At 34.6% G+C, this 72,089-nt stretch overlaps 1 pseudogene; it reads right to left on the bottom strand.

Moving 5' to 3' along the window:
- Positions 1–23,364: 23,364 nt before the first annotated feature.
- On the bottom strand, positions 23,365–69,011 carry LOC113075563 (cadherin-22-like; annotated as a pseudogene).
- Positions 69,012–72,089: the final 3,078 nt, after the last annotated feature.

The raw sequence follows: 72,089 nt of genomic DNA, 5'->3' as shown, positions 1-72,089 counted from the left end.
AATAATAAAAGAATACATTGATTAAAATGACTAACATTACATTAATTAAATTATTATTATTATTATTAATATTTATTATTAATGTTGTTGTTATCATTTGTTATATATATTTTTTGTATTAAAATATGTATGTACAATACTTTTCTTAATGGTCTTAATAGTTTGTTTACATTTTTTCTCCTTTATTTCAATATTAAAATGCTTTCTTTTGATTATATTTACACAGAATGAAAATCACATTGGTTTATTTTGAAAAGTGTCTGCATATTAAAATGTTCAAATGCATATGTCTGTTTATTTGACAAATATTACTTTCCATTTGAGCTTGCCGTTTGAGTTGCCCACCCTTACCTGCATGCATCTGAATTCAGACCCAAATGTTTTGGAGATGGTACAATTTGTATTCTGTCCTTTGTTTTGATGTTGCAACTCTTTATCCATATTTCTCTCTGTGCGCTTTATCCATATTCTTTGCATGCGACGGGCTGTGTCAGTCATAACTTGAAATATGAGAGTTTATCCTCCACACAGATTAAATATCATAAGCAAATTCTAGATCCAGAGAGAAAGAGTGGAGGAAAGGACTCCTCCTTTCTGATTAAAGTGCATGTCCAAGTGTGTTTATATTCCTACACTGGATTCTCATTACAATGCATTCACTTGCTGGTCAAAATAACCTCTTCTAGCCTCTTAATCCTGCGTGCAGCTAATGAGAGCCATGCCGGCCTCTTATCACAGCGACAACAAGTCACCGAGATACCTATTTCCACTAATACACCAGCTCTCCAAATGATTGAAAAATTATAATCGCCAGTGCCGGTGTTTGCTTCCGCAAGGTTCATTTCAGATGCTTGGTCAAGTGTAAAATGAAAGATAAGGGGAGAGAGAGAGAGGGATGCATAAGTGTTGGCAGTTCATAAACAAGAAAGAAAATGACTATCCAAGAACAAGCTTGCTGTCCACCCCTTCATCAGCACAAACTAAATTGTCATTGCAGGCTGAGTATAAGGTGAGGAGGGAGGATATTTGAATATGATTTATATAATGAGTGCATGAATAAAACTGAGAATGCATTCAAGTAAAATTATAGTTATACCATAGTAGTGGTCTACCAATAAAATGCATTTAAGGTGTTCATGAAGTAATCTGGTTTTTAATTCCATACTGTTCAACACACACACAGAGCAAAAAAAATAAAAATAAAAAATTATATATATATATATATATATATATATATATATATATATATATATATATATATATATATATATATATATATATATATATATATATATATATAGTGGCATACTTCAGGATCTGCTTAGAGCTTCACCAAAGGCCTATACACTATAAATTGCAGTAAAAAAAAAAAAAAAAAAAAAAAATCCATTAAAACAGTGTGTTCTGTGTAATATTTGTCATTTTCGAGAAAGTGCCTGCTGCTATATATCGTGAATTAACAGTGTTCAAAGACGACACTCAGGGGCTGTGTTTCAAATCACACCCTACACTCTCATTCACTATTCCCGAGATGAGTTTACTAATAGTCCACCTGATAGAGATAATGAAAACTAAGGAGTGAATTCAGACACTGATGAACAGCTGTTGTTAACGAGCTTGATCACTGAAGGAAAGAGAAACAAGACACACACACAAGAATTACAACTGAGTTCAGCCACAGCATTAGATGAAATCAAATGAAGATTTAAACAACTCAACAAATAGCTTTACTAACATTACTAACACATTACTAACCAGACTGACTTTATTTCTGTCAGACGTCTACAGAAGATCTTATTGAGAAATCCAGAGGTTTAGATGATGTTGCTTTATTTGGAGTCACCATTATGGAGATCAGTGTTTGTTTTAGTTGCACTCCTGACCTTTGACTTTTGAACATTAACTTTTATTGGATTGCTATAACTGTCTTTAAGATGCATCTGTTGCAAATAATCTAATTTTCATGGCTGGTCATTTCATGTTGGCTGTATCTAACAGTTGTACTAGACAGACTAAGAGTCTCACTGGACTCATTCAGAGTTTAATAATATGATTGTTTTATATTTATTGTACTTTCCTGGTGATTTACATAATTTTTTTATGATGTCATTAACACTCAAAGAGACACATTAAGAATTAGCATATGAATCTCACCAATGGTAAGCATCAAAAGCTTGGGTGCCAGCACAGCACAAAACTCACCCTTTACTCCCAGCATGCATTGTGTCATGAATAAATTATGCGGCTGAATCGGCCACTCATTTTCTTGATTTCTCACGATGTGCTTTTGTTTTTGCTTTTGTTTTTGTGTTGAGCATGTATTGTGATGTTCAGAACTGATTTGTTTATTTATTTTGCAGATGTCACTGTTGTTGTGATTTTTACACTGATTCTTGATGTGCGTGTCTAAATTACAACAAACCTTTTTTTTAAATGGGTGATATGTTTTAATCGTCTCATAACTGAGGGCTCAACAATGCTTGTTATGTTCAACTATCAATATTCAGTGAGAGAATGTGATTGTTTTATCAATCTATAAACAACAATACGAGATTATTTTATTATTTGATTATTTTTTGCTATAACAAGCAAGTTTCAAAAACACATTATTACAGAAGTAAAAAAAAAATAAAATAAATAATAATAATCATGTTTAAAAGGCAAGGTTCAAGAGTCCAACTAAAATAAACACTGATCTCCATCATGGTGGTGAAGAAAAATTAAAGTCAGTCTGGTAATAAATGAGGCTGGACATGCTGTTTTAGGAGTTGTTTAATCAGATCTTGAGGGATTAAATGTCTTCTTTTATTTCAGTTGATTTCATCTAAGGCTGTGGCCAAAGTCAGTTGTAGTTCCTGTGTTTCTCTTTCATTCAGTGATTCTGTTTGATAACAGCAGGTGTTCATCACTAATGATCAATCATCACTTAATCACAGATTATTTAATTAACTTCACTGATTCCGTGTTACTCTAACACTCCGTAATGTGCACACATTATAAGTGTTAATTTAAAACTGATGATTTTGCTGTGGGGTTTAAAGAGTTAAATATGTAAGATGAAGAACAAACAGCATGATACGTCATTTAACAGCAATAAACTGTAATTATTTTAGAGCAACGAAATGTAGAAAAAACAGTAACATGCTGGCAACCACAGTTGTAGTAAAAAACAAAACAGCAATATACTGTAAAACGTAACAGTAAGATTAACCAAAAACAAACCAAGTACATTTTACTGAATCATTAGTGAATGTTTATAGAAAAAAAAGTTATGCAAAGACATGAACTGATAAGGAGAGTAAATATGAATTTGAACTGTAAAAAAATTGCAAAAATTGTGAAATTGTGTTTTTGCACAAGAGAGATCTGTTTGTTTAATGTAGTTTTGTGGTTTACCGTTGTGCTGGAGAGTAGAGACTGTGCTTCAGTCAATGATGAGCCACAAACACTGATGTTGCATTATATATATATATATATATATATATATATATATATATATATATATATATATATATATATATATAAATATGTATGTGTATTTGTCAGGGATCGGGCAGACCTGATTCCAACCAATCACCAGCGCTCACTCTCTCCCGAATACTAATCACCAGCACCTGGTCTCCATTACCCCTGCACTATAAAACACCTCTGGAAACCCCAATGCATTGTCAAGCCTCCAACAGGGATTGACCTCATGAACTTGTCTCTGACTCACCTCGTCTTCATGAAGACTCCAGCCGTAAAGTATACTCACATTTGAGAAAGTAACCTGTGTGTATTTGTTCTCCTTTCTCCAGAACACCCCAGGCATATTCCATGATTTGAACTCCCCTACGTGCCTTGATATCTCCTAAGTGATCCTTCGACTATTGAACTCCCACTGCAAGAGAAGAGACAAGGATCGGCATCTCGTATTGTGTGGCGTTGACGCCTCGATATATAAGCATACTCACCTGGCTTTCACGGAAGCATACTTATCTGGCTTTCACGGACACGAGCTCCAGAAAACCCAGCACCGAGTTTGCACTTCCTTCCCTCGCACTATTCCCTTTAAATAAAGACTGTGTTGAATCCACTTACCTCTGCCTCCGCATACTAACCTGACTGTGTGTGTGTGTGTATGTATGTATAGGATTAGTTCACTGCACAAAGTTCATATTCTGTGTCCCAGTGTGATCATACTAATTGCATAGTTTATGAACTTCCAAATTCCATCAGTCCTGAAGCAATTCTCAGCAGTATGGAAGTCGGAATCTGCTAAGGAGTGTGTAACAACTCACCTGCCGAATCAACTAGCCCTGAAAATGGATGGCGCATGGAGCGTCGGGCCCATACCCGGCCATCGACGGCAAGCAAATCTATCAAGGGATATGCCTTGATGAGTAGGAGTGCAGATCTTGGTGGCAGTAGCAAATATTCAAACGAGGCCGAAGTGGAGAAGGGTTTCATGTGAACAGCAGTTGAACATGGTTCAGTCGGTCCTAAGGGATGGGCGAACGCCGTTCGGAAGGGAGGGGCGAAGGCTCTCTGTCGCACCCGGCCGATCGAAAGGGAGTCCTGTTTAGATCCCAGAACCCGGAGTGGCGGAGACGGGCGCTGCGAGGCGCCCAGTGCGGTAACGCAAACAAACCCGGAGAAGCTGGCGGGGGCCCCGGGAAGAGTTCTATTTTCTTTATGAAGGGCCGGGCACCCTGGAATGGGTTCGTACCGAGAGAGGCGCCCACGCCCTGGAAAGCGCCGCGGTTCCGGCGACGTCCGTTGAGCTCTCGTCGGCCCTTGAAAAAAAAAGTAGAAGGTGTAAGTCTCGCGCCGGGCCATACCTATATCCGCAGCAGGTCTCCAAGGTGAACAGCCTCTGGCGTGTTAGAACAAGGCAGCGTAATGGAAGTCGGCAAGTCAGATCCGTAACTTCGGCGCAGCTCCGGGGTGGCATCTGGGGCGGTGCAGTGTGGGGTGTCTGCGGCGCCCGCGGTGGGACGGGGTAACTGGTTACCAATATTCTTCAAAATATCATCTTTTATTTTTGGCGGAGGAAAAAAACTAGTACAGTAATATGTAGGAAAAATATGAAAAAACAAAAAAAACATTTCTGTCATGACTCGCCGAAAGCATGTAGTACATCACAATTTTCACCTGCAGCAATTTCCTTTCTTTGTGTAAATCAGGTGTGGTTATGCTATGACCAAAAAAAAGAAAAAAGAAAAAAAGAAATGTGTAAAATTTATACAAATAATGCATCTGGTGTTCTTACATTAAGATATTGCAATATTTTACAAAATATTTACAGGAGACTTGAGTTGCACTGGTCTAAAAGATGTTTGGGAGTCAATGTAACCTATACAGTAGAATCTGAATAGAATTTCAAGGCAATGATATACAATATATGAAAAACTCTTCAGTTTATTGACCTTAAATTGTCCAGAAACAAACCTAGTTCAGTGACATATGTAGATATTTTTAATGTCTGTTGTGAGACCTTAACATAAAGCTTTGGGTTCTATCAATCAAATTTATCATCACATCTATTTTTAACTCTAATGTAAATGTGGTTTTCTGAAAAGATCCAGCGCATCCGAGCACAACTAATAGACAGGATACAAGAAAGTTGCCTTCCCAGACGCATTGGGGCACACCCTCTAATGACCATTATTTATTTCAGCTGTCTTCCCCTTCCAAGATACTAATCTTACTCTCATCCATTCAACATGGGGATGCCATTAGGCAAGAGAGAGGGGGTAATTACTATGTCTTCTTAATTGTGAATATAATGGCAATTAATAACGTGCCTGCATACAAGTAAGGACAAAAGCAGCTTTATTTAAAGGGGATGGTTGCAACAAAGCTGTATAATTGGGCAGGTTGGTTTTAATTACTCTCTTTTATAAGCTTAAAAACTGTAATGAAATGTTTTGCTAAACACAGATGTGATATGTTAAATTATTATCTCCATTGTGCGAGATGTAGGTAAATATAGCTGTAAGGAATACCTCAAAATTAGTAAAAAATAATGTCAACTGCAGAGAGCAAAATGCTGTTTTTTACACACTTGATATCACAATGCCAATAAAAATGACAAGAAATGCACATGATTTTGTGAATATGAGAGTCAGAAAAGGCTAATGGGACATGGACTGGGTTTTCATAATCACCTGCCATCTTATGGGCAGGTTATTGATTTGACATAGTGAATCCACTCTGCTGTGGTCAAATGTCAATGTTGACCATTCACTCAAGTGATGCTTAATCTATAGTAGCTGTTCATGGCTTTCTTGTGGTCCCAAGTGCGCAGACAAACTTTGATGTTACCCTGAGAGAACCTAGTCTAAATGTTTAAACAATAGTTAAACAAACTGTACCATTTAAAAATTCAAGACTTAAGTGGTCTAAAAATATGGAAGTTTGAGGGTTTTAAAGCCATTCAGTCTTAAGATAGCATGCAGTTAAGCACTGACAGCATGTTTAGCATGTTTCTAGAAGTTGCTAACATCCTGTTAGCATTCCTAGCACATTGCTAGCATGTTTGAACATGTTGGTAATATTAGGTTGAAGATATTGCATGGATTTTCCATGTTGTTAACATAGTTTAGAACGTTGCTTCCATATTTTTCTCATTAGCTAACACATTTTGTGATGTTGCTAGCACATTGGTTACATTTTCTAGCATGTTCTTGCACACTGCTAGCATGTTTTAACATGTTGGTAAAATTAGGATGTTAAATGATTTACAATGTTTAACATGTTGTTAGCATGTTTGTAGCATGTTTAAACACATGTATTAACTTGTTTTAAGGTATTGCTTGTAAGTTTTATCATGTTGTTAGCATGTTTTAGCATGTAACTAGAAGTTGTTAACATCATGTTTTATCACATTCCTAGCAAGTTTTGTTGCATGATTTACCATGTTGTTAGCATGTTTTAACACATTTGCTTACATATTTTAGGATGCTGTTCTATTTAGGATGTTTACTAGCATGTTTTAGCATGACTACTAACATGGGAAGTTGTGAATGTTTTATCATGTTGCTAGCATGCAATAACACATTGTTAGCATGTTTCTAACCTAGTGTAATTTAACACATTGCTAGCATGTTTGTAGCATGTTTTCAAGATGAATCCACTCTGCTGTGGTCAAATGTCAACTAGCGGTTTCAGTCCGATGATAAAGTACTTAATCATGGGTTTTCTAACTTACAGTGGAAATAATTTTAATCTCAGAAAGCAGAAGTGTAATGATCTGTTTACCCACATCTAGGGGACAGCAAGGAAATCACTGCCTTTCTTATTTGCATATGACATTAATAAAACAAATGATGTAAAGACGCTGATAATTAATTGTCACATATCCTTCCATTTCAAGCTCACTTAAACAGCAAAAAGGAGGAGAAACAAACCTACTATTTAAATCTGGAAATAGTTAAATTGTTTAAACATTTAAAAACAAAGAAAAGTTTATGGCATAAAATGAAAAAGATATATTTCAGAATTCACTGAACTTTAACACTAATAATATACTCTGCAAAATGTTAAATAAGAAAATAATGTAAAATAGAACATTCACACTAATGGTCTTTATATACTGTTTATACATATAGTCTAGATGTACAGTGAATGTAATAAGCAGTGTTCGTAAACTGTGTATTATTCATAGTGTTCATAGACTGTGAGTCCATATAAATTACGTCAGGGAGAGGCTGATGTGTTTATGGACTGAAATCTGGCCGATGCAGCTGCTGAGATTTATCCCATAACTCCACGCGCAGAATGTTATTGTGATCATTTTCATAAGTATGCTAAACTGCTTGACAGGAGAGAGAAAATAAACCTGCAGAACACCTGCTGTAAAACAGCAAAAGCACTTTAAATGGGCATCCATGTAATAACCATCGTTTTTCACAGATTGGCGAAGAGAGCACTGACTCGCAGGCATTAGCTGAAAATGGAGCTGATGTATTAGCCTGATGCACTTCTCACAAGAGTCAAGCGCCAGAGGACAAACCTGCACTCTTTAGGTTGATAAATGAATGGATTTTCTTCCGTGCAATGTTGTTTTGATGGAAACTGGTTTGAGAATCGTGGAATATTTAATTTTGGTGAGGCTGCAAGGTTGACTAGCCATCTGAAAGCGAAAAATGTTTAAATAAATAAGTACTTATAGTAATTCTCTGACTTGAATCAATGAATGAATCAATAATTTATATATATATATATATATATATATATATATATATATATATATATATATATATATATCATTTAAAATCAAAGAAACGGATGATATTGTATAACAAAATAATTTGTTACAATTAAATTAAATTAAATAATCAGCAATCTGTCACGACTTTAAAGAGCCACAATATTTATTGTTTGGACGTCTTAAAAAAAACACAAAATTTTAAAGCTGAGACTTTGTTTCATACCAAAGGTAACCTGCTCTGTCTTGTCTGTTGGCAAGTTGTTAGCGTCCTCTTTGCTCCGTGATGTATTTTTCATTGCGTGAGAATGTGATGTGTGGCCTGAGATGCCATGGGTCAACAGACGTAGAAACAGTAACTAAGGGGGCGGGTATTTGTGAAAGGTCAAGTGATTTACTAACATTAATTTGGTTCCCAAAATTACATATGAAAGAGTGGACATTTAAGGAGAGTGTTTGATCTCCAAAGCTGCATACACAGTAGAGCATGACAGAAGACAATGATGCAGCACTTTTCCACCCTGCTGCTACTGTCGCATTATTGCTGATTTTTTTTATTTTATTATTATTATTATTATTTTTATTTTTTTTTAAAAGCTCTTTGAGAGGAAATGGCCAAAAAGTCCTTTTTTTCACCATTAGTTGGCAAACCCGATCTGATGCATCTATTTGATTTGTAGCAAAGCTACGTTCTGGTGGTTTTGAAGTTTTCTCTGTAGATCTACATATTACTATTTGGATCTTATTGCAATACATTAACATTCAGCCTCTGCTATCTTAAATCGATGCCAATTTCTGAGGGACCGAAACAAGGTCATGTGCAATTATTTTAGGTTTGTGAAGAGGAACTGTACAGTATCAGATGTCCCCGGTGAAACTTTGCAAGCCTTCTGAGGTACCAACAGAAAGATAAATGATGCTGTCGTGTCATCCTGACGTATGACCGAGTCTCCTCTCTACCTCCTTAGCACTATTTGGTTGTTTATAAAAATGCAATAGGCTCAAGAAAAGGACAGGTTACAGCAGCGCTGACAGTATGAAGAACAACTCTTAAACCTTGAATGTGAATGCAGCTCGCATGCACTCATGCATTTAAAAAAAACCTCACTGTTCTTATAATACAACAATGTTCATATGTGGCAACATATATATAGTTCTTATAGGCCTATATATATATATATATATATATATATATATATATATATATATATATATATATATATATATATATATATATATATATATATATATAACAATCCTTAAATTTAAATTCAGCTGGCTTGCATTCATGAATGCATTTTAATTCATTGCAGCTGGAAGCTTTTGAAACTCAAAACTTACAAAATCCAGCAGTCTGTAACTAAAGCAAATCAGAATAAATTATATATATATATATATATATATATATATATATATATATATATATATATATATATATATATATATATATATATATATATATATATATATGTATATATATGTATATTTGTTTGCATGATAAAACACTTGGTTGTGTAGCATGCTACAGTGCAAAGTGACATCCTCCTTATTTTAAATCAATGACAGGAGGGAGGGGAGGATGCTAACCTTGCCAATGGTGACTGTGTGTGACTGTTTGCGTGCGTGCATGTGTGTGTGTGTGTGTGTGTGTGTGTGTGTGTGTGTGTGTGCCGTTGGCATCAGCAGGCATGCTGAGACAGCTTGGCGTGAGTCAGCAGCGCATGTGGAGAGAGGTCGTGACCCCACTCGGTGGGAGCCTTGCTTTGATCAATCCGTAAGTTTCACGATAATATTGGCTTCCTCTGCCCACCAACAATTCAATTAAGTTGATTGGGATAAGCAGCGAGCGTGACATCAGATGCAACGGAAATAAATTCATCTGTCAGTGAAAGACGTGAAGGAGAACGTCATGCAGATTTCTGAATTCCTTAGACTTGATTGTGACGTGGATTGAGACTTACAGAAGACTGATTGCGTGTGTGTGGTCCCTTAGGAGCAGCTCCAGGATAATGTGACCCGGTCAAGGGCAAACCAGTGATGTTCGAGAATTATTCCTACAGTAATGCTCCCATTTATCTCATCCGTTGCTCACTGTTTTTCATTTATTATTAATTCTGGACAATGCCCAGGGGTTGACAAATGAACATGAAAGAATAAAATAATCAATTTATGACCAATTCATAAAATCCAAACTTCATTACCATACATATTAAAATAAATAATACATAAGTAATTGATAAATGTACACCTTCAAAAAGCACGATTATAATTTAGAGTAATATCAACCATCCATATATTAATGTATATAATATAAACGTCATGTATGTGGATTAATAAATACAACAAATAACTAATAATTTTAACATATTACACACTATATGTTAGTTACTATATGTAAATCTTCAATCTTCAATATGTGACGGTCAGTGCATGAACAGTCATAAATGAACCTCTTCCATCATGAAAACAAGGATCCTGAGCCATTATTTACATCTCTTCTAAAAAAGTCAGTTTCTGAGGAGAATCACGAGAAACAATTGAGATTTTAAAAAGGGTTTTTTTTTTTTTTTTTTTTTTTTTTTTTTTTTTTTTTTATGGCTGTTAAATCAACCCATAACCCTTTGGCTTGCATTTCAGCTCCTTTTCTGACTGAATATGTTATTTTCAGAGTGTCATGTTGTAATTATAACTCTCAGACTCTCAGACCCTTTGACAGATGACAGATTTGAACAACCTCAGGAAAAACGTTTGTCTAAACTCTTGAAAAATGCATGTGGAATATACTGTAAAACTGACATGCATCCAAAAATGCATCCAGGACCCCAGTCCTGCTTCCAATTTTCACCCCTCTGCATCCTTTTCATCCATCTTTGTTCACCAACTCCCTGCTTTTCACCCAAAATGAAATTGATTTGTATAATGATCAAATTTAGTGTATGGGGGTACAACAGTGCCATAACAAAGGATGTTCTCAGGATGGCGAGGTGCGTGACAAACTATGTCTGGAGAACAGAGGTGAACGTGGGAAATAATATAATGTAATAACTCCCCTCGCCCCGTAATTCTGCTCGTACAAATACCCAGCTTGCGCTGCACGTTATTTCATTTCGTAAAGCCACAAAGGCTCCTCCGAGGCGCCGATGAGTTTTACGACATGACAATTCTTTCAACCAGAACAGTTGGAAAAGTGATATAACAATATAGCTGACTTTGTGAAGCCGGTCAATTCTCTCTCTCTTGGAGGCATGACTAATTACTTTCTCATTATCATGCTAATATGGGGTCCTCAAGACGGAATCACGTCTAATTATTGGCTTATTTGTTATATCTCTGTTCGAGGGATGTTGAGATGTGTGTCATTGAGATGGAAATGACTTTCAGACACAGCGTTGAAACAAAGCTCAAGCGGCGGGATGGTTGAGACTTTTCAAAGGCTGAATATCATCTTGTGTGGTTCGTCCCTTAGGACAGCGCTGGTGATGGCTGGTTCTTCACAGCAAAGGGAATATTAGAGGAGAAAAAAATACAAATAAAAAATCAATGGTGGATGGAAGCACAATATCTAAACCTGGTTTGGTGTTAAAGGTGAAGTGCTTCAATGTTAAATAATACATGTAGCTATAAGTAAGACATCCAGAGGGTGATATCCTCAGAAAGTGCTGACTGGAGACTGAAAAAGTGACACACTTTTAATACTCTAAATAACACCAGCCAGCAAGTTTCCCAGAGGTTCATGTATATATTGTTTTATTACGTTTTATTTTGAGTTTAGTTATTTTTGTACACTCTAAAGTGAATGTAAAATACAGTTGTAGCTAAATAGCTCAAATAAAATATTAAATAAATGAAAATTAATAAAAAAAAAACTTTAAATAAATTAAACATCAAAATTAATCACTTACTAAATAGGATTAAATATTTTATGCATTCTATCTTCATTGAACCCATGAACTCAAGATGCTATTATAATATTTATTAAGACTGATTTAATTTTTATTTTGATCCATTTTTTTTTTTTATAAAAATGTATAATTTTACTAATTAATTATTTTATTTAAAATTTTATTTTTGTTTATTTGTCATTTTTTGTTATTTTGGTACATCAAGTTAAAGTACAAAATAAAAATATTTGGTTAATTTCAGTTAAATCTTTTATTTCAAAGTAATGGATTTTTGTTATGGTTTTAGTTTTAGTTAAGTATAACTTAAATTATTTAGCTATTATCTTAAAATCACAAAAGAACTTCAAGAACATTTTTTTGTTCAGCTGACTTTAGTTCAGCTGATGTGACTCTCTCCTGTCTGGCAGTGATTTCTGCTGCATCAGCTGATGAGCTCCTATAGGATAATCCATAAAACTCAGTTTACAACACACTAACAGAACCCAGCACAGCGCTGTCCAGTGTTTGGAGAGGACATTTGCTTTAACTGCTCTCAGATAATGAAAGAGAGGCTGTGTGTGACGGCCCCGCTCTTCAATAATGCATGATGGTCTTGTCTTCATGCTGTCACTCCTCTTGACAAATGCCAAGGGTGAGAGGGAAGTAAGTGTGAACAGAACACTTTGTCACAAATACAGGCTTCCTGAGCCCTTCTGTTTTACATGGACTGATATATATCTGCACATTCCTAACACCACATCTCTATAAATTACTATACAGCATTTAGAAAGAGTAGACGCATGCTTGAATTGACAACTAAAAACGAGGCTTTGTGGGATATAATCAAAGCAAATAAATGTTTGATAGGACAGTTTATCATATATATGCCTGATATACAGTCATTTCCATAAACAATTAGACTAAACAAACAACTAATTAATAAGGTAACCGCATTTTTTTAATTGCCATAGATCTGAAATAAAATATAATATATATATATACTAAATGTAATTAGATGGAACTAAAAAAATCTAAATTAAAAATTTTAAATGCTGCACTGGAAAAAATTTTAATTACAAAATTACAAAAACTTAAAAAAACTCAAAATCACATAACAAAATTACTAAAACAAATTACAATTAAAATGAAAACTTATATATTTTACAATAAGAGCTCATTCAAAATTTGTATAAATACTATAATAATACATAAGTTATACTAAAAGAAAATTTAACAAGTTTTTAATTCCAATTCCACAGTGTAGTATCTCTACTGCATCCACCAAAGCAGAAAAACCCATTATATACTGCTAATTTTAATTAAAAAAGACAAGTGGAGGCCATGTTTCCAGGTATTGGTCTTGTCGCCGGTTTCAGCCGTTGAGTGCAGATGAGCTGGATTACAGGGGATCGACTTTAATTTAAGAACACATGAGTTTTGCAGCATTATCCTGCTCACCTCACTCACACGTGGCTATTGTTCAAGAGTGACTGGAGTTCCTGATGAAGATACTTGCAGCAGTCCACATCAAATAAACTCTTCATCTAGAGAGCTAAAGTCTGGGTTCATTTGAACTGCCAATTCATTTGGTTGAATAGATTACATTCACAACAAGATGTGAGCGTCCTTTTGTGAAAAAAACAAATAATAAATAATAAAAAAATTAATATAACAGGTTCATATTCTAAACATGCCATGTGTTTACAGCAAACTTTACCATTCGGGTCCTTTCAAACTATACATGAGCATGTTCTTTGTGCATTCCCATAATATCAGGGATAAACAGAGGTGTAAGGTGGTCAGAGAAAGTGGTTGAATGAATTTAAAATAAAATAAGAAAAAAAGTAAATAATATTAATTGAAATAAAATAATATAATAGTATTAAAAACTAAAATAAGATAACTTAATTTACCACACACACACACACACACACACATATATATATATATATATATATATATATATATATATATATATATTACAGATATCTCACGACTACGAGTGTTATATTGCGTTTATCCAATAGCTCAATGGCACAAGTGTGTAAATGGATAAGAAACAACAACGGAGTGTCTTTAAAATCCCTCTGTTTAAAAACCCAGAAAATCCACTGAGGAAAGCGATATCTTTGTCATACTGTCCTTTCATCTGTTAAGGGAGATTTCCGATGACAGCGCTCTGTTAACTGCGTCTTACAAGCTATTATTAAAAGAAAGAAAAAAAATAACATCTGTTTCAGTCTCTTTCAATATAAAAGTCTTTAATGCTCTCTTGTCGCCATCTAATGGCAGAATAATGTAACTAAAATCATCATCACGAACAAACACAATGTTTTTCAGTACGATGTAAAATATAATGTATTAAATAATAATATTTAATGAACATCTACAACAGTCATCATAAAAATTGCTAGGCAATTCAGTCCAAAGTACAAAGGCAGTGCTCTGATATACAACAGTGATGTTACATTAAATATAACACTAAGATTTTGCCCTCAGCCAAAACTATTCGCTTTGGAACAAATAATAGATTAATAAGACCAAAGACTGCCCGTGAGATTTACCCAAAACAAATTATATCTCATGTTTCACCATTAAAGAGACATCTAAGCCAGTTGCAAATTCCAGAAGATTTGGCTGAGGTGAGGCTGATATTGGCGGGTTCATGAGTGCTGAATGTAATGTGAAGTCTAAACAAGCACATTAACGGCAAACAAACTCTTAAAACTACATTCTGTGACCCAAAAACAGTATTATTATAAAATGATGTTTTATTATTAGGGTTTCCCTGACGTTTAATATTAACTATCTTTTAATCAAAACATAAAACATTATTTTCCCCATCTGCAAGGTGCCCGTTACACGTCCCCTGTGTGTTGAAGTAATTATGTCTGACTTGACCCTTGGTAATGTATTTTGCCCTGTCCCCAAAACATATGACTCGACTATCAGTCGAATATCAACAAGATTCCAAAATTCCAATTCGAATATGAAAATCCTTAGTCAGGGAAAAATATATTAATATTTTTTAAGTTGGAGCACTAAAATAAGTAAAACAAAAAAAGTCAAACTAAAATCTAAAGCTTTATAAAATCTATACAGACTTTTAAAATCTAATAAAAAAAATACTTTTTTTTTTTACACAGTAGCTATAATATTAAAGCTATTATACAAACTATAATCAATCACAGTCTTTTGCTAACTGAATGGTAAAAACACTGGGCTAATGCAGCAGATGTAAAGCTACTTATAGCGCAGCTCTCTTAGTCCATATATCGATCCAGATTTCTCGCTCTGACTTTTCACTAATGCACAACTGTAAACAAATGTGCATGTGTCTGTCAGCAATTAAACATTTGGTTTGATGTTTTTTGCAGCGTTGACACTTCCAGCCACAGATGTGCTCAGATCCATCCACCCACCGGAGTTCAGTGTGCAGGGAACTCCATTAATATGACAATAAATCTTGAGGGCGTTCATTGTGGATGGGAACCTGAATTCCAGAGTGCTTGCTGGACACTTTGTGCTTCTGCTTTCATCAAACTACATCCATTGTCAAGTGACTTATTCTGCTTTCAAAATCATATTTTCAATGCTGACCTGAGTCTGTGCACAAAAATAGATGTCTGCTGGGGATGAACTGGTCATTGAGGAGGTGATATTAACATGTAAACCAGTTTTTGTAATTTTTATAAATAATAATAATAATAATAATAATAATAATTAATAATAGAAAATATATGCATATATATATATATATATAAATTACAGAATGTAATTAGTTTTGTATATGAAACTAACTAAATATAAATGTAAGTATATATATATATATATATATATATATATATATATATATATATATATATATATATATATATATATATATATATATATATATATATATATATATATATATATACATACATACATACATTGAATTAAATAGAAAAACAAATAGGGAATTAAAATGAAATATATATATAATAAATATGAGAACACACACGCACACTATATATATTCACACACATATAATTTTGATTAATAATTTATATATTTTTAAAAAATATTTTAAATAAATACTAAACAGGTAATACTAATACATATTAATAAATAGCAGATTAATTCATACATTATATATTTAATACATTATTAATGCATTAATTAATTATAAATACCACTTCAGATCTAAAAGGTTGCTGACGTCACTTACCCATCAGTAACACACGACTAGGTTGATGGGCAATGGGTAGATGAAGCATGATGCTCCCAACAGGCTTTGTGTGTATTCTTTGTATCAATGAGGAAGGCCTTGATGCAAAACAAAGCTGCAGTACTGCAATCTGTCAGAAAACATTTAGAAAGCAGATTATACTGAGAATTGGTCAAACTGGTAGAACAACAGGTGTGTATGTGTGTGTACACAGCTAACAGTGTGTGTGTGTGTGTGTGTTAACCCTAACCCTATTTACATCACAGTTAACAGTAGAATTCACACCTGCACAAAAAAAAAAAAAAAAAAAAAAAAAAAAAAAAAAAAAAAAAATATATATATATATATATATATATATATATATATATATATACATACAGAACACATCATTCGATGCAAATATGAATTCATTTCAGCTCAGCTTTTATAAATTATACATAAGCGCACATTTGCAAGTAATGATGCTAAAAACTCAGCTTTGATCACAGGAATAAATTATAGCTCACAGTTTATTAAACCAAAAAGCAGTTATTTTAAATTGAAAAAATATTTCACAATTTCACAGTTTTTCTTGTATTTTTAAACAAATAAATGCAGCTTTATCATGCACATGAGTAACGTAAGCATTCACAAATCCTGAAGCTTTTTAGCTTCTCTTCTCTACTCATGTCACATTTTCTGAATAGATATAGATCAAATCAAATCTACATTATTAAAAAGCATCTTTCACTCAGAAATGTGTGACATTACTGACGTCCAATGGGTCGGGAACAGCATTTCACGTCGACTGCTGATGTGTTTTTCAGATGTGGCCCATTCACAGGTTTTTTATCCCCTCCAGGAACAGGGAAGCGTGTGCGTGGCTCTTTTTGTTAAGTCTTCATAAAAGCCGAGCTCCTCTCTTCTGATGCTGCAGCAAACAGATGCGTTTAGATGTAGAATCCCTCATGGTGAACCCGTTCCTTGCTGAATTAAAGGAACAAAGCATGCATTGACAGTTGGATTTTTATGTCTCTTGCATTGCCAAACATGATGAGCTATGAAATAAGCTCAGCATGAAGTAAATAACACACTTTACACACACGCAGCAGGGATGCAAATATACATCATATGCATTTCCATTGCAGATTATACTTACAGCAGAGATTACCACACTTCCTCCTCCGTTTCATTCAGAATCACATCATTATCCAGCCATCTGACAGACTTTCATTTTGACTAAAGAGTTTGTAATAGCTAGAGAAAGACATCCATTAGAATTCCCATTCATCTCAGTGCTAGATTCTCGACTGGCACGTGGACTACACAATCAAATATCTTTGCACTAAGCTTATAACCGGTTATTTTAGTATCATACTAATTTTTTTATTCTATGCATTAAACCCCAAAAAAGGCTACTCCATTACTGACAGCGTAACATGGCCAGCTAATTGAGGCACGCAAACTTCAGCCCTGACTCTGTGCCCTTATTAGTGTGCATGATGCTTGCACAGCCGCTGTAAAGGGTGTAAATTGGCTGCTATGTTCTTTCATCTAACTGCAAAGTGGATGTCGCCACTGTTAATTAGTGCTGGAAATGTCCAGAGCACTGTCATGACAATCGCTGAATGCTGACGAATGCTCACAGTGCTTGAGGTGAGAAAACTACTTCACCACAGTCACTAGAAGCTGATTAGAGAATCATACTGAATCAATAAGTCACTGGAAACTGTGATTTTAGCACAGGTGAAGGGTTTGTTGCTTTTATAAAAAAGCAACAACAACATGTGATCACAGCCAATATTGCTCAATAAATGGGATATAAAAAAAAAAAAAAAAAAAAAAAAAAAGATAATTTGCGTTCCATCATTTTGTTCCAAAACTTTATGCATTTTTTTTTTTTTTTTGTGCACATATAAGGTGATGATTAGAAGAATGTCCAGTTTACTGTTTTCAGTTCAACAACTGTAAGTGCAAATTATGATTTTTAACAGCTAGCTTAAAAAAGAATGAAAGAAAAAAAAAAGCGCCAAAAGTAGTCGATAAGATATATTATCTTCTGATGTCATATAATGTTTTTGTTTGAGGAACAGACCCAACTTTATTATTTATTTACTGTTCTTTTAAACGTTCTATTCATCTGTAAATCCTTAGAAATAAAAAGTATTACTGTTTGCACAAAAATATTAGGCAGCATGACTGTTTTCAACACTGATAATAATCAGAAATGTTTCTTGAGCAGCAAATCATCATATTATTCTGATTTCTGAAGATCACGTGACACTGAAGACTGGAGGAATGATGCTGAAAATACAGCTTTGATCACAGAAATAAATTATATTTGACAATAAATTCACATAGAGTACAGCTACTTTGAATTGTAATAATATTTCACATTATCACTGTTTTTACTGTATCTTTGATCATATAAATGCAGCCTTGGTGAGAATAAAAGACCTCCTTTAAAAATATTTTTTAAACATCAGCATTGTTGGTCATGTGACATAGGGTTTTGTGTTTGCCATTCTTTACATCAACTTTAAAATAAAATAAAATATCATGAGTTAAGAAGGTCTGAATTATAGTTAACTATTTACTGAGTGTTAATGAGTTATGCAACTTTAATTTAGACGTTAGTTAGTTAGTTTAGCACTTCATCTTCAAACAGAGCTCATCCAATCAGATTCTACACCTGAAGCATAAGACCTACTAAATCACAGATTGAGATGAGGTGTACGTTTTTTTAGTCAAGTCCAACACATTAAAGGGACACTAAGTAGGAATTACTCCCATCTAGTGGTGAAATTGTATTTTGCATTCAAACTAATTTTGCTCTCCAGCGCCTCGCTTTTTCAAATGCGCGTTGCATCTAAGGCGATATGTACCAAAAAGCTTTGACGGGATGTCTTCTAATAGCACTTCGTCGAGTTTTCCTTCAGGTGAACAGGTGTGTTATTTCAAACAAACTGCAACATGACAACTAACAAACGAATGTTACAGTATGAATTACTGACTGTGGAAAACATGAAATATTGTAATTAGTAGTTATGTCTTCTTTATTCGTTATATTTTGTGAATAATGTGCATTGTTAGATATAAAAAAATATTGTAATATAGATTGTAACACTGACTTACCTGTCGAGAAGAAAACTGGCCACTTCAGCGTCTCTTTTCAAATCTTTATCAAGCATTAGCTCTTTCCACCTAGAAAAAGCTTCCCTGACATTAACTCTTGTTTTCTGTAATCTACGGTCACGCTTCCTTTTACGTTCTATTTTTGACTGTTTTGGCGACTATGTTTTCTTCTCCTGTGGCGCGGTCACATGTGGTCCATAATAAGAATGCAATCCAGACTTTTAAACTTGCCGGTGCAGTTTCAAGCGCCTCTCACTGCTCTGCACCTGCGTTTCTGGCTCTGACCGAAAACGCGCTGTGGAAACGCCTCCGTCGACCTACCCGTCCCATGTATATAAAGATAATAAATTCTTCATTTACAAGGATTAGTTTAAACATTGGCATAGGTATTTGTACACCATCGAGGGCATATTTATGAATAAAAATATTGATTTTAGATAATAAAATACCTAAAAAGTTACTTATTGTCCCTTTAAGTATCCAAGTAGATGATTCTTCTGCTCTTCTATCAGAGCGACTCGATGGATATCCGTTTATAATTGTTCACAAACAAATCCTGATCGAGCAAACAAACGCTGATCATTTCTCTCATGAAGGAAGATAACACAGAACAGTTTCTACTCGCTCGATCTGAAACCTATGTTTGCTCCACAGACAATCATTCTGGCTCTGTTTTCACTGAATGATGTTCTGCTCTGTCAAATTAACGTCAGTATTTGTAGATGGATTAGATTTTGTGTCTCAGTGCACAATCAATTATAGAAATCGTTCTGGTTGATTTTATCACTGGGATCAACACTGTGGGACTGATGCTAATCTCAACTCACATATTCATATCAGATAGTTGTATTAGAGGTTAATTAAAACTAAAATTATTAAAATATATATATTTTTTTAGTTGATTTAATAATATCAAATTTAAATAATATATGGAAAATTTTAAATTTAAAATTTTCAGTGAAATAAATAAAATATAAAAACTAGATAAAAGTGACTTAAAATAAAAATATATTTGTAAAATAAATATATGTGAAAAATGTAAACTAACAACAATTCTAAAAGCATGCAACAAAATTACTACAATTATCTTAAATAAAAAGGAAAATATCAAATTAAAAATATTAATTAATACTATATACTAACTAATAGCCTCAACACTGATCTGAAATATCAGCCATAAAATGAAAATGATTGTCAATTAGAATTACAAATTAATCTCACTACTAATGATTGCATCAAATTAATGTGAAGAATTCATGAATTCAAAGTCCGATGCTTAGACTTAGTTTCCAAGAGAATGTTGACAGAGGAATTAAACCGTGTGCTTTAAATTAATCATCGAGGACAACACACACACACACACACACACACACACGTTGTCTCGGAGCGATACACACTCTTGTTCTTTTGGGCGTCTGTCATTGCATTAGTCAGTGGCTGCATATCCGTGACATTTACTTGATGAAGATTTCATTATGGCTTCGGGGCTTCAGCATTCCTTTAACAGCATAATGATCCCGCATGGACGACTGTCAATGAAGATCAGGGTCACAGAACACCTAATTCCATTCTGTCTTTTCCCCTTTCCTTTTAACAAAACATGAGGTGATTGGATGAATCATCTGCGGTATGATTCTCTCTCTTCAGGCTGCATTAGCCTTGCATTTTCATTGTAATTGCAGGCTGTTTTGATGTCCTTCCTATCAGTGTTTTGATTCTGAACGAACGCTGTGTTTTGAAAGTCTTGCTCTGGGTGGCCGCTGACGTGTGTAGGTTTATACACTGCCATAAGAGCTCATCCATCACACGCAGCCGCGGCTGAAAGGAATAACAAGCTTCAGTAAAATGAGAACATCTGCTGCTTCACTGTGTGTTAAAGCGACATCCCTGTATTCAGCATCATTGTTGGTTTATTGCAACACTTCCTTGGTTTTGCATCGACAGTAAAGCCATAGTTCACCCGAAACTGAAAACTGAGAACACCGTCAACCTCAGACCATCTGAGATGAAGATGGGTTTGTTTCTTCTTCAGATTTGGAAAAATGTAGCATTGCATCACTGTCTTAGCAATGGATCCTCTGCGGTGAATGGGTGCCGTCGGAATGAGAGTGCAACATTTCTCCAAATCTGATGAAGAAATAAACTCATTTACATCTTGAATGTAACATTTTCAGCTAAATAAAATTTTTGCATTAATCCAAATGACCATTTTCACACAAAATTTGCATTATTGTAAAGGGCAAAAATATGTTATGATATTTAAATTGTTATTTATGCATTACAGATATATTTCATTGGTTTCCATTGATTTGTGAAATTTTTTATTAAAAACAAATTTATTATAGAATTTTACAAAGGAATTACAGTAATGATAATTACAACAGAGACCAATGAGAGTTACAAAACAAACAAATAAGGATAAATATAATAATAAATAAGGATGCTTAACAGAGATGAGAATGAGAATTTGGAACCAAAATATGTTTATTTATTATTAAAATAAGGTAAAAAAAAAAATAATAATTCTCTGTCTTTTTTTAGACCACTTTTCTCTGGATTTTGGGCTAAAAATGTGACCGGGACATGTTTTTAGTGCAATTTATCATCCATTATGCAATCTTCTGTGGCCCACAAAGTCACCCAAGAAAACCTTTGAAAAACTGTAAATATTTATTGATGAATTCAATCGTATTTTTAGCCATACATCTGCATTTTTGGGTGGACATTTAAGGGTGCTGGTTCAGGAAAAAACACGACCACTGCACCCCGTCTCTAGTTCATCATCCTCAACCCAACACAGAAAGATAAAAACCAATCAAATCACCCAAAGGAAAGCGATCTGGAAACAAATCATCAGTGAACATGTATGTTTTGGAATATCAAAAAATAACGGATAAAGGAGGTGTCAGATGGCCTCGTTTGTTTCTTGTCGTGTATTGTGCCATGTTGTCTTGTCTTTCAAAACTCCCCTTGAAAGCGGTCTCTACAGGAAAGATTCACGAGTGATCTGGATAATTAGTTGAAAAGCAACACAACACAGATAAAACCAATGCTCACAAAACCTGTCAAAGAATCATATTTCACTCCAAAATCTAAAGAAAGAAATATTAAATCATACTTTGCTGGTGAAGCCTACTTATATGGTAACGTAATTTTTTATGACAATTAAGCACATTTCACCAATTTTTTATTACTGCAATAAAAACTGGCGTAATTTAACAATATTGAACCATATTTCAGTCCAGTGAATCTTACTGAGAATAATGAAAAACACATAAAAGTGAGACATCTAGATGAATTTCGGAGGTTGCTTAAAATGCTTAATCGTCATAAACACATTTAAAACAGACTTCATCTTCTTCATGCAAAACATAATTTCTTATTTTATTCTCTTGATTTGGGGGTGAAGCGTGATTTTGACATGTTTTTGAGAGATTTGCCCCAACAGCCGTTACTTTTCCACAGCAGAAATGCTTTGTATTTTACAAAAAGAGTTTTTTAAAAATAAATACAAATATTTTCAACACTGATTTACTGTCACTGATAGTTTGCAAACTCCTCTCAACTCGTCTTTTTGTTTTAGTTTTTGAGGATATTCAGTCCTTGTCTGTCACCCTGACAAATTTTCCATTTGTGTATTTCAGTCCATTGCCAGGATGAATAAATAAATAAATAGAAAGCAATAAATACATAAATATCGTTTTCCTTTTTTTCCAGTTTTTCTTTCTTTAAATAAATACAGATTTATTTAAGGTTCTTTTTAAATGTTGGAAAATCTTCCCATTGGATCCTGGTGACTTAAAGTCATTTATCTCCACAGATGGGCAAAAAAATTACAAAAAAAAGCAAAGAATGAGTATTCCTCGCGGTGCATATGGCACGGCCCCGTTCCTCTTGCTCTCGCTGACAGGTGAGAAGATGTTGGAGGTTTGCCCAGCACCCATCCTAGTTGTTTTTCTCCTTCAATATTTGTCCTGAACTTTTCTACAAGATGAGAAGTCACTTTAGAAAGTATAACAGTCTCAGGATTGACTGGGATCCAAACAACGTCAATGCAGAACTCCAGGGAGAACATACGGATGCTGATCAGAGGATGGTGCTAGGACCCTTCTTCCTCCGGCTGGGCCGGGGCGTAGTATCCCGCCAGCTGCCTGAAGCGCGGCCCCCAATCGCTGAGGTACGAGAAGTCCTGCTCTGATGTGGTGGACAGCGTACGGATGGAGCTTAGCGAGAGAGCCGGCGAGCTGCTGCCCTCGAATGCATAAGTCTGGAACGAGTCGTACGGCGGCACCGATAAGTCTGCATCCGCCTGCTCCACTTTCTTTCGTATGTAGCCTTTAAAAACCGAGAAGTCGGCCGGGCCGCCGTCTCCTACCACTCTCTTCTGGATCCACTGCGGGACCGGGTGCAGCTCGGGGCCCGAGTCGGAGTTTTTGACCTCGGGGAAGTCGTAGTGGCTGCGCAGGGCGCTCATGTCGTACGCCTGGGTGTCCTGCTCGCCTCCGCCCTCGTCGTTGTATTTGATGACGTTGTCCCGCATGTCTTCCTCATCTTCGGACATGAGCTGGCCCTTCCTGTGACGCTTGAGGGTCAGGATCAGCAGCACCAGGACTTTAGGGACAACGACAGACAAACAAGACAAGAGGAAAGAAAAGAAGAGACATCATGCTATGAATAAAATCCAAAAAGATTTTCACAAAGAAATATACAAAGAAACTTTCAGACACAGGCTACAATAATTAAATAAATAACCCCTTACTATTTTTATTCAGCATGCATGCTTTAAATTGATCAAAAGCGACAGTAAAAAACAAAAAACAAAAATGTACTACGGTTTTCACACATACCATACAATTGTTTAACATTGATAATAATAAGAAATGTATCTTTGGCAGTAATTCAGTATATTAGAACGATTTCTGAAGATCATGTGACTGGAATAATGATGCTGAAAATTCAGCATTGCATCACAGAAATAAATTACGTTTTAAGGTATAATCGCATAGCAAACTGTTATTTTAAATTGTAATAATATTTCACAATATTGCTGTTTTTATTGTATTTTTGATCTAATAAACGCAGCCTCGGCAAGCATAAGAGACGTCTTTCAAAAACACTACATATTACAAGCATCATTTTGTGATTTTAACCTCGAAATGCAAATCCTGATCACAACAGTGAGGAAAGTAAATAAAATTAACCTCTGAATCTCAGAAGAAGAAGAAAAAAATGTTAAAGGGGAGCTTTAAATGTTAAAGGATTTTTCATGAAAAATTATGACAATTAATACAGTTCTTTTAAAATATGCAAAGCTTGTGCAGGTGTCAAGCATCACAGTTTCCAAGAAAATGACTTATTAAAAAACTAAATTGTTTCAAACAGCGAAAGGAAAATCCATTAACCTCAAATTGACTTTTCAGTAAACAACTGCGCTGCTTCTTGTACAGCAGAAGTCAACTTTCCTCAGCGGATCACACCACAACACGAGGAGGATATTAACAAACCCAACCTGGCAACGCTATGCAGCGAGGGAACTCATACAAACCACATCTTAATTTTAATGAGAGACTTGTCCTTTCTGTAGCATTTCTACTACTGCATCATGAGAGCAATGCTTGACAACATAATCTCACTGCAATTTCTATTACAAATGATCCTTTGCTAAGCTCCGCCCCTCTTGTCTACTCCTGCATGCATTAGATTAAACCGAATAATGTCGTTTTTGCTAAAGTGTGCTTAATATCCAGTCAACAGTATAATAAACTCACTGGATAGAATCCTTTCTCTAGAAAACAATCCATTAGAAAGAGCTTAAACTTCTCAAATAATTACCCACACACCAACAGCTGCTAAGCTAGGATTGGTCGATAGCATTTTAAGGCGGAGCTTAGTGAAGTCAAATGACTGCATTATTCATGAGTATTTGAGACTGGTTATTAAGTGATTTATCTAATGTCTTCAATATTATGTGATTGAGAAGAGAAATGCAGAAAGGATTACAAATAAATGAGACGTTCACAAAGCTTCGTCGCAAGGTGCAGCGCAGATATGAATGAGGAATTAAACGTGAACTGAAACGGCAAACAATGGCTCATTTAATGAATTAATGAGTCAGAAAACAAAAGCAGCATCCCTCTCAATAAATCAATGAACACATAATCTCAGCTGAATTGTATAGCATCTTTATTGCGTTGCATCTGTCAGTGTTGTTTAGATTAAAACCGAACCGCCAGAAAAGTTCACTGGAACATTTACAGACACTTTTCGGTTATAAAACGCCATAAAATTCCAGTTTGGGGAACGTTGATGTATTTAACACCTATTTCCATCCATGCACCTGTTAAAAGCCTTAAAACTGGAGGCAAAAGCAGCAATTTAGCAATGTAGGTTATTACACTATAGGAGGTTTTCTCAACACCCAAGGTATTAAACATCATGCATCCACACTGTTTTAGCTAATTATTTTAAAATGTATGTTAATTACCCTATGTTTAAGTCGGGTAGTTTGCTGTAGATTTAATGCAGTGTCATGTTCACAACATAATTGTGTTTTATGATGATGTGGACTGAAGCACGCAGCATGTTCAACTCTGTTATCTGCTGGACAATACATAGACTTTTAATTAAATTTGCTGTCATGCTTTTGCTCTCCATCACACAGCTGATAAAATATAAACACTAAACATGCATATACATGGCTGAAGTACTGAAGACTGTACTACTATTAATAATAATGTGTGGAAACAGCAACCTGAATAGCTTGTAGTTTACTTTTTTATTGATTGCATGATTAAATATTGTTCAAAGGATAGCAATAAATTATTCATAATTCATACTTAATCCTAATCAGAAAGTAGTTAGATTGCATTACCTACAATGTGTACTGTATGCAACTGGAATCAGTAATGGATTACATGCCTATTGGCTGCTAATAGTCACAAATTGATTTGAAATTCAAAAAAATCCAAAATCAAAAAATTATTTCAAAGGGTATTTCCTGCTACAATACAAAAACAATGATGCATAAACTCAATTTAATGTCTGCGGTGCATATTTCAGATTCGATAAATGATCGTTTGAATATTTTATTAAGCATGTTTTCTATGAAGGCACATGTTTGATCAAAGGCTGTCCATTTTACATAATTATTAATGTAATGAGAGTGCTATTGTCTTGGCTGGTGTTCTTCTCTTGAGAGGGAAACGTCTGGGGTCGGGTAAGGATTTTCTTTCATCTTTTCGTTTGAGGACAGATGACTCGGATGAAAGCTCTCAGACGACCGTTTATGCAATAATAGAAAACTGCAACAAAGTAGCTAAAAGTGCTCAAAAAATCCCACATTCTAAGAAACACTGCTTCAGATTTACATTCATTTCAATGCAGTCTTAATTTTTGTTTTTTAAGCAATAAGTAAATAACAACAAGTATAAAAATAATTGTTTTTGTGAAAAGTGTGTTCATCCCATAGGCATAATGGTTTTTATAATATAGAAACTGTATATTCTATGGCCCTACACCAACCCTACACCAACCCTACACCTAACCCTAACCCTCACAGGAAACTTTGTGCATTTTTACTTTTTCAAAAAAACTCATTCTGTATGATTTATAAGTGTTTTGAGAAATGGGGACATGGGTTATGTCCTCATAAGTCACCCTCTCCTTGTAATACCTGTGTCATACCCATGTCATTATACAGAGTTGTGTCCTGATATGACACACACACACACACACACACACACAGACACACACACACACACACACACACAGAGAGAGAGAGACTTAGAGAGACAGACCTTCTGCATCTGAAATATTGGTCTATTGTAAGTAACTTTGGATAAAAGCATCTGCTAAATGCATAAATGTAAGTGTATATGTAAATATCTACTTTTAGAGTCAAATTATCATGGGGTCCAAAAGTCTGAGACCACTAGTGGAAATGCTTTTATTTTGCATTTTAATGCAATAAAATATTTTAATTACATATCATAATATCAAAATAACAGCAAAAAGAAAAAAAAATATTTTTAAATAAATAAAAAATAAAAACAAAGAAAAATGGCGCTCATTTGGAAACTTAGGATCTAGAAATACTAGGGTACAATCCGATATACATTTCAAATAATTTTCTTAATTAAAAAAATATTAATAACATTCTACGTTTTCAAATGTTCTTTCTGTTTCCAGGCTTAAACAGGGATTTGAATCTCATTTTCAATGTGCTCTTTTAAATCCCAAAGACGAACTCAAGCCACAAAAGTCACATTTTGATATCAGACTTTGTTCAGGCTTTGATCAAATCCCCATCCTTAATACTGCAAGAGCAATATTAACACTTATGCCTTCCTTATCAACCACCACAGATTCTGAGGAAACCTATTGGATATGCTTGACCTGGCACGTGTCAATTTCCATGCATCGTCCGATCGCAGCCAATCACAATCTATTACCTTCAAAGGTACAGAGCAGAGTTATGCAAGCCAAAAAAGGAAGGTACTTGAGAAAAAACAAACATATATTTGGAGCACAGACTGCACTAGGAAGCTTTTTAATGGATAGCATTTGTGGTAGAAGGAAACACATAACTGTGTATTAAAGTGTGAGTGCATTATGAAGGCTCAAGCTGTGAAGTTGAAGCTAATTTTGCTCACCGTGGACCATCCGTCCAACTTTACGAGTGGCTCCAACCATATGAAAACTGACAAAGCGGCATACAAACAAGGCAGAAAATGAACAACACTCTCTGGCCCTCTCTGGAAACGACAAATAAATCAGATACAGCAATTTCTGATTCACCAACCGTAGCCTGCACCTGGATTTGCATAACTTCGCTTTCACAGGATAAACCGGCGAGCAGTATTTATGATTACTTACTACTGTTTATGTCTCTCAGCCAGCACTTTCTGTCAGCGTTTATCTACCCCAAACATGTTCGGAGGAGAAAAGATGGCAGGGATATTAATTTACATAACTGATTCGGGATCGGCCGATTCGCAATTGTTTACTCACCAACAAATGGCTAGAAACACCCGAGGGAAGAACGCCGCAGATAGACAGTGTGACTCCTCAAAGACTCTCTCTAGCTCTTTGATTCAGTATTTTTCCATGAGCCTCGAGAAGATAAGTCTTCGACCACGCTCTTCCTTCATGTTATTCTTCGATTCTGGCATGATCAAGGACTCTTAATGGCTCTGAGCCAGGTAAAGTGAATTGAGTTACACAGACAGCATTTGCAGTGCATGATGCACGCATGCAGACTAGCCTCAAGACACATTAAAGGATTGCATGCATCGATTGCATAGCTTGATTTAGAATGAACAAGAAATTATTAGAAGGTCTTACCACCAGGGGTGTGCGATATTGACAAAAACATCTTCACATTTTTTAAGACAATTAAACAATATTTAGTGATCGTGCTCACACACATTCAGGAAAATGCCTTGTGCAATATTTAACGTTTTATGCAAAGTGAGTGACATAAGTGATAATACCAGCTTGCATATTGTTAAAACAACAAATAACAATATTATCACAGACGATAAAAATTGCACCCCTCTACTAACAATTTGGATTCCCAACAACCTACAAACTTTATCCACTAGATCTGGAATGAGCTGCGAATGTCACGGTCGCGTTGAAGTTTTCGGGTGAAGGAGCACATCACACACCTGCCCTTGTGAAACATGTAGCGACTCCTTACCGTGCAGATGTTCGGTTAAGCGGACATGACAAGACTGCTAATTTATCGTTGGGCGGCGGGTGGCCAGGACTCCCATCATGGCAGATGGGCGGTAATTGGGACGGATGTGTGCAGATGCCATGCTGCGCCCAAATGGATTTATCACGTCACCCTCCGAATGAACTGATGGAGGGGTTGTTTGTTTGAAGATAATTAGGCAGAAATTTGTTTTCATTCCCTCCTTATCATACCACAAATTGATCTAATAGGAACGGTGCGGCGTTCAAGGAAGGCGAGGGACACCCGCTTCCTTCCAACGTCATGAGATCTGTCCGATCTGTGCACTGGAGACATACAGTACTGCTGAAACTTTGGATTACATCTAGACTAGACTAGAAAAAGAACAGAATAGATTAATCTAGACTAGTCTAGAGACTCTTGAAACTAAATGAAATGTATAGAACAATTCATATAACAATATAAAGGAATAAGGTATCACAGGCTGTTATTTGAAAACTGACCAATCAGAAGCCAGGACCGGAAAGTAGAGTAGAATAGGACATACAATAATACTACTGTAAATGATATTTCCAAAAACAAGTTTCAATTACATTTAGACTAAAAAAGAAATAGAAATAAGAATAAAATATTAAATACAATAACAAACACACATACACACACACACACACACACACACACGAATATATATATATATATATATATATATATATATATATATATATATATATATGATTCCATTGAAATAGAATAGACTAAAACAATTTTATATAAAATTAAACTCAATTAAATTCAATTAAACTTACATAAAAAAAAAAAAAAAAAAAAAAAAAAACTTGCTATTGACCAATCAGAAGCCAGGACCAGATCTGAACCGAACAGAACTATGCTCTCAAAATATTCTAGAATACTTGGAACACAAATATTCCATACTCTACTATACTCTGACTATGAATTGTATTTGTTTATATGGGATCTGAAGGTTCCTGCAAATGTTCTCAGTGTTCATCATCGACTATTCAGTGCTTCCAAACATTCACACGCCAACTGTGCTCTCAGACACCACAGATTTAACAACCGTTTCTGTCTTTCAGCTGCACTGTGCTGCTTACTTTTCAAAAGATGTTCATTTCAGAACAGGATCAAATCCATTGAGACAACAAAATTATTAATTAGAGATCAATTTTGAGGTGCTTCACTCAAATACTTGCATGGAGCATCAAAACTAATGACTAAATTAGACATTTTATAAATGTAAGTTATGTTTTTCCATGCAAAAACCAACAACTAGAGATTTGTGAGTGGATGCCAGGGAATTGCGGTTTTACTGTATTTACATTATTGCATGAAATGATCCTCTGTGGCTTGCAAATATTGATTGCATTTGGATTCCAACTGACTAAAATAGGCTAAATATATATATATATATATATATATATATATATATATATATATATAGATATATATATATATCTCTATATATATATATATATATATATATATATATATATATATATATATATATATATACCTGTATAAAAAAAATAAAAAATAAACTGAATAAATAAAATAACTGAATAAAATGCAATTAATAGTATTATATTAATAGATAAAATTAAATTAAATATTAAGTTATAATTATGAAAGAGTCTCTATTATATATATATATATATATATATATATATATATATATATATTTTTTTTTTTTTTTTTTTTTTTTCAAATATGTTAAGTCTGATTACATTGTGAAACCCCTTAACCAAAGTATGAGCAATAGTAATATTGATGCTTGGCATTAGCACACATGGCTAATCTCTGCAGTAAAAGTGAGCAGAAACGTGCTCAGCTGACTGAAAACAATGCATGTCACATACTTTCCTGAGAAAGAGAGAGAGAAAGCGAGAGAGGGGGATGAGAAAAGCACTAAGTGGAGAAGAGAAAAATAAAGACGGATGTACTGAGGACTGGAGAAAGTCATAAAACTTTCAGAGACGACAAGAGAAACGCAGTCCAACGCTGTCATACATGGGAAAGGCTGCTCTATTTAAAGCCACGGCGCTCTGCTGGGATGGTGGTGCTGATGCTGCTCTTTTTGCGAGTGAGCAGCACTTCTAGAGAGGCTGGATGTCATTCACCGAGGCCTATATTGTGAGTGTGTTCGCTCTGCATGAATAAAAGCTTCCAGTCTCCGCCTGACGGAGGATGAGCAACTGCAGGATGCTGAATGAAATATTGATCAGCTTTTATGTCATTCTAGCTTTGTTTTTCGCCTCCTGTCACATATGAACCCAGGTTTTAAAGATTGATGATGGGCCATTAAAAGAGTTACAGGGGTGATGGAGGTAAACACAAATGTTCAGAGCTTGCTTGGCTCTATATATCTGCTGCTTTCCAAGCACACAACTATTCAAAGCCTTTAGTATTTGCTCTATGAATGCAAACATTGATGCATATTCTCAAGTGCATCTTAGACACCTGTGTTTTGTTAAAGATGAGATGATACAGACGAGTGACGCTTGCATTCATTCACATCATTGACCCACATTCTATCACATACATACTTTATATTAATGTTGGAGGAATCTTCTGGGTTATTTAGCATTTAATATCTACAGACCACTCACTACAAATAACAAATGCATAAAAGTGTGCTTGAATGAATGGGAAACACATTGGAAATCAGTGGAAAGCTGTAAGGTGAATATCTACATTGTGACTTTTGTCCTCCATAGTTTTAGTTTAATAATTTATGTTTCCATTCAATAAACGCACAGGAATTACACAAGTGATGCAAAAGCAGAAGTTCATCCACCTGGAAATGCAGTATGTATAAAATCTATGCAACACTGAAATACAAGTTTCTTGCTTGCTCGGCTTCCCAAAGCATGCACTATAAGGAAAGCATTGAATTGCATCCTCACAAACTCTGACATTAGGTTGAAACTAAGTCGTAATGTTCCTATGCAGTTGATAAGTGAGAGGCTTTACCGATGAGGATGAGGATGCAGACCAGCAGCGCGATGAGAGCGCCGGGGCTGAGCGCGGCTGACATGACGTAAGCCGTGGTGTTGCAGGACTGGATTGATCCGTCCGTGTCACATCCGCACACGTGGATGGTGAGGGTCCCCGTGCTGCTGAGGGCCGGAGGGCCGCTGTCCACCACCAGGATGGGAAGCAGGTACACGTTCTGCTCCTGGCGGTTGAATCCGGAGCGCTGCGTCCTGATCCCGGCTGTGTTGTCTACAGCATCAGAGAGACCAAAGAACAGACTCAATCTGTTATTTAGCTATTATAATAATGCATGCATTATTTTATTATCACTGGAAATAAAGGCAGTGTGTTATATACAGTAATAATATTGGCAGAGCCTTTTCTGCTGTGTGTAACCTTAGTATAAACATTATATTACTACCATGGTAGAGCAAAATGTTGAGAATAAAATATGACACACACAAAAAAAAAAAAGCTTATAAAAGTATATAAGATATAAATATGGAATGCATATAAGAATGCATTCAACTGATCAAAAGTGACACATTTTAAGACATTTATAATGTTGCAAGAAGATTCTACTTCGAATAAATTAACTAATGAATCTGATTTAAATTAAGATTAATTAGTCAGCTAGTCATTCAAACAACTTTAAAAAAATAAATAAAATACAGTTAAAAAAGAGACATGCAGTTTATACAATTTATTAAATTTATATTTAGTATATTTAAAATATACTTACAAAGAAAACAATTACAAAAGCAAAAAAAAAAACACTATAAAAGCTATATTATTTTTAATTATTATATATAAAATATTATTTACAAAAGTAAAAAAGAAAGTAAAAAATATATTGAGTATCTTAAAAATATTTGTATAATTTATCATAAAATAATAATTAAAAACATAATAAAAATATTTTTTAATAATTAAAATTATACAATTTAATAGAATTTTACATTGTTGCAAGAACATTCCATTTCAGGTAAATGAACCTAAAACCAGCCTAATTATACAAGACCTTTAATTAAGACTAATTAGTCAGAAAACCCGCCAACTTTCAGCCTTGGTGAGAGTAAGAGACCTTTTTCAACAACATTACAAGATCTTAACGAGCACTAAAGTTCAGACTTTTAAATATAATATAGCCTAAGTTAAATACAACGCAGTCGTTTCCCTGCAGTGAGCCGAAGTAAACACTGAGATGTGTTTTAAAATGCGACGCTGACTCCTCATTGATTGGTTTATGTCGAATCCATCAACCAATCATTTATTAAAGAGCGCAGAGCCGTGACCTTTCAATATTCATCCAGCTGGGCCGTGGCTTTCTGGCAAACACCTAAATGACATAAAGAGGACACCGAAGGAAAGCATTGATTGAGTTCAGCACCTCGTATCAGCCGTCAGATTAGCTTCATAATTGATTCCGAGTCCAAAAGCTGTGGATCTGATTTAGTGCCTACGTTTATTAGGGATTCTGCACTTTTTGACCAGTGAATTATACTGTGACCTTTCCAGAACGTGGATAATAATAATAATAAAAACGATTCAAACACAGACCAATTCACTTATGAATCAATCTCAAGAATCGAGACTCACGAATCAGACACTATGAGTAAGCTTTACTGTACACAGGACAAGAAATAGAGATTAAAATGTATATACACTAACATTTCTATGAATGAGATTTTTAAATATGGAAAAATCACAGATACTTCCAAGTTTTCCATGACTTTTATGCATAAAATTGGGTTTTTAACCGAAATTTGAAAAGATTTTGAAAAATGCATCATACATAATCTTTGAATTGTTTAAATAATATGATACACATATAGTACAAAAAATTAAATAAATAAAAAAATGAAAGACGATGAACAAAAGAAATATGAATGCCATTAAATTAGATGTGTAATGAAATATATTACTAGTATAGTTAATATTCATTGATAATTATATTGTATTATTTCAATATTAAAATGTTAACAAATTGTTACTAATAGTTTTACATTATATATCACATAAATATATTAATATATACTTAAATACACACACGCAACATACACATATATACAGTGTGTGTGTGTGTGTGTGTGTGTTATTGTACTGTGTTTGTATATATATATATATATATATATATATATATATATAAAAGTAATTTTATTGAGTAAAAATATATTCCCATTTTAATTAATATTCATTAATAATATTTTATAATTTATTATATTATTATTTAATTATTTTAATTATGTATTTCTGGTATATTTAATATAATAATGTATTTTAACCTGTTAACTGTCACTCACGTTTTTGAAGATAGACATGAATGTGCATGAAACAGACATAAATTTGTATAATTTATGACTGAAAACATTTTGTAACATGATTTTGATGTACCATTTACATGGTAATGCAATGTCTGATTTTAAAATGGGTTTTGAAGGATGAATTTTGAGATTTTATGTTTTCAAGTGATATATAGCTTCTGATGATTTCTAAAATGTGATAGAGAAAAAGGCAACGAGGAAGTCTTTTTTTTAAACAAAGGTCAAAGCTCCTTTTGTAATGTAGATTTCTGAGGGTGCACTCTTGTCTTAAATTCATCTATTACTTTTCCTACATAATTTTTAACCAAACATATTGGTAAAATATATATTTGGGAGTCTTAGACCTTTCCAACGATATATAGTTTGTCAAGATTAGATTAGATTTGATTGTAATATAGTATAGTCAACGTAGGTGTCCCGTATACGGGACAGGGTGACAATTAACAGGTTAAAACAAACAAACAAAAAGTAGACACCATTTATATATCTGTTTATATATCTATATCACAGAAAACCAATGATCAAATCACACTTTCAAAAAAAAAAAAAAAGAAGATAAATCTCATGTTAAAAATGAAGACAGTCATTATTGTTTGTGGTTAGTGAATATTGATAATTCATGTTACCTTCAAAAACCCTGAGGCTTCGAGCATTAGAGACACTTGATCTGCTGAAGCACATTTACACATTTACAACACGCTTGTTTTAGGCATCTGCATTTTTCAGATGGAAACATATTGTAATGTTTCTGTATCACAGCATCTGAGGCCAGAACAGTCGAACTCCTTTTAATACTAAATACGGAAAGAAAACAATGAAATCAAACCAGAATAAAACTCACAGCCGAAGCTAAAAACATCCCAAACGGACTGAGCAACAATGAACAATGCCCTCGGCCTGCGCTTTACGTTCTGCTCTGACTACAAACACACCAGCAGGTGACTGGGGAGAAAATGGACACGGACAATGTTCGTGAAAAGACAAATCAAACACTGGTGTGTGAAAACAGCCTCGTGCGATCGACTGCCTCCAAAACCAAAGCCAAAAGAGGTTTCGTTTAGACGTGCCAACGTGCCAAACCGCTCTCTCTGTCTCTGTCCCTCTCTGAAAGGACTCTGTTCAAAGCACAAAGTAAGAGATGAATTTAATAGTACAGCGAAAGAACATCTGAATCAATAGAACAAATAGTTAGAAAGTCTGACGTCCTGAAAAAGCTGCGTTTGTCCTCTTGAGTCGGATCACAGAGAAACTGAGAACAGTGACGGATTCAGTCTGACAGGCTGACAAATGTGTCCATGAACACAGAAGTCTGGGGGATAGGGGACGTGGAAGGATACAAAGTGTGCTCTTGTGAGTGTGCTTGAGAGGAAACCTGCGTAGGCATCGCTTTAGGAGCGTTTCTGGCTGAAACTCACAAAAACTATCAGGAATACATCCCGGTCATATTTCATGCTAAAATAAAATGAGAGAAAATAGGAAAACATATAATCTGCAAACAGAACATTATTTTGGGGTCGTCAAAGGCGAATATGTGAGACTATAGCAGCATCAAACAGAAAAATGTAAATAATACATGTTTTTTAAACAATTTTCAAACATTCCGTCAACTTGATATATATAAATCATTTTAATATTAATTAATTATTTGACATTTTTTCCACACATATGCATACATATGTACATGAACATACTAGCATTTACAAAATACCAGTATTTGCATGTTTATATGTGTGCATATTTGTGGAATAATAATAATACACAATAATTAATTAATATTAAAATGTCAATGCATTACATACACTTTTATTTCAAATGTTGTATTTAATTTAATTCAATTTAATTTAATTTAATTTAATTTAATTTAATTTAATTTAATTTAATTTAATTTAATTTAATTTAATTTAATTTTATTTTATTTTATTTTATTTAATTTTATTTTATTTTATTTTATTTTATTTTATTTTATTTTATTTCACCTTCTGTTTGTGTTTGGTCCTCTTTAACCATCCATATATTTAACATCTTTTAGCCACCATTACACTTTTTGTCTTTTTTCTTTTTGATTTAGGGGTGAAATCTTTCCTGTACACACATCAATGCACAGCTGCAGCGCTTGTGTTTCCGCAGTGTTTTAGTTATCATTTCTACCAGCTCTCGTTGATCCAGTGTGTGTGTGTGTGTGTGTGTGTTTGTGTGGCCCTCGGCCGTCCTCACATGCTCAGATGACATTTGCAAGGCTCTCGACTGCTGACATTTCCTTCCTGTCAGATCAGTCTGGACTTACCCATGCGTCACATCAACTTACACACATCTCTAAAGTGCCCTGCAATAACACAAACCCGCTCGGCCTGACGGGACACAACACATATAAAACTGACAAAGCACAACAGAAATAAGTAATATGCATTGAAGGAGAAAACACCTACTCAAATCTGATTCGCTGCAATATATTCCTGAACTTAACACTAACAACCGCATTTACTTACATGTGTGTAATTTACTTATGCATTAAAATATTTACTGTTTATAAACTTTTGATATAGACTAAAAGCCACAAAACTCCTATTTTGGGTCTTTAAATAATCATCTTTAAACTCCAAGCAAAAGAAGTCCCAGTACAAAACAGAAAATCCATGCATATGAATTGGACAGAAATATTAAACACCCCTCGTTCTCTGTTTGCGAACACAAACGGCAGATGCTGCAACAGAAGGTGATGTCATAAAAGTGACAGCGTGGCCTTCCTCTGGGGAGCGTTCATGAAAGATTGCATTTGTCAAGTCAGACTTAGACTAAAAGTTTTTTTTTTTCAGCTCATGTTGGTCTTTTTTCGGGAGAGCGGATGAACTTGGCTTGTATTTCCATGACACCTCATGCAGGTCAGAGACAGACGAGCGGCCCGTCGAGGGAGTGTCGTACACAGGAAGATAAGGTGAACACTTGAGGAAGTTCACTCAGAGATAACTCTCTCTGGTCGGATGACTTTTTTAAGTTCCTTCTTGCCGCACAAACAGACCTGATGTGTCTCTGTGGCCTGAAGATGGACAGATGCTTCAGACGTGTCCGACACGAGAGGATTAAGGGAAAGACATTTTGCTCGTATTGATTCTTTCTTTGCGGGAGACACAGAGCTGAGCTGTGGTCATCGTGCCACACACGGGTCAAAGATGCACGAAATGCACAAATGCTGCTTTTACAGTCAAACAACTGCATTTATTTCCTTGATCTGGATAGTCTTTCCATGATGTGTGGCACCTGTTTTGCCCAAATGCAATTGATAACACATTCACTAGTGGTCAAAAGTTTGGAATAATTAAGATTAATAAATAAATAATGATAATTGTTTTCTTTTCTTTTAAAGATGTCTCTTCTGCTCACCAAGGTTAAATTTATTTGATCAAAAGTACAGTAAAATGTTTTAAATATTATTTTGATATAAATAAATGTGATTATATATTAAAATGTAATTTATTTCTATGATCAAAGCTGTATTTTCATCATCATTCCTCCAGTCTTCAGTGTTACATGATCTTCAGAAATCAGAATAATATACTTTTCTGCGCAAGTTAGGATGAAAACATATTTTTGTGGAAGCCATGAGATTGAATTATTATAATATATATATATATATATATATATATATATATATATATATATATATATATATATATATATATATATATTCTTTTTTTAAGTGATGAAAATGTTTTAGTTTTATATATATATATATATATTTTTTTTATAAGAAAATTAATACTTTTATTCAGTGAGGTTGCATTAAATTGAATTTTTATATTTTTGAAAATTTTTATTTTAAATAAATGCTGTTCTTTTGTACTTTTTATACATGAAATAATAAAATAAAAGTGTCCAGGATATATTTAGCAAGCAAAAACTGTTCAACACTGATAATAATAACAGCAATAATAATAACTGAGCACTAATGATAATTGATAATAATTGAGGAGCAAATCATCATATCAGAATGATTTCTGAAGATCATGTGACACTGAAGACTGGAGGAATGATGCTGAAAATACAGCTGTGCATCACAGAGATACATTACAGCTTACAATTTGTTCAAATTGCAAAAATATTTCACAATATTCCAACCTTTGACTTATATATAAACATAGCCAAACTTATGATAAATTATATTCATGCATGTAATTTTTTTATTTATTTTTAGTGCATCCCAAATGTAGGATAAAAAAGAACAATGTCTCTCACCCTTGATGTCCCACAGTGTAAAATGCCGGTTGTTGGAGGCCTCGGGTGCCAGTGTGAAATAGAATCGATGTCCAGACTGTGGTTCGTCTCTGTCCACCACACTGATGGTGTGAATGAGCTGGAGAAGAGACAGAAAGTGTGCAGAGATGTTAATAAATAATTGGAGAGAATACCAGTGATCAACCAGAAAACAGCTACAAGAAAAACATACTAAAGGATCTTCAGCCAGACTTCATCACGGCTCATATTTACTAGTCGATTATTCATCCAGAAAAGTAGCCGACAAGTCAATATTTACCTCATGTAAATGACTCACTTCTCTAGGGTCTAGGGTACATCCACTGCTGAGATGATGAGGCTGACAAACCAAAGCAAAGCGTGCATATCTGCATTTCCAGGTTCATGCAGCTGCTGTCACAAACACAAGTCATGTTCCCCTCGATCGAGTTCCTGTCAACCTCTGGCCTATGTATGATAAGATTGACGGCACTTTGCAATAAATCTGGCTTCTATGTCACTCTCTAAATGCAATCAGATCATCTCAGATGTGTGCAACTCCATTTATAACATTGTGTGTGAATGCAAATCACCCAGAGCTCACAGGACTTTCACTTTTGGGGAATTCGAATGGTTCCAAATCTTTTTAGGATTTACTGTACAAAGCTGCTGTGCAAAATGTTACATAGATGCATAAAAAAAAAAAAAGTAGTTATTTTTGCAGAACTAAAGGACCATTATTTTTCTAAACAACAGCTTTGTTAAATATGTTATTAATATATATATATATATATATATATATATATATATATATATATATATATATATATATATTAAATAAATAAATAAATTTGAAGAGTTGAAGAGTAAATGAAGAGTTACTTATATAAGGTAAATTGGTGATTTTAACTAAAACTAAAACATTTTCATCACTTAAAAAAAATAATATATATAAATATATATATATATATATATATATATATATATATATATATATATATATATATATATATATATATATATATATATATATATATATATATATATATTATTACATTTATTCAACCTAGTTGCAATGGCATTAATTACATTTTTGGTTTATAATATTTAAAATAGCCAAAAACAAGTAAATTAAAACTAACAACCAAAACTTAACAAAACACACACACACACACACGCACACACACAATAAATACATTCAATAAATATAATTTACTTAGCTAAAATCAAATAGGAAAAAATTATAAATAAATATAAAATATAAAAAAACTATAATTTCCTTGATTAATATTTTGTTTAATATTAATTTCTGCACATACTAATGCCTTTTTATCAGCAAAGTAGCATTAGCTGATGCAATATGAACTTATATGAATATAAAATTATAAACAAGATACATCATTATTACCGTTGGTTCTAATAGCTAATGCTAATTTCACCATTGCATTTAATGGTTTCACATGCTGCGTAACATTTTGCACAGCTTTGCGCAGGTTAAATATTACAAATGATGCAAATGTGAATATACAGTGTATTCAGAAGATTTTGCATTCACGACACACGAGCTGCGCACCTGCTTTCTTCCAAAAAAGCACATTTTGTCATATTATGCTAAAACTACACTGAGCCGTCTCGAATACGGCTTTGGAATTACAGTTTCTGTGATAAATCAGAAGTAGTTGTGGCAGTGAGAGTGGGTGTACTTGTGAGCGGCATCGGGCCCAGTTACTACATTAACCGGATTGTGAGACAACAGATGGAAGCGTTTAGGAGGGCGGGAGGAACAGGGAGTGGGCAGCACTTCAGACAATCCCGAGAAAAACTCACATATTCTCTCATTGCTCATTTCTCGTTACACGGTCATCAAAAGGCTCGCACGGCGTTTATGGCAATTCTTAGGGAGGTGATAGAAAATCCGAGTGTAATTAGAGGAGATGGGAGGAAAAATACAATTTAAATTAAAATTATTTTAGTAAAGTCTTTCCAGCTACGAGGAACTATCATGCTTTCTCGGATTGGAAAATGAAAAGGAAAGACGCAAACACACCGGGGAAGTGAAAGCAAGGACCAATGCTTGATACTCAGAGGAGACCCCACACTAACACTGATGTTTCCTCTTCAAAATGATTAAAGCTGCAGTTTCCAACAGAGGCAAAGCACTTGTGTTTAAACCTCAGTCCTTCAGGATGCGCTCGCTTTGAAAGAAATAGTTTGCATTCTGCTCACATCGTGTCAGTTCAAACCTGCATGCATTTTTGCATTGTGCAACACTATTTCATGCATCTCATGCGTCAAGCAATGACCAATAAATAAATAAATAAATACAAATAATAAACAAATTAAATTAAAAGTAGTCTAGATGACTTGTGTACTATCTTGCATGTCTTCTGAAGTGAATCTACAGTAGATTGACAACAGTGTGAAATAGTGCATTATTATTATTATTATTATTCACAGTTTTTTATATTGCTTCACTGTGGTTATCTTTATTGAGGTTTATGTCTTAATATTATGTCTATTTTATTACACATATCCAATGTGGAACAATAAAGTTCTATTATTTTCTATTCTATCCTATTCCATTCTATTCTATTGTTACAGCGAAGTGACAAACAATGACTTCAAGTAATATCGAAATATTAAAAATGAATACATACCTACATAGATACATAATTAATAGAGTTATAAATAAATAGATACAATTATAGACACATATGCATATACATTATAGAAATAAAACAATCAAATAAATAAAATGTAAGTGAAACTCCACATGTAATTTTAAAAGACCTGAATGTGAATAGTATTTCTAAGAAAAACAGGTAACACTTTATAATAACTGCATGCTATTAATCATTAGTTAAGCATTAGGAAACAGTTAATTCATCATTTATAAAGCATTAATAGACATTTATAAGCAGTTTATAAATACAGATATAAATGCTTTAAACCTGATTGTTTTTTCACACTTTATTAATGATCAATTTATAATTTCTAAATTAAGTATGGCATTATTTACACACCAGTTATTAAGGAGTTGTCTGTGGTTCATAAGATCACTTAGAAATTGTAAGTAAATGATTAATAAACTATGTAAATGTGCATTCATACATCTTTTTATTCAGACATATAGTAACAGTTACTTATAGTGTTAATAAATGGTTTATTAACATGTATTTTTACTGTAATTCAGGGTTAATTCAGGTAGTTATAAAACATATGTAGTTGTTAGTTAACTATTTTTGTGAGCTCATCTAAAGTGAGGACTATTTATGCCTTGTAAAGCTTTTACAAATGAGATTTAAAGGCTGTTAATATTTCTATGTTCTGTATCACTTTGTTGTGTTTGTTTCTGTTTTTTTGTTTAGAAGATAACTGAGCCTTTAAATATCCTTTATAAATGCTTTACAAGGCATAACTAGTCCTCACTTTAGATGAGCTCACATAAATAGTTAACTGACCACTACTTTATAACTACCTGAATTTACTACATTTCTTGTGATCTTATGAATCACTGGCAACTCCTAAATAACTGGTTTGTAAATAATGCTATACTTCATTGAGAAATGCTAAATTGATCATGAATAAAGTATGAAACTACACATTATAGAATAAAGCATTTATATCTGTATTTATAAACTGCTTATTACTGTCTATTAATGCTTTATAAATTATGAATTATCTGTTTACTAATGCTTAATTAATGATTAATAGTGTGCAGTTATTATAAAGTGTTACCGAAAAGGAATATAACGAGTGAACTTCATCTTAAATTTCAGTCTGTTTTTACACAAAGCTGTCGCATGACTTTATTTTGAAAGAACTGTACTTTTATGGTGATTTTAAAAGCACCGTGAACTCTCTTTGCATGCAAAAGTATCTCCAAAAATGAATATTTTGTGATCCTGAAAATCAACAGCAGACATGAGGGTGAGTAAATAATGGAAGAATCGTAATTTGTGGTGAACTATTCCTAAACTAAAGAGACAACAATCTAGTTCAATGACACAAGTATCCTGATGTTTGTTCCAGTGCAGTAACTCCAGTGCACAGCATCATTGTGCCCTGAGGTGCTGATGCAAGAGCTGGACTGCACATCTCTGATTCTGGTTTAAAGCCCACAGACTGTCAGTCACGCTCTCATGGAAACACATTCTGGCACAGAGCGGAAAGAACCTCGCTAACATGATATTTAAGATGAACTAATGATGAAAAACACAGTACTGCATTCATCAATATTGATAAGTATTCATTTCTGCATATATGAATTGCTAATTATAGTATTTTATCATATATATATATATATATGTTTACACAAGTTTATGTAATATAGAAAAAACAATGCTTAAAATAAAATCACAAAGAAATATGCTGTTGTTCATGATAGCCAATGCATTTTACCATTGCAGTGTTTTCACTCCTATTGTAAAGTGTTGCTGATTATAAAAAAATAAAAATAAAAAAAATAAATAAAAAAAGGTTTCCTTATTTGTCTTTCCATGAAATTCAGGGTTTCTGGTCCATAAAAACATAAAATAAAATAAAATAAAAAATAAAATAAAATAAAATAAAATAAGCAGTGCATAACATACTGTAATACTTTGAAGAAATTATTTTATTTTATTTCATCTCATTTTATTTTACTTTACTTTATTGGTGTTTTACAGCAATTATGCACTTCATTGCACAGTGTTTTAGGCTTAACAGAAAAGTCTATAAAATAATGCCCTGATAATGACAATAATGCCCTTGATAATGTCCTGGCAGAAAATTACCAGTGGATTTTATTTTTAATCTTCAAATAGTGACCGGTTACATTTTCTGTTAAATTTACAGGCATTTCATTCAAAACCAAAAACACAACACGATGCGTAAATGCACCTGTAAAAAAAATCAATGCAAAAAATGCATGGTATATTGGGCAATAGATTAACAGATTTTTCTCAGAGTGTAAATTAGCACTAAACATCTTAGTCTTTCATGTAAACGTAATTTAGTCTTTTCTTAATGGTTAACCAGGTAAAGAACGAGGCCCAGAAACTGCAGGTGTTAAACCCTAAGACATGTTTCTCAGAAGTCGAGCAGTACTTGCAGATGATAATGTTTCTTGTTGATCACATCCACAGCAGAATTAAACTAAACACTAACCTGTGCTTCCCATCGGCCTCATTATTCACAGCGCTCCACTTCTGTCTGCGGCTGATAATGCGACGCCGGATGTGTTTAAGAGCCTTTAATCAACACACACAAACTCTTGTGACTTTCTTCACATTATTTGGGGTCCAGAAAAACAGTATTACACAAGCACAACATCTCCAGCCGCATGACAGAGGATGGGGGCAACGGGCCACATGTTATATTTTTAAGATGTTTGTTTATTGGTCTCCTCTGAGCTAGAAAGAGACGTTTTATGGGACTCCTGCTGAGCGCCTGCTTTCAGACATCGCTTTAGTGTTCGCCGATGAAATGCTGCCCGCTACTTTATAAAGAACTGGGAAGTAGAACTTGTGGATTGTTAAATTCTAGAATCAAGTTATTTCCATGATGTTTGGATCTGTTAAGATTTCTTGAACTACATTACAGCAATGATTCCAAAATATTTCCTTTTTTAAAATGTCTATTTTTTTTTTTTACTAATCAGATATCTGATCATGAAAATATCCAGTTTATACCCCTTCAGTTTATATGCATTGAAAACCACAAATAACGATATATATATATATATATATATATATATATATATATATATATATATATATATATATATATATATATATATATACAGTACAGACCAAACGTTTGGAAACATTACTATATGTTTTTGATAGAAGTTTCTTCTGCTCATCAAGCCTGCATTTATTTGATAAAAAACACAGAAAAAACAGTAATATTGTGAAATATTATTGCAACTTAAAATTATGGTTTTTCTATTTGAATATACTTTAAAAAATAATTTATTCCTGTGATGCAAAGCTGAATTTTCAGCATCATTCCTCCAGCCTTCAGTGTCACATGTAACATCAGTCGATCACATGATCATTTAGAAATCATTCTAATATTCTGATTTATTATGAGTGTTGGAAACAGTTCTGCTGTCTGATATATTTGATCAATAAAAGGTTCAAAAGAACTGCATTTATTAAAAAAAAAATAAAAAAGATTTATAATAATATATTTTCTTTACTATCACTTTTTATCAATTTTACACATCCTTGTTGAATAAAAGTATTGATTTTATAAGAAATAAAGAAAAAAAAAATACTGACCCCAAATTACTGACCAGTAGTGTATATTGTTATTACAACATATTTATATTTTAAAAACATAGCTTTTTTTTTTTTTTTTTTTTATTCATCAAAGTATCACTAAAAAAGTATCACATGTTCTGAACAAATATTAAGCAGCAGAACTGTTTCCAACTTTGATAATGAATCATCATATTAGAATTATTTCTAAAGGACCATGTGATAATGATCCTAAAAATTCAGCTTTGCATCACAGAAATAAATGATAATTTAAAGTATAATAAATGTAAAAACAATTATTTAAAATTGTAATAATATGTCACAATATTACAGTTTTTTAAGAAACTTCTTTCAAAAACATTAAAAATAGTAATGTTTCCAAACATAAAAACAAAAAAAAATAAAATAAAAAGGACATACAAATTTAGTAACATTAAAATAAAAATACAAGATAATCTAAAATATAATTAATACATACTATAATACTTATGTTAAAATAAAAATATTTTAAATATTTTTGTATATTAAAATAAATCTAAAATAAAATATATTACACAAAATAATAAAATGATAATAATGACAAAAGCGTATATAAAAGTACTAAAATGCAAATGAAGTGAAACTAAGTGTTTCATACACTTAGTTTCACTTCATTTGCATTTTAGTACTTTTATATACGCTTTTGTCATTATTATAATTTTATTATTTTGTCACTTAGTTTCACTTCATTTGCATTTTAGTACTTTTATATACGCTTTTGTCATTATTATCATTTTATTATTTTGTGTAATATATTTTATTTTAGATTTTTATTTTAGTTAAAATATTACAATACAAGAGAATATACTGTATTGTATTTATAATCATTTTATGATAGTAATGCTATTTTGATATTAATAATATATATTATGAATATTTTTTTTAATTAATATTCATTGATATGATTATATATAATATAGGCAATGCTAAATTGATGACAACATATACATTACCAAATATTAATGGAACATGCATGATCTGATTGATTAAAACATTTAAATTGAAACTAACCCACAGATTAACAAATGGATTTCATACCTAAGACGTATCGTTATGATTAATGAATTATAAAAACAAACATGCACTGATTAATTGTTCACAATCAGAAACATCAAGAACTATTCAAACAAGGTCAACTTCTTCATGTTGACTTTCAGGAACCAGAAACTGTTAATTGGAACGATTCTCGTCCTTTTTATATTGTGACACTCATTTGTTTAATGAGCTGTTGTTTGGACGGTAAAAAAATAATACAATAAACTAGGTTAATTGAGAACAGAAACTATATGAAAAATAATAAAGGAACGCTGCTTTCTTAACAAACGTTAATTGCGATGCCAAGGACAGAAACAACAAAAGGTCATCTGATATTTCCCATTTCGAGGGCGAAAATAACGCCTGAGAGGGTCCTGGAGGGAAAAGGATTGGGATGGAAAAACAGGGACTTCTGAGAAAGAGAGACGGAGAAAAATAATGTGAGATTGTGCGGGAGAAGCAGTGTGTGGGAGTTTATTGAGTGGCAAACACAGCTCCCTCAAGCAAAATCAACTAATTAGATTTCCATCCAACAGCCCCCTCGTGACCCTTTAAGCTGCGCCAGGCTCGGAAAGTGAGAAGCCAAGAGACTCCCAAAAGTCTTGCACGTTCTCCAGAGTCTTCCAGGACCAAAGGTCTTCTCTGAAAGTCTTCCTCCTTCACACAGCGGAGGAGGAGGAGGAGGATGGCCTCTGAGATGGATGGGGAAGTTCAAGGAATAGAGTTTTAAATCTATAAGTTTGCATTTGCATGAACACTTCCTATCAGCCACGAGGAGAGGAACTAACAGTAATTAGTAAGTGGAGGTGATAATTACACGTAGCTCGTGTTTCTATCAAGTAGCATTGAGAAATGTGTTTCATTTTAGAGAATCGTTTCATTCAGATGGTTCAATAAACTCAAAAAGATTTAACTCATTGTACAGAAATCCTAAAGAAATTATTTCATTTGAATCAATTTAGTAATTCATTAACGCGTCTTTTTAAAACTGCAATAACATAAAATGCATTAAAAAGTGATAATAGGCATTTACAATGATTCATTCTTTGTAAAATAATATTTAAAAATCCTTGTCCAGTATTCACAAATGAATGCATTGAAAATCACTGATCAAAAAATGAGAACCCTGCTATTCAATCATTTCTCTCTATCAGGAAGTGTTCTGATTCATTTAAATTACTGATTCATTCAGATAATTCATGTCATTTAAAAAAAAAAAAAAAAAAATTACATCCCTGTACAAATATCCCAGTGAGATTTGAAAACAAAATATAGAAATTAAAAATTATTATATATTATAATTTAAGTAATTAAAAATGAAATAAAATAGTAGTGCAATAAAAGATGCACTGAAAATGATTTATTAATATAAATATACATTTTATTTTTACATTAAACTTTATTTTTTATTTTTTATATGAATTAAACAAACCATTGTAAATGCAGTGGCAGTCCGGTTTTAGAAGAAAAGTGAAAACAAGGGTTCAAAATAGACATTGCATAACTTCACTGCTGTTTAGTTTAATAATGCACACATCTCAGATGTGTATAATGATAAAACTTGTTATTTCCCCTTATCATTTCAAGCACTACACGAATGCCAGAACAGGTTCACTGCTGTCAGGCTCCTCTCATCGTTAAAATGACCAATCAGAACAGATATTCAAATGACACAGTGCCGTTTACAAATGCAGCCAAAAAAATCTAATGAAGAATAAATGTCCATTTAAAACATGATTGATTCTGTTCTTACTTGTGAAATAATACCTTTAAAATCGATTCCTTATTCAGTTCACAGCTTCAGTCCAACCTGAACTTCCTGTAAGATAATTCCTGATATTTAAACAGGAGTAATAAAACCTAAAATCATCTGTGCTCCGGAAGACATGAAGGAGGGCAAATGTTAATTGTGGGCTGAAATAACGTGAATTCAACACGGGTTCTGTGAAAGTGTCACCATGTGAGTGGGAGCCAATCCATCTACATCGCCGTCTGCACATGTTTGCATGTACTTTTCCCCTCAGACGTTAGTCATGTAGCTGGGACTGTCCCGCGGGAGGACCAGACCCCTGTGATCTGTCACGGAGAGCCGCTCGGTGCCGTTTGATGTCTTGTGTGGAGCTGACATGCCTCTCGTCCCCGGGCCCTTCTTAGTATTTGCCTTTCAACTCGGCCTTTCTCTGCAGACGCGACTCTATATGATATCTGTCTCTCCTCATCTCATCAGCCGAAATACCACAGCTTCACATGTCAATCTGAACAAGGCTCAGGTATGAACAAGATCATGAATGGGACACTCATGAATCAGAGACCTCTAAACTTCTAATGTCTCTTTGTGCAATTCTGTCTTTTGTAAAGTCAGCTAAGGTAACTGAGGGAAGATGCATCCCAAAAACATGGTAGTACCATGATCTTATTTGAGTGTAGAGAAAAGCTCAAATGGCGTATAGAAAAACGGTACCATAAAAGTACAACCATGGCACATGTCCTAAAATATGGTAATGCCATGGTACTATTTGTAAGTGAAGAGAATTAGCTCAAATAGCATTTATAGAAAAAGTACCATATTTTTTTCCACATTTTTTGGTGTTATTTACAAAAGAACCATAGTAGTACCATGGTAATTGTCCTAAAATAATGTGATGCCGTGGTATTATTTTTAAGGGATGATAAATAGTTCAAAATAGCACAAGTACCATTATTTTAGCATATTTTGGGTAAAAAACCATTGCAAGTTTCTTAAAACATGGTAATAGCACTTTACCGTACTGTTACCGTATTTCTGTGGTATTTACAAGAAAACACTCTGGAAAAGCATCTGCTAAATCATTAAATGTAAATGTAAAACCATTTTAATAACAAGGTACTTGTCCTAAAAACATGGTAATACAATGGTACTATTTACAAGGGAAAATAATTTCAAAAACAGCCCTTACAGAAAAAAAGTCCAATAGTGTTACCATATTTTTGGGTTATTTTTACATGCCGCTATGGTAGTACTATGGTGTTATAGATTTAGCACAATCGTAATATCATGCATTTTTTAACAATACCATGACAGCACTACTAACATGTTTATTTAGCGCTAGTTTCTTCCCATGATATCAAAACGGCATGCCATGCCACATCTACCTGACTCTTAAATCCACACGAGCCCCTAAACACTTTCTCCTTCCGTGTCTAACATCAGTATCACATCGCTGGAAGCGGAGTCGCGCCCCCTGAGCCAAAGCTGCTTATGAGCTACCGGCTAAGTCCTTTTTCATGTCTTTAGCCCTCTTTCTCTCCCTCCCTCTGATTTATTCACCTTTACACACAAACAAATACGCTGTGTTGTCATCCTTCAAATGGGATCAAACTCTATGCATTTAGCGGCTTAAGCTAATCTGATTTCACTGTTGTTCTATCAGAAATGCAAGCGGTGATGCTAGCAAGCGCTGGAGCAGAGAAAGCCGATGCTAGCATGGCACAAGAACAAAGCTTGATAACTGGGCTAGCAGTAGAGCGCAACATTGTGTGAAATGTGAAAGCAAGCAAGTTTTTGAATTGCACAACAGGCCATACAAAGAGAATATTATCTGGTTTGCAAAATATGCCCTATCAAAGAGGTCAATTTTTTATGATTTTCTATAGTTAGCTCATTTTCGAGGCACAATCTATGGTATGTTTAAGTGTAAAGCATATAGTCTTAAATTAGCAGTCCTTTACATATATATATATATATATATATATATATATATATATATATATATATATATATATATATATATATATATATTTCATTTTAAATCTATTTAACAGAAGCATTCAAGTAAGAAATAGTACAGATACACATTCATGCATGTTCTTTTTAAGCAATATTTATTTTATTTACAACAAAACAGTAAATTAATATGTATGATGTTTGCCTATTTCCCTAAAAATAAATAAATGGATTATTTTATTTGTATGCATCGATGCAGAATAATTCACATCAATGCATCATGAAAATATGATGCATTTATCAGATGTTCAGTTTGTATTTATATATGGATAATGATTTTATTTATATATGGATAATAACATTGCTAAATAAATAAATGTAAAACCAGCTTATGAAGAAGCACTTGGTAACCCTTTCTAAGTCGATCTGGAAAGTGAAAACAACGTGACTGTGGTGCAATCCAAACACTGCTCTGTTTGTTAGAGCAACACTGATTCAACCAGCCTGTCGAAAGCAAAAAGCATCATGATTTATTCAAGATTAGTCAAAATGCAACTTATATAAAGAACATAAACAGGTTCCCTCTTGTGCAATAAAAACATCTCCTCTGATCCGCCCGGATCATCACGCCAGTGTTTATGTGGAGGCCTAATCTTAGGTGAGAGATAAATGAGTGTAATTGTGTGTTCCTCCACAGGCCTAATTTCCAGCTCAATCACCAGAGTGATTAATCACAGAGCCGGAGCACGCGTAAAGTTTTAATACACAAACCGTAGCATCCTCTGCATCTCTTGCGCACCTTACCCAATTTAGTCGACACAACACAATGGGGGACCCCCGGGGTGACAGACTACAAATCACGTAAACATGCTACAAGTTACCGTAAAGCTATTGCATAGCGGAAGCTACAGCAGGGGGCTTCCAAAGAGTCCTGCGTTTAATGAGGGAAATGTATTATGATAAGCCGTCACCGGATTGTATCACCTCAGTATTTGGGGGATGCAGACGCTTGCGATTTTTCACCTTAAATGCACTTCAGAAACAGCGGGTATCATGGCCCTTCGGTTTGAATTTTCCTGCTGAAAGATTAAATGTTTTCTGAGCTGTCATGCATTTTTTTACTGGACTCAAACAGCATTTCAGCATATACTGGTATTGTGTTGCACTCGGTCTTTGTTCGGTCCAGCGGATCGGACGGATGAAAAGCAGCTCCACAGCGTGACACTACATCACAGGACGTGTGGTGATTGTTAATGAGTGAATGCCACCCATATCGCTTTAGGTTTCCACTAAAGACCCTTTATCTCTGGCTCATCGAACAACTAAAACATGCTCTTCTGTGCCGCTCTTCGTTCAGGTACAATTTTACTTCTTTCTACTTTATGGACCTCAAAAAGTCATTGCTGGTGACTCTTCAAGTTCTAGTGCTTTTCAAGAACATTTTTGAGTATTTCCATACAATGTCAAAATGAAATGTGAAATCATCCAGCCTTTCTTTCTTAAAAAGTCCCAACATTTAAAGATAGAAATAAATAAATAGATTAAAATAACAGAGCTTGTGATATTTACATCTTCAATAATGCACTTTTTGTGCTGCACAAAAGAAAGTTTGTCATGTAGGTAAATAAAAGATGACTGAAGTTTCATTTCTGGGCTGAAAATGTATTCGTCCATTCCATGAGTAAACAAAAGAAGATCTTCAACAAAGCGCTTCACAGCACTGCAGCTGAGTTCTTGCCATCGCGCCGTTTTTTTTCGCGACTAGACTTTATAAATTGCCTTTGGGAGGAAATGTCAGACGGATCATTCTTTCCAATTGAAAAAGGTCCAAAGCAGGAACAAAGCAATAATGAAACTATTCTGACAAAAACGGGAAAGCGATTGGCTCGGTACTAAATCTGACACACACTGATTGTTCTGCTGGACTCCAGTGCTTCAGTCCGGGTTCAGAGGTCATGTGAGGTCACACCACTGTATCTCTCAGACCGTTCATTTCCAAATAAGAAGGAGAGATTGGTGAGTTGAGCCAAACTACATCAGCCCATCGGGATCAGACAAGATATTGAGCTTCAGAAAAACAAATCTTGTTAGGCGTTGTAATCCACCGTCAAACTGAATAACGGAGGCCACGCTAAGAGCGGCTGTCCCACAATGCAATTAGAATCTGACCACTTCATCACGACGCACACCTGATGTTCCCATGCACACCGTGACTGTTTTGCATTAGCAGCGAGCGCAGCAGTCTGAGACGAGCCCGGCTGATGTCAGATCACATATGCATTTCATAGAAATTACAACGTATCGCAGTTGCCAGCTTCATCGACACGACAAGCCATCGGGAACATCTAAGTCAGTGTCTTCTGACTGCAGATATCACAGTGATGATTTTTGTGTGAAACAACAGAGCGTGATTTCTGATTAGACTGATGCGACTGAGGCGTTATCTCACCTGGCCAGGTTTGGCGTCCTCGCAGATCGACGCCTCGTAAGGAGTGGCGAGTTCGGGAGGGTTGTCGTTCACGTCCAGGATGCGGATGCTCACCGCCGTCTGAGACGCCATGGACTGGTTATCTGAGAAGACACGGATGAAACCATCTCAAACAGACTCTGGAAGCTATCCGCAGCACTGAAAGCTAAAATATCACATTGTTTCATAAAATAAGGATGGATATGCATGGGTGGATATTTGACAGAAGACAAAATTCAATGCATTCAAGAAACAATTAACGTAAAAAAAAAAAAAAATAATCCTCATATCTTATGCATTATGACCGAGCGTGAGGCCAATAAGGAAGTGACTAAAACTGTAATTCATCGACTGGCCACTTGAGGCTGGCTGCAAAAGGGAGTCAGTCCCATAGACTCCCCATGTTAAAATGCCCAACTTTACAGCAGAAAAAAACATGTTTACAGCCTGGTTCAAAAAATGAGTTTGGTCTATATTCCTAATTTTGCCCTTCATGACAACTGTGAGGGGGATGAATTTTTTTATAACTCATCCGTTTAAATTATATTAAGCCTTAAAGTTCTGCATAATTAAGGGCGTGGCCACTTGAGTGACAGGTGGATTGCCGCTGCTTACATTGCTGTCGTGCTAGGTGGGCGTGGCTTCAGCAATCAGCTCCCGCCTTTTTGCCCATTTTCGATTATCCCGGAAGAGTCGCGCGATGACGCGCTGCCAAGATGGCGATGGCCCGCTCTGCACACTTTAGGCTTCAAAACCGCTCTTGAGGAGGCTATGGGTGACGTCACGGACACTACGTCCATGTTTTTTTACAGTCTATGATTATGACACTTGTTTACCCTCCAAACACACTGTGATCTGGTTACACTGACACACAGGCTACAACATGAACGTGGCATCAGTACATTCACAATGGAATCCCAATCACCGGAAACAATGTATCACAAATAGAATGTTACATTTGAAACAAAGAATTCTCAGAGTTTACACTGGCCACATCTGTGAGCGACAAACCCAAATGCTGTGATTTTGTCTCATTAGAGACAAGCACCGTGGCTGTATTGTGCATGTTTTACTAAAGCACACAAAGTTAATTTCATCATGCATGTTTGACACTGACCAGTACAACTCTCAAACATAAATGACTGCTGTTTAATTAAGACTTACTGTAAATGCCCTCAAAAATAAATAAAAAAAGATTGATTTAAGTAATGCATTACACAGTTTGTGTTTGAAAGCACTCCTAATGACTCTCTCCCAGCAGTGAATTCATCAGAAAGACAATTCTTCCGGAACATTTTTGAGGAAATTAACAATTAGCAGCACAACTTCCAAACGCAGACAAATAACTCTATAATCAGAAAAATGCAATGATGAGAGCTCACAGTTTGAGGTGGACATAATGACATAAAAACTGACATTCAATATTTGGCTGAAATATCATTTTGATCATGGTCTTATTAAGCAATAATAAAATGGAAATGTTACTGGCAAATGTGGTCATAATTTGTTTCATTTAATTTCATACAAGTAAAATTATCTAGTAATTAAAAATAGTCTCTGTGTTGGAGCGACTGATCGCTAGCTAATATCTGGGCTTCATTATTTGATTAGAAATGTCTTAATTTTCATAAGAGATGCATCTCAGCAGTGCAGCAGGCCACGGATTGGGCCACCATTATAACTGTAATGAGACATAATTACCTTTTTCTAATTAACACCACGTTGCTGTTACGCTTCTGTTTATTTACAGGGATGTACACTGCATGCATGTGATTCAGTATATGTAAATTAGTGCTGCCTAATTAAAATATGCAGTTTTATTGTCTTGTTTTTCAAATGTTTTATAAAACACAAACATTTCTAAACCCAGTAAATTGTTTGGAAAATTAAAGTCATCCCAAAATCAAAAGAAAGAAAATAATTTATTCTATAATTATAATATTATATATTATATGTAATCTATGTTAAAAACATAAAATAAAATAATAATAATAATAATTAATTAATTAAAGATAAAATAAAATAAAATAAAATAAAACATTTTGGCACAATTTACTGCTGAAAAAATAATAATTTCATGAATTTTGAAAGTAGAAAAGATTAAAAATGAATTATAAAATAAAGACACAAATAAACAAATAAATAAAATTGCAAATTATTAATCATGGAGGTGTTTACTCTATTGCCTGATATTTTTATGTTTAAATAATAATAATAAATTCAAGTATGTTTCCGCATTTTTAAACAAATCCAAGTTTTCAGCTGAAACTGAATGTTGAATTAATTTTTATCAGATATGAATTGCTGAAAAACAAATTAATTAACAATTTAAATGGCAAAATATTCATCTTGGTATTATTTACTATACTGCCTGGCACCTTTTTGATATATATATATATATATATATATATATATATATATATATATATTCACTTTACTATATTTTAGGATAGAATTGGACACGTTTTCATGAGATTCACTCAAATATCAAGAACAGAATATGAACACAAAGTGCTGATGAAGTGTAACATGCATAAGGAACAGATTTCAAGTATTTCATTCCCCTAAAGCTAGCAATACTTTCTCTGTGCTCATATAGAGCTCTATTTAACTAGCGATGTGCGTCTGTGATATGAAGAGAAGGGATTTGAGCAGATTACAGGATGCAGGGCTTCTGTTAGCGGCCCGGCAGATGTTGGACGGCCACATATCTTCATGACATATTACCAGTCAGGCACTATATTAGAAAAGCTGCTCCTCCATTCTGTTTGAAAGCATGTTGCAGAGCTTGACACGGAAATGAAGTCTTACGGGGTTTGGCAGTACGTTAAATCAAGGACAGGAAATGCTATCTCAACGATCCTTGTCTCAAACATGGAGATAACATGGCAATAAAAACTGAGTGTTAGCAATGCCAAATCACAAATGGCAACACAACAATAGATTTTTAATAGCAGATAAAGATGCACAATACAATACAATAGCCTTTGTTTGCTGATTAATTGCAGTGTCAACTTAAACTGAATACTTTGCATCCCAAAAAAAAAAAAAAAAAAACTTTTTTTACTTTAATTGTGATGATTTAATAAAAAGCTAAATGACAAATAAAGTAAAAATATAATATAATATAATATAATATAATATAATATAATATAATATAATATAATATAATATAATATAATATAATATAATATAATATAATATGCAAAGCATTAAATTACTATATTGCCACAAATTGTGCTGATTAAAAATAAATAATTAAATAAACATACAAAAAAATACAAATTAATTATTACATTCATTTAAAACAATTCCTTGTTAATGTGGAGTCATTGCATATACAGCATGTCTAAAAGAAGAAAAATAAACCCCTGAATGCATCCCCTTAGTCTTTCAAAATAACCTGTTATACTGCATATAATATTGAGAAATTAAAGTTAAAAATGGCATTGTGTGCACGTTGTGAAAAAACATATTTCAATAAAGTCTAAACAATCTTGTATGATTCATATCCAGTCAAATGTTTGTCTCATAAAAACAGAAGAAAACAGAAGAAAAGAAAGTTCAGATTGCCGTTGGTGTATTTCTGACTCATAAGAGCTCCAGCGGGAATTACGCACAGCAGACGAAACCTTGATGTCTAACTGACACAGACTGCAGACCTATGGTCTAAATATTAAATTAGACTTGTTTTAGCAGCTCTCCCGGTTGCACTGACCGTGTCTAATGATCTTCAAATGTTGTGCAAATTGACAAAACAATATCTCTGTCCTCAACCCACGTCTGAAGACATCAGAGACGTCCAAGAGCAACAATCTGGCATGAAAGCAATAAGTTCATTTTTAGACTGGACGAGCTCGACTCTCGATTTAAAATAGTGTATAAAGGACTAAATTTAACTTTGATAGTAAAAGCACTGCTGCTTTATTTTCCCTGCGTCACAGCCTCTCGGACAAACGATGTCAGATGCAATAAATGTCTGTGAACTCGGGTCATTGCTGAAGATGAAATGTGTGAATCATGTTGCTGAACTTCATCTGTCTCCTTCGAGAATAAAACAACCCTGGCCAGTTCAGTCCGTTTCTTTCCTTATGAGCATGCATGGAAACTGAATGCACTGTATTTTAAAAATAGAAAAGCTACTACATGTCATGTTAAAATCTGAGACTTGTTTTTAAAAAAAAGCAAGCAAATCAAATTACAACGAGTTAATTAATGAATGCATGTTATTTGAAATATAATTGCAAGTAAGCAAGATAAATCATGTCTGATGAAGTTTAATAATCATAAAAACGCCATTATTTTCTTAAAATGTCCATTAAAGAGTTTCTTACTCTAATCATTCTTAATAAAATCAATTATTTGAGAAGCAGACTTGCAAGAGACGTTAAGATGTGTTTTTGGATAATTTATCTGGAATTAAGTTAATTTTTAGAACTCTGATGTCACAAAGTTAGAAAAACAGCATTATATATGTTTATTATTATTATATACGTTATTATTAATATAAATTATGAGTTTGTTCTTAGTAACATGTTTTCAACAAAATTGCATGAGATATTGAAACTATAGAGAATATGTCTTGAATTAAGATAATTTTCTAACTATAATATTTTAAAGTTGGAAAAACTGGATGGATGGATGGATAGTATTATTATTACTATAAATAAATAATTAATAAAAATAGTTCTTACTAATATAATTGCAATAAAAAAAGATAAAACATGTCTGACGAACTAACATAATTAAAAAAGTCAACCTTTTTTAAATAGTTTTGATTAAAAATAACATAAACATTCTTAAAATTAAAATCTAAGATTTGTTTTCAGAGAATATATCTTGAATTAATCACCCGGGCTGAAGTCATCGAGGTAGTTAAAAAGCTCCTCGGTGGCAAGGCACCGGGGGTGGACGAGATCCGCCCCGAGTACCTCAAGTCTCTGGATGTTGTGGGGCTGTCTTGGCTGGCACGCCTCTGCAACATCGCATAGCGGTTGGGGACAGTACCTCTGGACTGGCAGACCGGGGTGGTGGTCCCTCTTTTCAAGAAGGGGGACCGGAGAGTGTGTTCCAACTATAGGGGGATCACACTTCTCAGCCTCCCTGGAAAAGTCTATGCCAGGGTACTGGAGAGGAGAATTCGGCCGATAGTGGAACCTCGGATCCAGGAGGAACAGTGTGGTTTTCGTCCCGGTCGTGGAACACTGGACCAGCTCTATACCCTTTCCAGGGTGCTGGAGGGTTCATGGGAGTTTGCCCAACCAGTCCACATGTGTTTTGTGGACTTGGAGAAGGCATTCGACCGTGTTCCTCGCGACATCCTGTGGAGGGTGCTCCGGGAGTATGGGGTCGGCGGCTCCCTACTTAGGGCGGTTCGGTCCCTGTACGACCGGAGCAAGAGCTTGGTTCGCATTGCCGGCAGTAAGTCAGACCTGTTCCCGGTGCATGTTGGACTCCGGCAGGGCTGCCCTTTGTCACCGGTTCTGTTCATAATTTTTATGGACAGAATTTCTAGGCGCAGCCAAGGGCCGGAGAGTGTCCGGTTTGGGGACCATACGATTTCGTCGCTGCTTTTTGCGGATGATGTTGTCGTGTTGGCATCCTCAGACCAGGACCTTCAGTGTGCATTGGGACGGTTTGCAGCCGAGTGTGAATCGGCTGGGATGAGAATCAGCACCTCCAAGTCCGAGGCCATGGTTCTCAGTCGGAAAAGGGTGGATTGCCCACTTCAGGTTGGTGGAGAGTTCCTGCCTCAAGTGGAGGAGTTCAGGTATCTTGGAGTCTTGTTCACGAGTGAGGGAAGGATGGAACGTGAGATTGACAGACGGATCGGTGCAGCTTCTGCAGTAATGCGGTCGCTGTACCGGTCTGTCGTGGTGAAGAAGGAGCTGAGCTGTAAGGCAAAGCTCTCGATTTACCGGTCAATCTACGTTCCTACTCTCACCTATGGTCATGAGCTGTGGGTCATGACCGAAAGGACAAGATCCCGGATACAGGCGGCCGAAATGAGCTTTCTCCGTCGGGTGGCTGGGCGCTCCCTTAGAGATAGGGTGAGAAGCTCGGTCACTCGGGAGGAGCTCAGAGTAGAGCCGTTGCTCCTCCACATCGAGAGAAGCCAGCTGAGGTGGCTCGGGCATCTATTTCGGATGCCTCCTGGACGCCTTCCCAGGGAGGTGTTCCAGGCACATCTCACCGGGAGGAGGCCCCGGGGAAGACCTAGGACACGCTGGAGGGACTATGTCTCCCGGCTGGCCTGGGAACGCCTCGGGGTCCCCCCGGAAGAGCTGGAGGAAGTGGCTAGGGAGAGGGAAGTCTGGGCGTCTCTGCTTAGACTGTTGCCCCCGCGACCCGGCCCCGGATAAGCGGAAGATGATGGATGGATGGATGGATGGATATCTTGAATTAAGTTGATTTGTCTAACTTTAATATTATGAGGTTAGAGAAAAAGTATTAATAATTACAGTCTCTTATAGTTATATTATTTATAAAAGTAAATAGTTGATTCAATTAAATTATTTTAGTAATATACAGTAATTACAAGTAAACAAGCTTAATCATGTCTGGTGATGAACTACCATAACAACAATTAAGTGTTGCATTAAAAAGCATATAAAATCCTTAAAATAAATACATAAAATAAAAAATAACAAAATTAAAAATGTATATTTATTTTTCAAGGTCATTTTTCCTTGTTTCAATCATAAATCTATCAAAATCTGTATTTATGATTTAAACCATGCTTAACGTGCCATTGTATTATGTCGTTTTAAAGGTTCCTAATATTGTTTTGGGTTTACATGTACACAAGGTCAAACAATTCTTTTGTTTTCTCAAAGCATGCATTTAATATCATCTCATTTTCCAGCGATTCTCAAACGATTGGTTCAGAGAAGTTCTTAGATTCAGTCTCTCTAAGCCCCTCCTTCCCGTGAGCCTACTCTGCTCTGATTGGTCAGACGGCTCAGTCTGTTGTGATTGGTCTACCATGTCAGAAACAATAAATCCATTGCCATAGTTCCATATTTTGAATGCTCCATAGGAAGTTGTAACATTTATTATTAATTACACTAACAGGTTATGATTCAGTGGAGCAGCTGGTCCAAATGAACCAGGTACTGATTCATCTCTCAAGAGCAAGTGGTTTTTTAGAGAGAGAAAATATCTTTATTTATCATGCACTTCCGGCTTCACATACAGCTACATTACAAGATGCATGAAAAACTACTGCGGTGTTGATCGCTGTACTTTGGCATTTTCATTAAAAATGTATTTCAAATCTGTATTTCTAATGGCTGGAAAGGGCATATTTAAGAGCAGGAGCCTTGAAACTTGAAATAAAGTCCAGAGAGAGCACAGTGCAGTTATTTTTCACTCTCCACACCAAATGTCCTTTCTGTCGAGATAAAGACACAACTGTGTTCATAGTATCTCTTTACCCTAAGGGCAAGACATGATGGTTTTTCCTCTATTTATCACCTGAAAAAGACGAAGTGAGTAAGCGACAGAGAGAGAGAGAGAGAGAGAGAGAGTTTGTCTGCAGTTTGATATCATACAGCCTATCAAACGCACAGAAATTATATGTCACTCTTCTTCAGCAGATTGGATTCTGTGGCGAGCCGACGGCCTGCCAGACTTTCTGACAGTAAAACTCCAGTCTGGAAGCATCGTGCCAAGACTTCGGAAAGAAACGGACCTGATAACACCTTCTGGACAGCAAAGAAAACTTCATCTCCTCAAGTCGACTTCTAGCGCTGGAGCGCGGTGCACGTGCGGCAGTGTTTGCCAAGCCTGATTCAGAAGGACTAAATCGACAGCCTTGAAAAGATTGAAATTGTATTTATCACCAGCCAAGTGAGGCATACTGAACTGCATTTATGTGCATGACCAGATTTCCCAGATTTTGTCTAAAATATCATATTTACTAATATGGTGCACGAAACGCTCGCCGCACATCGATCTGCAAACGTAACTCTTCGATGAACACTCATTACATTCTTGAGTGGAGTGTGAAATTTTTAAAATACGAATGTACGAGGGAATTATGAAAAGCGTTTCCAAACTGGCCACTCGATGCCTCATTGCCCAGATCCCATGTGTTTTGCAGTGAACAAGCACAAGCACGGGCTGAAATTTGCTGGGAATTTTGATTAAGCCATTGACTTTGCTAAAGCTGCTACTTCTTTTTCTGCAAAAAGGAGTTTATCTTGCAGCAAAACCCTGGTATTTGTGTTGAGATTGAGATTGAAGTGCTTTCTCTCACTTTAATACTTAAATACTGGATTTGAAATCGAGACAAATGTGACGTAATGACTTCTCCTTGACATGACCCGATCTCAAACAACAGCGAAAATAGCATTTATTTGACAAAAATTCTTAAAATACTTAAGTATAACAAACTTCAGAAGTGGGAAGTAGGAAGAATCTGATAAGCAGCATTTGTAGCATGCTATATTGCTACATTGTGATTCATTTATACTATACATTATATTATTTATATTCCATATGTTTTATACAGAAAGTCATTAGACGGCAAAAAAAGACATTTTAAATCTATGTTATGACTGTTCTGTTAAATGCACCTGAGAAAACATGATTCAGTTATTTAAAAATGCATTTAATGACTCCTTTAATGTTCAGAAAAGATTCACAGGTCGCATCACTAGATGAGAAAAAGTGTGAATGTTGTTACATTATATTAAGTGTCTGAATATGCGCTCAAATTTAATCTTTGCGTCATTCTTTACAGTAAATGACCCTTGCTTAGGTTTTGTTTTCTAATTCAAGTACATCTAGACTTTTTTTGTGTTTTTTTTTTTTTGGGGGGGGGGGGGGGGTTCTTAACCCTCATGCTTGAGAATTTTCTTTTTCCCAAAAATGCTAGTTAGTAGCATTGAACTAAAACATACTAATTTTGATCACACAGGGCATAACCACTTCCCCTCAAAACTGGATCATTTCTGTACAGTTTTTTTTTTTTTTTTTTTTTTCACCTTGTTATATTTGTTACCAGTCAAAAAGGACTTGAGAAAAACGACAACAACAACAAAAATGTAATTGTATACCTTACTATTACCATTTTACAATTCTTGATTTTAGGTCTCACTGTTCTTAGCTTATGTATCTCAGTTTGGAGTGACAATTGCAAAATAAATAAATACAGTAAATGCACAAACAATGCTTTTTTCACTCAAAAATTAAGATGCATGAGCTCAGATAAACAAGGTCATGAAATACAAAACCTGTGCTTATTGATAGAAAACAAGTTGATAAAAAGATTGAATCCAATATTTGTTTATAAAATAGCATGATGAAAGATTTACAAGCAAATTAATTTTTTTAAAGGACTTACTGCACAACACAAGGGTTAAAGCTGATTTCTGTGTCAATCTGTCATGCAAAAACAATGTAAGTCACTGTGTTTATTTGTTATGTAGTGCTTAATATAAACACAATAACTGCTTTAGCTTTATTATCTTAGCATATAACACTTCAGCAAACACTGTATTAATCTGAAAAGCATTGGCCCCTTGACTGAAGCTCACTTGCGATTGATGGAGTGAAGTAATCAGGGTTTGTACCTGCTTCCACCACAGTAACTGTGATGTTGTGCCAGCCGGCAGTTTCCCGGTCCAGGATCTTTCCCAGAGTGATGGCACCTGTTACAGCATCGATGTTAAAGATCTGCTCCTGGTCTGTGCTCCGCTCTATAGAGAACCTGGGAATGAGGCACAAAGAAGGGTTTATTTATGTCATCCACTCGAAAACTGTCATTTTTCTTTTTAATATCCTTTCCCGTAGAAGAAAGTGGAGTGGGGGTGCCAAGCACTTAAAAGGACATGAACAGACCGAGATTGAACCTGAAAATCTAGACTTCCAACACAATACAAGGGTTATGAAAGTTAACTACAACTAAAACTGAAACCATAAAACTAAATCCATTTTGTTTCTTTAATGGATGGATGGATGGATGGATGGATTTAGATGATGGATGGATGGATGGATGGATGGATTTAGTGGATAGATGGATGGATGGAAGGATGGATGGATTTAGTGGATGGGTGGATGGATGGATGGATTTAGTGGATGGGTGGATGGATGGATGGATGGATTTAGTGGATGGGTGGATGGATGGATTTAGTGGATAGATGGATGGATGGATGGATGGATGGATTTAGTGGATGGATGGATGGATTTAGTGGATGGGTGGATGGATGGATTTAGTGGATGGGTGGATGGATGGATTTAGTGGATGGATGGATGGATTTAGTGGATGGATGGATGGATTTAGTGGATGGGTGGATGGATGGATTTAGTGGATGGGTGGATGGATGGATTTAGTGGATGGATGGATGGATGGATTTAGTGGATGGATGGATGGATTTAGTGGATGGATGGATTTAGTGGATGGGTGGATGGATGGATTTAGTGGATGGGTGGGTGGATGGATGGATTTAGTGGATGGGTGGATGGATGGATTTAGTGGATGGGTGGATTTAGTGGATGGATTTAGTTGATGGATGGATGGATGGATGGATAGATAGATAGATAGATAGATAGATAGATAGATAGATAGATAGATAGATAGATAGATAGATAGATAGATAGATAGATAGATAGATAGATAGATAGATAGATAGATAGATAGATAGATCAAATTTGATCCAAGATAAAAATGACCTGAGTTTATGATCATCATAATTTAAAAGATGACACTCATTGTGTCCAGTTCTAGTCAAGATTTGTGAGGACACAATAGAGTCAGTACTTCAATAGCCCTCTTGAAACAAATGATGAATATTTCACACAGTGCTTTGATAAACCACAATATATTTACATCCCATGTGGAATAAAAACAGCACAGAGCAAGATGAGACGACAAAGAGATGAGGATTTTGTAATTTTCCCCTCTGACTCGCTGTACTCTCCTCATTTTTTTAAGACCCTTGAGGGTTTAATGTCAGCTTCTGCGGTTTTAGACTTTATATGGAATACAAATTCATATGAATTAATTCACTTCTTATTTTACCTTGTGCTTATTACTCTGTGCCAATAGGTTGAGGCGGCACTTTGGAAAAAGTTAAACTGCCCAAAGGGAGACGGAAGAAAAGAAGCTATTACAGTCGAGCTGGAGAAGATCCTGAATTTAGGCCGTGGAAAAGATTTTTCAACTACATTATTCTTATTGGCTTTTAATTGTCATGGAAGCACAAGTCCAGAGTGTGTTGATTTAAAAAAAGGCCTTGAGTTGTTCAGCTTCTGCATGTATTAATCTACGGCTGTGTTCAAAAACATTCTTCATATACGAATCAAAAAAACAAATGCTTAAACTGAAACAAAAACTATTACCCGCATGGGTATCTGATGCATGCTTATCTGGTTACCCATTTGCTGCAGAGCATCCACTGATGAGCCATTGACACAATAATAATAATAATAATAATAATAATTATAATAATAATTATAATAATAATAATAATAGTACATTTTATTTATATTACCAAAAGCGCTACAACAAGTACAGAACAAAAGTAAATACATTTATTAAAAAAAAAAAAAAAAAAAAAAAAAAAAAGATTAATAAAACAAAAATAATAATGCAACAAGAGGTAGAATACAATATACATTCAGTGTCACCAATCAAGACACAAACACCAACTTAAAAAGGTGTTGTTGTTTTTTAAACAAGAAGGGTGTTTAAGGAGGAAAGAGTTGGGCGGAGCGGAGAGATCGAGAGGGCATATATAGCGTAATTAAATCACATGTATATGATGGTGCAGTTCCATGTACAGCTTTATATGTTAAAATAAGAGTTTTAAAAGCCAATGTACTGTAGTTCCTAAGCACCCCAGAGATATGCTGACGAGAAGGAGTATGTGTAAGGACACGTGCAGCTGAGTTCTGTATGTGTTGCAGTCGCTTAATAGACTTTGCAGGTAGGCCAAGATAAAGGGCATTACAATAATCAACCCTAGACGTAACGAGTGCATGGACAAGCCTTTCTGCATCAGGTAATGAAAGAATAGGCCTAATCCTGGCAATATTCCTTATATGGAAAAACACTAAATTTTGAAATGCTCTTGATATGTGCTTCAAGTGTCAAATGACAATCAGAAATACTGCAGACAGTATGAAAGGGTTGCTGATATACCTGTGATATTAGTTTTTGCACTAATATAAATCTGAGTATCATCAGCATAGAAGTGGAACCCCAAACCATACTTTCTAATAATCTGCCCTAAAGGAAACATGTAAATATTAAAAAGTATCGGGCCAAGAACAGACCCCTGAGGAACACCGTGACATACCTGTCCAACGTTACATTTATTGATTTCTAAAACGACAAACTGGGTACGATCAGTGAGGTAAGATTTAAACCACTCCAACAATGCTACATTTCTCCAAAATCTGATGAAGAAACACACTCATCTACTTATTGTATGTCCTGAGGGAGAGTACATTTTCAGAAAATATTCTGCAAATTTTCATTTTTCAGTGAACTATTCATTATTCAAGAACTATTCAAGTGAGCTTATGCTTAAAACAAGAAAAATCGGTAACACTTTAGAATAAGGTTCCATTAGTTAATGTTAGTTAATGTATTAATTAACATGAACAAACAATGAATAATACATTTATTACTGTATTTATTCATCTTCGTTAATGTTAGTTAATGAAAATACAGTTATTCATTGTTAGTTGATGGTAATTCACAGTGCATTAACTAATGTTAACAAGCACGACTTTTGATTTAAATAATGCATTAGTAAATGTTGAAATTAACATGAACTAAGACTTATAAATGCTGAAGAAGGATTGTTCTTGCTTAGTTCATGTTAACGAAAGTAGTTAACTAATATGAACTAATGGAACCTTATTCTAAAGTGTTACCGAAAAATCTAACCATGTGGTAAGAAAAATAAATTTAATTCAAAGGGAAAATTTGTTTTCTAAACCCATTGGCAGATATTAATTAATATTTTAAGCACAAAGTCTCTTAATGGATTTTTTTTTTTTTTTTTTTAAGTAAATGTATCTTGATTCAAGAATGCTTAGCTGTTTTACTGAGAACCAAAAATATTTTTGGCAAGTCATTTCTTGCAGTGTCTAATAAAAAAAATAGAGATTTAAAAGTAGCGCAGGTATCATTGTCTCTCTTGGAGCTAATAAAAAGCCACCGCCGAAGGAAAACATAAAAATTTTTCCTGTCCAAATAGCAGGAGTGTGTTTCTCCAGCAGGTATAGTGCTCTCCGAGGGCTTCATCTGCCTGCTGTCCCGCTGGTTTTGGGTGGTACGGGTGCAGGAGGGAGTGATGGGGCTCTGGGCAAAGCCCCTGTTTGCTAGCTGAGTCCAATGGAGATAATTAAAGTGGTACTGACTGGCATAGGCCCCATGCCATACACCGATGTGTGCCAGCCTACCAGCAGAGTTTTCTGCCACTGCGCTGTGCTGTGCTTTATAACACCTGGAGCACTTTGAGCGCAGCCTCATGCATTTTTAATGGAGGTAATTTGCAAAGGCTATGTGTATGTGTGAGAGAGAGACTATAGGGCCAGCCAAAGCCTTTTACTTCCCTTGTGCATTACCTTTGAGCTGTGGCAATGAGTAAATCATATTTCTGTGCGCTGATGGCTCTGGAGAATAAAAAGCTCTGACGAGGGTTCGCTACACAATTCAGATGCACAATGCAGACCACCTGCAGTACGTTCACTGACTGTCTGATTCATGTTATATACAAACATAGAAATTACTCTAAAAGACAATAGTTTAAATAACTATTTTATTTTATTTTATTAGCATTTTTTAATTCCAAGATTAACAGAACAAGGAGGTGTCTAGAAACAAATGATCAAAGATGATCAGTTAGTGTCATCAAAAATTAAAAAGCAGGTCTTAATTTGTGCTGGTAAAAAAGACGGATCCAGCATCTCCAGATTTGAATGAGACATATATTTTAGTGCAAATCTATATACATTTGTCACTGTAATCAATTTTTTTTTTTTTTTTTTATAAATAAGTGAAAAATAAAACACTAAATTTCTAAATCAACTTTAAAAATCAATTAACAAACAATCTGTGATAATAATAATAACAAAATTGTCCAGAGTCTGATGCATATATCTTGTGCATCTCTGTCACAGTTTGTAAGAGATCTCTGTAATTCTGTTCCCAATTTTTAGAAATGCTTCTCCATCTCAGATTATTACTGGAGTATAATATATTGCTGATAAACCTGGCCCTTGAAGGCATATAAAAACAAACTGTGCTCAATCACTTAACATGTCAGTCACGCTGTCTCTTCCCACATAAGCGTGCAGTTCCCGGCCAGAATGAGCCGCAGTGTGAACCAGACTTTATGGCTGAAGTCACAGTCCTGGACACACAAGACTACACAACAGCAGACAGAAAGTGTTTGCGACTGAGCAGACATTTGACATGCTTCCCAAAGCCTGGAGGTGAAGAAGCTTTTCTGGCCAGCATGCATGTGTTTGTAAAGAAAAGGATGGCAGGTTGATAACTATGTGTGCCAAGATGCCCATAGCGTAATGGGAAAAGCCTCCGGCCAGCACATTCCAAGAGCCACACTTTGTTACGCTTCCGTGACTCGATATATATCTCCAGTAATAGGCTCCTCAATGGAGGAAATTGATCCTTGTCTAAACTAAGAAGAAGTGGACTGTGGCCAGCGTGTGAAAACACACACACAAACACACACATAAACAAACTGTTTTGCCTTTTCACTTTATTTCATTGAGGCTCACAGTCACTGAAGTTGTGCATTGTGATAAAATAGCTGATAAAGCACCGTCGCTGCCAAGCGTAATGATGTATTTAAAATTCAAAGTCCCTGTAAGATCTATAGCTGCAGAGTTGTGCAACAAAGTTATGCCAATGCAACAATTTTTCTAGAAACGTCTGGGCATATTACTGCTAAATATTTCAGGCCTAAAGTTCTGTGTCCTTAACGTGATTTATACAAAAATCATTCAAGTGTGTTGATTTGCTGCTCAGGAAACGTTTTTCATTATTTTTGATGATGAAAGCAGTTGTGGTGCTCTACTATAACATTATAAACATCTTTACTGACAACTTTGATCAATTAAATGTGGCCTTGCTGAATTAAAGTATTTTGTTTCTTTTCTTTGAAAAAAAAAATAAAAATTATATATTATTATTATTATTATTATTATTTTATAAAAGAAAAATGATAAAAAAACATGCCAAAATTAGTAAAACTTACACTAAAATTTTAATTACAAATATAATATTTGCTATATTAATAATAGCTATACATTTTTTAAAGGATATAAATAATCCTAAGAAACAGTAATTCGTATTTCTTTTTCTTTCTTTCTTTCTTTCTTTCTTTCTTTCTTTCTTTCTTTCTTTCTTTCTTTCTTTCTTTCTTTCTTTATTTCCTTCTTTCATTCTTTCTCTTTTTCTTTCTTTCTTGCTTTCTTTCTTTCTTTCTTTTCTCTTTCTTTCTTTCATTTTCTTTCTTTCATTCTTTCTCTTTTTCTTTCTTTCCTTCTTTTCTTTCTTTCATTTTCTTTCTTTCTTTCTTTCTTTCTCTTTCGCTTTCTTTCCTTCTTTCCTTTCTTTCTCTTTCATTCTTTCTCTTTCTCTTTCTCTTTCTCTTTCTCTCTTTCTTTCTTTCTCTTTCTCTTTCATTCTTTCTCTTTCTCTTTCTCTTTTTCATTCTTTCATTTTCTTTCTTTCATTCTTTCTTTTTCTCTTTCTTTCTCTTTCTCTTTCTTTCTTTCTTTCTTTCTCTTTCTTTCTTTTTTTCTTTCTTTCCAAATAAAACAGAAAATATAATAATAAAAGCTATGCATTATATAAAAGTATATTATTACTAAAACTTGCAAAATAAATGAATAAATAAATTAAATTAGCTATACATTCTATAAAGGTATATGAATAATACCAAAATAACACTGATAAAAAAAAAAAAAAATACAAATAAAATACAAAATTTATAATAAATATAATGCTGGCAATATCTCTGTAAAATGTGAAACAAATGAAGGAATGCTCTTGCAGTTGCTAATATTATAAGCTACGTCTGTCATATCTTATTACATAGACGCAAACCACAAACATGCTGAAAACCTCTGACACAAACGGTAGCGTGAATATATATATATATATGAGAGTGTGTGTGTTTTTAGATACATCTGTATTCTTTATGGGCTATACTGTACCTGACAGGGACGTTCTCCACATCCGGGTCTCTGGCGGTCACAATCCCGACCAGCGTTCCCAGGCGAGCGTCTTCCTGAACCTCCATGATGATGCCTCTGGGAGGGATGAAGATGGGAGGCTCGTCCACGTCCGACACACTGACCCGCACGATGGTCTGGTCCCGGAAAGAGCCCAGATCCACGAAACGAGGGTCCGCATGTTTGTTCACAGCCTCGACGACCACATTATGTGTGCGTTTGTTCTCAAAGTCAAGAGGCTGAAATGAAAGAGATAATTGTCCAGCTTCAAAATGATGCTTCATGTGTCTTTGGATTGAGTAAGCGTTCAGAATAACTGCATAATCTGATGTTAAAAATCACTAGCTAACACCAAAATCCAGCATAAGGACATGTGTGACGACCAGGACGCCCTTCAGGCACAACTGAGAGGTGTCAACATCTACCTTTTTGATGGTGATGATGGCCTCCTGTGTGTCTCCATCAGTGGAGACTCTGAAACAGCTCTCCACCCTCCTCGTCTTTGATCAGGTAACTCATTATCCGTATTCTCACCCATGTCGCATTCTGTCGCGATCACCGCCGCCGATCGGCGTCCCGACGGCCCGCACCCTCCGAGACCGAAAAACTGATACATCTCTGAAAGAGGAAGAGAGGGACGCTACTTTCAGGATGGTTTCCATTCATGTTGACACACTGTGGTGAGAAATGAATGCATGCATATCAGGCCTGGGCAATACAGCTGGAGAAAAGATGACATTTAAATAATAAATAATAAATATATACTGTGACATATTCAGTTTCCTCGGTTTGTGTGCATTTGCTCTGAATGACTTAAAAAGGTTGCTTTTCTTCAATTAAATGTAAGAGAAAACTGCTGTAAAAGAAACAGAAGGGGGAAATACATTTTATTATTTGAATTTTATATGCACCAGTATAACAATGCATAGCAAAATAAATCTTTCAGCTCATCAAGGCTGCATTAATTTAATTAAAAATTTAAGTAAATGAAAGTGAAAATATAATTGCAATTTAATATAACTGTCTTCTATGTGAATATCTGTTAAAATATAATTTATTTCTGTGATGCACAGCTATATTTTCAGCATAATTACCTCCAGTCCTTAGTGTCACATGATATGATGATTTGCTGCTCTAGAAACATTTCTGATTATAATCAATGTTAAAATATCTATTTTATTTATTTATTAATTTTAATGGAAACTAATGCATTTTATTTTTCAAGATTATTTTATGAACATAAAGTTCAGAAGAACTGCGTTTATTTGAAATAGACATTTTGTTTTGTATCATTGTAAATATCTTTAATGTCACTTTTAACTAAATTTAATGTGACCTTTCGAATAAAAAACCTTACTGAAACCCAACATTATTGATGGTGTGCATAGATTATATAATCAAATTCATTTTAAAATATGCCAAAGCCACTAAACATTGGCTGAGCAATGACTCAAAATGAATCGTTTTGTTCAGTTTTGAAACTGATTGATTGAAATGAATGATTCACAGACACCTTCTGAAAACGTTTCTTAAAATAATTCTCAAATCAGGGCTGACTTCACCACCAGAGAAAGTACATATCATCTCTTAAACCTCAGAGGCTCATGCTACAATCCACCTCGAAAGATTTCGTCCATAAGAATCAATTTCTCTATGGAGAAAATGAATGGTCTGTTCATTTAATGTAAAGGCCGTTTAAACCACAATGTCAAACCTCCCTTCAATAAGCATCCTTTCCTTACACAATGTACAGGTCTCCATGTAATGTAGATGTATGTGTCATAACGGAGTATAACGATTTCAGCTCGGCCCACAAAAAAAAAAAAAAAAAAAAAAAAGCATCTTAATGAATTAGATGCTAAAGCAAAACTGGCATAAATGAGGCTTTTGTGGAAAATGATAGGGGAAGAAAGAGGAGAGAGTCATCGAAATACGGAGAAAAATAGACATCAGGGCCATGTGAGACAGTATTACAGCGAGTCTCTTTGCTGTAATAAAGCTAATGCTGCTTTTCCTCCGGAGGAAATGGAAAAGGAGGATGGAAGACCAGCAGAAAAGGGAACATAATACCCCAATGTGTTGCACACACACACACACACACACACACACAGTCTTGCTTCCAGTCACGAAATGTATTAAAGCGTTGGCCATGCGGTCCGTTCTGATGTGAGCAATGAGACAAAGTGTTTTTTTATTTGTCTGAGTCTGTGATGTGTATTAGCTTACTCTTGCCTCTGATATGATATATAAGTCAATAACACGCATAATATCTGTCTGATGTAATGCCTGCAAATAAATTTAAACATACACATCCTGTACAATTCGAAAATCCTATTACATGATTCATTCGATTTGATTAATCAGACATCGTGATGCAACACAATTGTGTATAGGTTTGCCACGATTACATTTAGTCTCATAATCTATAATAAGCTAAATGAAAATAAATAAAGTTATCTATACAGTATACACTAATTAATACTTTAATTCATCAAGGATGCATTAAATTGTTTACAAGTGACATTAAATATATAAAAAATATTTTTTTTTTTTCAAACAAATCCTGTTCTTTTGACCTTTTGATTTATCAAATGATCCTGAAAAATAAAATAAAACGTATCATAGCTTCCACAAAAAAATATTGTGCAGAACAACTGTTTTCAACATTGATAATAATTAGAAATGTTGTACATTATTCTGATTTCTGAAGATCATGTGACACTGAAGACTGGAGGATTGATGCTGAAAATACAGATTTGGTGACAGGAATAAATTACATTTTACAGTATATTTATATAGAAAATACATTGTAGTAATGTTTCACAATTTTGCTGTTTTAACTGTACTTTTTTACTAGATCAACTTATACAGAACTCAAGCTATATTAGAGTCAGAGTTGGTGATTTAAAGGAACAGTGACTTACTTTTTCTGATTTTGAAAACTTATATAACTAAAGGAATAGTTCACCCAAAATTTACATTTCATTTGGATGAAAATATACTCTACTTCAGGCTATATAAGAAGTAGATGAGTATGTTTTTTACCCAGATTTGGAGAAATGTAGCATTGCATCAGTGTCTCATCAATGGATGCTCTTTAGTGAATGGGTGCCGTCAGAATGAGAGTCCAAACAGCTGATTCACATCAGTTAACATCTGACAAGACGAAAGCTGCGTTTTGTAAGAAACAAATCCATCATTGAGGGGTTTTTAAACTTTTTAACCGGTTGCTTTCTGGCTAAAATACAAGTCCATAATCCATAATAATGCTTCCTCCAGTGATAAAGTCCATCTGCTGTTGTCTTTCACATCAAAATCCAGCCACATATTGGTTTAGAGCTGTTTTGGCTTGTAAACGGTGCTTGATTTAACTCTGATGTGGATTACTGTGATGTTTTTATCAACTGTTTGGACTCTCATTCTGACGGCACCCATTCACTACAGAGGATCCTTTGCTGAGACACTGATGCAATGCTGCATCTCTCCAAATCTGATGAAGAAACAAACTCATCCTAATCTTGGATGGCCTGAGAAAAAGCACATTTGGGTTTTGAGTGAACTACTGTTTTAAAACAATAAGCATCATTGTCAGGCTTATAGAAATATCAATACAGAGTGTGAGTACTAGCAATCATTCAATAGAGACACAAATACCAACCAATTAACCACTTTTTCTCTTTAGATGAGACTCTAAAAAGTAGATGAATGTGTCATTTCTGCAAAATCAAAACACTATTAGTTTGC

Source organism: Carassius auratus, unplaced genomic scaffold, assembly GCF_003368295.1.
Source record: "Carassius auratus strain Wakin unplaced genomic scaffold, ASM336829v1 scaf_tig00017182, whole genome shotgun sequence".
NCBI classification, from domain to species: Eukaryota; Metazoa; Chordata; class Actinopteri; order Cypriniformes; family Cyprinidae; genus Carassius; species Carassius auratus.
Note: the sequence above shows the minus strand (reverse complement) of the source record. Positions and strands in the feature narration are given on the sequence as shown.